This window comes from Coturnix japonica, chromosome 22 (assembly GCF_054131305.1).
Source record: "Coturnix japonica strain WE chromosome 22, WE-NBRP24, whole genome shotgun sequence".
NCBI classification, from domain to species: domain Eukaryota; kingdom Metazoa; phylum Chordata; class Aves; order Galliformes; family Phasianidae; genus Coturnix; species Coturnix japonica.
The window spans coordinates 1621807-1688830 of record NC_140684.1 but is presented as its reverse complement, the minus strand read 5'-3'; the positions used below and the strand labels follow the sequence as shown (position 1 = coordinate 1688830).

At 52.6% G+C, this 67024-nt stretch overlaps 2 protein-coding genes across 2 annotated transcripts; one reads left to right on the top strand and one right to left on the bottom strand.

Annotated features, from left to right (window-relative positions):
- Window positions 1-11754: 11754 nt before the first annotated feature.
- Window positions 11755-14994, bottom strand: LOC146757367 (uncharacterized). The gene is made up of 5 exons (XM_085522426.1): window positions 14575-14994; window positions 14199-14289; window positions 13885-13947; window positions 13232-13300; window positions 11755-13140 (listed from the first exon to the last, which is right to left on the bottom strand). Exons 1-5 carry the CDS (start codon window positions 14626-14628, stop codon window positions 11993-11995), a joined length of 1425 nt encoding a protein of 474 aa, XP_085378552.1. The 5' UTR covers window positions 14629-14994; the 3' UTR covers window positions 11755-11992.
- Window positions 14995-28090: 13096 nt separating this feature from the next.
- Window positions 28091-34107, top strand: LOC146757366 (uncharacterized). The gene has a single exon (XM_085521639.1). The coding sequence runs from the start codon at window positions 29569-29571 to the stop codon at window positions 31030-31032; it is 1464 nt and encodes a 487-aa protein (XP_085377765.1). The 5' UTR covers window positions 28091-29568; the 3' UTR covers window positions 31033-34107.
- Window positions 34108-67024: the final 32917 nt, after the last annotated feature.

Here is a 67024-nt window from a genome sequence, read left to right as displayed (position 1 = left end):
TCAATCAAAGCCTCGATTGACAATACTCTAAAAGTGAAAAAAGAGACAAGTCAAATACAACATAACAACATTACTGTTAAACCCACTAAAAAGAACAAATATGTTTGTACTGCAACCTAAGTTTCTGCAACCTGAAAATAAATCCGTGAGGGTCCCATTGTGTTAATCTGTAGCTGATTTGGAAAATTCTTCAATTTTCATATACTCTGATACATTGATTTTTAATGACCACTAAAATTTGTGCAATAAATGCTTTTAGGATGCTCATAACCATGCTCTACCAACTGAGTTATCTGGGCTAATAATTGATTAATGATCGCACAATTTAATGGAATAGCATGTCAAATAGAACCAAGTTTAGAGGACAAATGTACTAGAGTATCACTAGGGGCATTAATACTTACTGACCCTTAAGAAACAGCAAGCCATGTTGGTGGTGGATGCGACAGGTAGTGCCAGCAGGCCGTCCCCTGCTTCAAGGTGCACATTTCCTCTCTCACCCATCACAGATTCTCTCCTGCATTCAGGGTCTGAAGGATTTCTTCCAGTTGTACACCATATCCGCATGGCCAGTGTGTGATACAGAGCCCAAGTGGAACACCTGCTTGGAAAACAGAATAAACTATCAAATTTAGTTCTATTAGCGTGCACTTTTGTCTAAAATGATGCATGGTTATATTTTAAAAATCCCAATTAGTTGGATGTAAGAGAGGTATCTATTCTATGATACAGGGTCTTCTCTTTGACTGGGATTCCTTTCCATGTTTTGTCTTTGCAAATTAAGAAAAGCTAATTAATAGGCTAATAACATCATAACCAAACAGTACTAAAACATTGAAAGAGCTATTCTGGTAGATTCTAGCATTGATTACATCACAGAATCACAGAATCACAGAATTACCTGGGTTGGAAGGGACCTTAAGGATCATGTAGTTCCAACCCCCCTGCCTAGCAGGGCCACCAAACATACACATTTACTAGATCAGGTTGCCCAGGGCCCTGTCCAACCTGGTCTTGAACACCTCCAAGGACGGGGCATCCACAACCTCACTGGGCAGCCTGTTCCAGGACCTAACCACCCTTCTAGTAAAGAACTTTCCCCTAACATCCAACCTAAATCTTCCCTCCTTCAAGTTAAAACCATTTCCCCTAGTCCTGCTATTATCAGCCCTTTCGAAGAGTTTACTCCCCTCCTGGGAGTAAGTTCCCTTCAGGTACTGAAAGGCTGCAATGAGGTCACCCCGCAACCTTCTCTTCTCCAGGCTGAACAAACCCAACTCCCTCAGCCTGTCCTCATAGGGGAGGTGCTCCAGCCCCCTGATCATCTTTGTGGCCCTCCTCTGGACCCTTTCCAAAATCTCCATATCTTTTTTGTACTGAGGGCTCCACACCTGGACACAGTACTCCAGATGGGGCCTCACAAGAGCAGAGTAGAGAGGGACGATCACCTCCCTATCCCTGCTGACCACCCCTCTCCTGATGGAGCCCAGGATCCCATTTGCTTTCCGGGCTGCCAGAGCGCACTGCTGGCTCATGTTAAGTTTCTCATCTATCAGGACCCCTAGGTCTTTTTCAGCCGAGCTGCTCTCAAGGACAACTCCTCCCAGCCTGTACAGGTGCCTGGGGTTCTTCCGACCCAAGTGCAAAACCTTGCACTTTGCCGTGTTGAACCTCATTAGGTACACCCGAGCCCAGCTTTCCAGCCTGTCAAGGTCCCTCTGAATGGCATCTGTTCCCTCCACCGTATCGACTGCACCACTCAGCTTGGTGTCATCAGCAAACTTGCTGAGGGTGCACTCCATTCCCTCATCGATGTCATTAATAAAGATGTTAAAGAGCACCAGTCCCAAGACAGACCCTTGAGGGACGCTGCTCGTTACCGGCCTCCACCTGGACATAGAGCCATTGACCACCACCCTGTGTCTGCGGCCTTTCAACCAATTGCTTATCCATCTAGTTGTCCACCCATCAAATCCACCTCCCTCCAATTTGGAGATGAGGATGTGATGGGGGACCATGTCAAAGGCCTTGCTCAGGTCCAGGTAAATGACATCGGTCGCCTTCCCTTCATCCACCAACGCCGTCACTCCATCATAGAAGGCCACAAGATTAGTTAAGCATGACCTTCCCCTGGTGAAGCCATGCTGGCTGTCTCGGATCACATGCTTGTTCTTTATGCGATCAAGCATAAAGATGGGTTTGGGATGAGGGGTTGGGAGCGAGATTTGGAATAGGGATTGGGATGTGGGATTTAGGACGTGGGACTGAAATGCGGGATTGGGGCGTTGGATGTGGGATGTGAGATTTGGGATTGGGATGTGGGGATATGGATATGTGATGGATATGGGATGGGATATCGGGAACTGGGATATATATGGGGTGGCTGTGCATATGGGATGGACTTGGGATGCATATGGGATCACGGAATCCTAGAATGGCTCAGGTTGCAAAAGAGCTTCAAGGTCCTGATATCCAACTGCAGCCCAACCGTAGAATCAATGCAATCAATCTCTCCAGCTGCATCTTCAGCGCCTTTCTCCCCTCCAGCAGATCAGCACTCCCTCCCAGCTCGGTGCTGTCTGTGAACTTACGGAGGGCGCACTCAATGCCCTGGATGAGATCCCTGATCAAGGTGTTCAATAGGAGCTGAGCCCTGGGGGACACCACTCGTGGCTGGCCACCAGCCAGCAAATGCTGCTCTGGGTGTCCAGGCTTGGCTGAGCGAGGACAAAACTGCCTGGCCTCAAACGAGGCAGAGGAGCCACGATGCCATGTGAGGTATCTTTATGGCTGTCTGTACATCGCACAGCAGGCCCGGCTGCCCCTGCTTCTCCCCTCCATGGGAGCTGGGGGGCTATGACACGGCACAAATGAATGCAGGCAGAGGGATACGTCAAAGGAAACACAAAGCATTTAATGACAAATCATAGAAAACAATGAGTAACAGAAACAACAATATTCCTAAAATTGCCATCCCACAACAACTGAGTGTCCAGACAGTGTCCCATCCCACTGCAATGATGACTTTGGAGGATGGCTCTGTTCTGCAGGGGAGGGATGGGGCTGCTGCTGGTGCCCCTGGAATGCTGCCGCTGCTGCCTGGTGCTGCAGGGCCGGCGAGGAGCTCAGGGCTACAGGTAGCCGTACATGTCAGCTATGGCCATTTCTATCTCCCGCTGCACCAGGAACTGCACGGGGCCGATCTTCATCTGCTGGGCCGCCCGCTGCCGCTCCTCCTGGGCCAGCCTCTTCATGCGCTCCCGCTCGAGCCGCTGCTCGGCTGTGATGGGCAGCGATTCCTCCAGCACTCTGGGTAGCGCACGGCCACCTGCCCGGGGCCCCACGCAGGGCACAAAGTCCATGGGGCGCTGTGGCCGAGGCTGCTGCTGGTGCAGCTGTGGCAGTGGGTCCCTGCACAGCACTGAGCTCCTCCATGGTGTCTTCTTGGCAGCGTTCTCCTTCCGCGCCGTGCTGCCTGGAGGTGCCGGCACTGCCTTGGCTGAGCCTCTGCCTTGGGGCTGGAGGGCAGCAGGTCTGGCGCTGGGTGTGGGTTGGGGCTGCACAGAGGGTGGCTGGCGCACCGGCCCCACCGCAGTCACTCTCTGCCCCAGCGGGTGCACGGCCTGGATGGATTCACACAGGTGCACGTGCAGCTCGCTGGCAGTGCCCTTTTGCCCGCTGCTGCTGGCTCCTGTGTTGGCCCCAGGCTGCTTCACTTGATGTGGGCGTTTGCAGCCTTTTCTTTCTTTTCCTTCCTTGCTTGGCAGCAGCTTCCTTTTCTTGGCTGGAGCGCTGCTGGTGGGCTGCTCCTGCTGGGAACTCTCCCCTTTCTGGGCCATGTCAGCAGGCGCAGGGCGCTTGGCCCGCTTGGTGCTGCCCCTCTTTTTCTTATCTGCCACCCGGCAGATAGTAGAGCCCAGTGACGGTGGAAAGGGAGCATGAAGAACCTGGGGCTGCTTTGGCTTCACCTCCTCAATGAGCTGTGCGGGTTGGGCTGAGGGAGGTGTGGTGACAGCCAGCGTGGTTGGCAGCGGACTGAGCCGGGCACTCGCTGGTGGCACGACAGGGCACAGCCGTGTCATCTCATACTGCAGCTCAGACAGGAACCCAGGGGATGGTGGAAGCCCCCAGAAGGGGTCGCTGTGGGTCCCGCTGGCAGCCTGTGCCTCCGTGCTGAGCTCTGTGCTTTCCCAGGGGTTGTCAGGGAGCTCAGCGATGAAGCATCCTGGGGCAGGGCTTCTCGGCTTCTTGTGAGGCACCTCAGCAGCTCTTGACACATCTGAAAATGCAAGATGATCACCGTTTTGGGGACTTCCCACACACACTCTGTGCAAACACACACCTGTGGGCTGTGCAGCCCCCAAACTCACCGCTGATCCAAGAGAGCAAACCCTGAATGCCCGTGATGTCCTCCGGCACATCCGAGCTGGTCGCCACTGCTGGGAAAAGCAAGAAAATGCCCAAGGTTCAATGCCAGCTCTCCAGTACCATGTTCATCCCGTACCAAGGGATCTCTGGTGGACGTTGTGTTCCCATTACAGATCAGGACGGCAAAGTTAAGTGTCAAGCCCAGGGATTAAGACCCCAGGAACAGACAATGAGAACAGTTCCAGGAAAGAATGGACAGAAAGCCAAAGTAGAAAGACAGTGCACCAAAGCCAGACGTCCACTGTGTGTCTGTATCTCTCTTGGGTGCTGGGCCACACTCTGTGCTCCTCCCCTGGCTTTCGGCAAGGCTGCGCTTTGATAGAATGCTGCTTGCATCAGCTTCTGACACGAAGGAGACAAGAAAGACATGAAGAGCATCTCAATGGAGGAAGATTTGAGCGCAGCCAACAACAAGCTTCTGGTCTTCAACAGCAGTTTCTTCAGTTTGCCTTTCTGCTGCCACAACATTGTGCCCTTTCTGCAGTCAGCAGAGATCTGCAGAGTCCTTTCTTCTCTCTTCCATCACACACACTGCCCTTCATGCAGCCCTATTTAGAGGCAGGTACCCACACCACAGCTCACAAGAGCTTCTTACCCATGGAGGCTTTCCGTTTCCCCTCTTGTTCCGCACCGTTCCATGGATTTGCGGTCTCCGTCCCTACAACAACAGATCAGGTGTTGATTTCACAGATACCAGGGAGAAGCTGAAATACTGTCCAGTAAGCCCATGCTCCCCCAGAGAACAGAAGGATGCTACTTTGACAGCCCAAACACAATCTGTTTGATCACTTCTCGCTGCGCCTTCCTGCAAATCTTAAGGTTTCTTGACATTCCCTGCAGCACTGCCCCCGCCCAGAAGTAACAGTCAAATATCTCCACACTTCATGACAGAGGGCTGAGGACACTCACTTTTGCCTGGCAGTAAGGACAGGCCATCCCCATCGAGTCCCTCTGTGAGCTGAAAGGCGACGCTGGATCCTTGGCAGCCTGCTGGCTGCTTCTGAAGAGAGAAAGGAAGAAACATGGGAGGGAACGTGCAGCCACGGTTTGCAGAGAGGTTCCAGATGGTGCCAGAGATGGGATATCAGAGTGCTGAGACACTATTTATCACTAAGGGAAAACAGCCTGAGCCACATTCCTGCCATTAGCCCAGGCTGTCAGCAGTGAGCACAGAACCCGACCACTTATTGAGGGCACAAAGGACCAGTAGGGCTCCTCCCGCTCCGTCCCTTCCCTTAAAAATGAGACAAAGGAAGAAGAACCAAGCAAAGAAACCCAGCCATACCTTTCCACTCACAGAGCAGAAATAGGAATAGCAGTCATCTCCTGGCTGAGACATGGCTGGTGAAGTCTCAGAGGAAGCTGAAACTCCCAGGGCTCTCTCCACAGGAACGTGCCCCGCTCTTGGAAAGAGCTGGCTTCACTCTTCCTAAGACTGCCTCGAACCCCGAAATCTCCTTTTGGACAGGAACCTTGCAGAAAGTTGCAACAAGTGAAAAACTGTCAGGAAGAAGCATTTTCCCAGCTTTCTTATGCACCCAGCCATCTGCGGGGCAGCGCAGCACAATTTGCTCTTGGTGAAGGTCGCGTTTGTCATGTCTGACGTGAAGCTGGGAACCCGGCAGCAGTTTTCCAGGGCAGGAATGACATTTCATCATCCTCACCGTAAGATGGGATGGAATTTCCACAAGAACCCATTTCCCTGCAAACAGCCATGCTGAGGGGCACCGCTGGAGCTGGGAACTCCTCCCCAGCACAGCTTTTCTGCTGAGACACCTCCTGGCAACCACCCAGCACCAAACCCAGCTCACCTGCTGGGCCTGCTCAGCCCAAGCTGTGCCCAGATCACGCACACGCCGCAGCGCTGCTTCAGATGGGCTCTCACAGGGTGATCAGCTCCAAGGAGGGCCCAGAGCTCAGTCTGCGTGCAGACACTCACCAGAGCACAGCTCTGCTCACCACCTGTGGTACAAATGCTCCCACCCGGCAACGGTTGTGACCTCAGCGAGTGTCTGCATCACTGCTGTGCTTTCATCATAGGCGAAGGGAATGGACTCCTTCTAGATCCAAATGGTAGGAAACCAATGCCAGGGTCATCCAGTGGGGTGTTTTTAAGTAAAATAACAGAGAAGTGAAGCTGAGTCTAGTGCAGCCCAATAAAAACCAGTAAAGGCCAATATGGCCTCATAGTGGTCAATGGAGTTCCAGAGGAACCTGTAGGAAACAAAACCCAAGGCCAGTGCAGCCATCTCTGGTTGGGGTTTTAAGCCCCAGGGCTGATATCAGCCTCTCAGACTGTGGCTTTAAGTCCCAGGGCAGTGCTGGCCTCCCCGGCTGTGTCTGCATCTTCAGGCTCTCAGGCTGGTGCCGGCCTCTCTCAACTGTGGCCATGGCTTCAAGGCCCTGGACTGTTTCAAGCTTTTCAAGCTGTGCCTTTAGTCTCCAGGGCCTTTTTCAGCCCGTCTGTCTGTGGCTTTGGCTTTAAGCACCATGGCTGTTGTCCAATGGGCAATACTCCCACATTTGCCAATGACCATCACTTTACAGGAGGTGGTGAATGTTGACAGTTCCCCTTTCATTTTTCCTTGGCACTTAGGTTACAGAGTTCTCCTATGCTATGTGCAGGTGCAATACCTCTGAGCAACCATTTTGATGGTTTCAGCAAAGCTCAGGGCAACAGGCTTTGGTCATCCTCAGATTTACATGATGAGAGAGACAGAAAGACAAAAGTTCAAGGTAATAATCATTTCTCTTCTTCTAGTCAGCGTGCCATAACTAAACCTGCCATACTAAGACTTTTGTCCTGATAGGGATGTTTCCTTAATCTCACACTCTTAGCACAACTATTTCTGCTGAGATTAATAGAATCATAGAATCACAAGGTTGGAAAGAATCTACACCGTCATCTAGTCCGTCCAACCACCCTTTATCATACCTACAGAAAACCACTAAACCATATCTCCTTTCTCCCTATCCAGATGTCTCTCGAACACTGCCAGGATGGCAACTCCACCACCTCCCTGGGCAGCCATTCCAGTGCCTGACCGCTCTCTGAGAGAAAAAGTTCCTTCTTATGTCCAGTCTAAACCTCATCTGATACAACTTGTGGCCATTTCCTCTTGTCCTGTTTGTTGCCTGGCCCGTCCTATCATAACCTCCCTTCAGGAAGTTGTAGAGTGCAATGAGGTCTCCCCTTGAGCCTCCTCTTCTCCAGACTGAACAATTCCAGCTCCCTCTGCCTCTCCTTATAAGACTTGCGCTCCAGACCCCTCACCAGTTTTGTTGCCCTTCTCTGAACACGCTCCAGCGCATCAATGTCTTTCTTGTAGTGAGGAGCCCAAAACTGAACACAGTACTCAAGATGTGGCCTGACCAGTGCTGAGGACAGAGGGATGATCACCTCTCTGCTCCTGCTGGCCACAATATTTCTTATACAGGCCAGGATGCTGTTGGCCTTCTTGGCCACCTGGGCACACTGTCAGCTCATGTTCAGTTGAGCATCGACCAACACCCCCAGGTCCCTTTCCTCTTCACAGCCATCCAGCTACTCTGCTCCAAGCCTATAGCGCTGCATGGGGTTATTGTGGCCAAAGTGCCAGACCCAGCACTTGGCCTTGTTGAACCTCATCCCATTCACCTCAGCCCAGTGATCCAGCTTATCTAGACCCCTCTGAAGGGCCTCCCTACCCTCCGGCAGATTGAGACCACCTCCAACTGGGTGTCATCTGCAAACTTACTGAGGGTACACTCAATCTCCTCATCTAGGTCATCAATAAAAATATTAAACAATATGGGCCCCCGTACTGACCACCGGAGACACCACTGTTGCAGAACGGCGGGAGAAAAGCAAACGACCACACCTGTCATTGACATATGATCAGCTATTCTCGTTTATTCCTTGGCTGCATGTACCTTTATAATACGGATAATTAGCTCATACATATTGCAAAAGTGGAGCTCATCATTGGTTCCCAATTACATACCATCCCTGAGTATCTTAACAGCTTGTTGTTATCAACTGAAAGCTACTCCCTTGCTGAGTTCCCAGAACCATGGCTAGTTCCTCACCATCCCTGGGCATCTTGTTGTTCTCGCTGTCCTTGCAAGTGGTATGGCTGCTTGATAAACTGCACCGTGTTTACGACCCTTCTCAGCTAACTAGCTGTAAAAAACACTCTCTACATTTCCCCTGTTTTCTTTCTGGCTGAAAAAGGGTTTGATTTAACGACTGATTAATCATATTTAACAAGCAGTTCAGTTCATTTGTTCAATCAGTTCTCATGTAGTTTTATCCTGCTCCGTAGCTGCTCTTTGAACTCCTCATCTCGATCCATGGCTGCTGCTCCGTAGAATTCTTCTTGTATTACAACAATTTCAAGATACTGCCTATAGAGTAACAACACTACTTAAATTAATAACATAAGTATTATAACTCAATCAAAGCCTCGATTGACAATACTCTAAAAGTGAAAAAAGAGACAAGTCAAATACAACATAACAACATTACTGTTAAACCCACTAAAAAGAACAAATATGTTTGTACTGCAACCTAAGTTTCTGCAACCTGAAAATAAATCCGTGAGGGTCCCATTGTGTTAATCTGTAGCTGATTTGGAAAATTCTTCAATTTTCATATACTCTGATACATTGATTTTTAATGACCACTAAAATTTGTGCAATAAATGCTTTTAGGATGCTCATAACCATGCTCTACCAACTGAGTTATCTGGGCTAATAATTGATTAATGATCGCACAATTTAATGGAATAGCATGTCAAATAGAACCAAGTTTAGAGGACAAATGTACTAGAGTATCACTAGGGGCATTAATACTTACTGACCCTTAAGAAACAGCAAGCCATGTTGGTGGTGGATGCGACAGGTAGTGCCAGCAGGCCGTCCCCTGCTTCAAGGTGCACATTTCCTCTCTCACCCATCACAGATTCTCTCCTGCATTCAGGGTCTGAAGGATTTCTTCCAGTTGTACACCATATCCGCATGGCCAGTGTGTGATACAGAGCCCAAGTGGAACACCTGCTTGGAAAACAGAATAAACTATCAAATTTAGTTCTATTAGCGTGCACTTTTGTCTAAAATGATGCATGGTTATATTTTAAAAATCCCAATTAGTTGGATGTAAGAGAGGTATCTATTCTATGATACAGGGTCTTCTCTTTGACTGGGATTCCTTTCCATGTTTTGTCTTTGCAAATTAAGAAAAGCTAATTAATAGGCTAATAACATCATAACCAAACAGTACTAAAACATTGAAAGAGCTATTCTGGTAGATTCTAGCATTGATTACATCACAGAATCACAGAATCACAGAATTACCTGGGTTGGAAGGGACCTTAAGGATCATGTAGTTCCAACCCCCCTGCCTAGCAGGGCCACCAAACATACACATTTACTAGATCAGGTTGCCCAGGGCCCTGTCCAACCTGGTCTTGAACACCTCCAAGGACGGGGCATCCACAACCTCACTGGGCAGCCTGTTCCAGGACCTAACCACCCTTCTAGTAAAGAACTTTCCCCTAACATCCAACCTAAATCTTCCCTCCTTCAAGTTAAAACCATTTCCCCTAGTCCTGCTATTATCAGCCCTTTCGAAGAGTTTACTCCCCTCCTGGGAGTAAGTTCCCTTCAGGTACTGAAAGGCTGCAATGAGGTCACCCCGCAACCTTCTCTTCTCCAGGCTGAACAAACCCAACTCCCTCAGCCTGTCCTCATAGGGGAGGTGCTCCAGCCCCCTGATCATCTTTGTGGCCCTCCTCTGGACCCTTTCCAAAATCTCCATATCTTTTTTGTACTGAGGGCTCCACACCTGGACACAGTACTCCAGATGGGGCCTCACAAGAGCAGAGTAGAGAGGGACGATCACCTCCCTATCCCTGCTGACCACCCCTCTCCTGATGGAGCCCAGGATCCCATTTGCTTTCCGGGCTGCCAGAGCGCACTGCTGGCTCATGTTAAGTTTCTCATCTATCAGGACCCCTAGGTCTTTTTCAGCCGAGCTGCTCTCAAGGACAACTCCTCCCAGCCTGTACAGGTGCCTGGGGTTCTTCCGACCCAAGTGCAAAACCTTGCACTTTGCCGTGTTGAACCTCATTAGGTACACCCGAGCCCAGCTTTCCAGCCTGTCAAGGTCCCTCTGAATGGCATCTGTTCCCTCCACCGTATCGACTGCACCACTCAGCTTGGTGTCATCAGCAAACTTGCTGAGGGTGCACTCCATTCCCTCATCGATGTCATTAATAAAGATGTTAAAGAGCACCAGTCCCAAGACAGACCCTTGAGGGACGCTGCTCGTTACCGGCCTCCACCTGGACATAGAGCCATTGACCACCACCCTGTGTCTGCGGCCTTTCAACCAATTGCTTATCCATCTAGTTGTCCACCCATCAAATCCACCTCCCTCCAATTTGGAGATGAGGATGTGATGGGGGACCATGTCAAAGGCCTTGCTCAGGTCCAGGTAAATGACATCGGTCGCCTTCCCTTCATCCACCAACGCCGTCACTCCATCATAGAAGGCCACAAGATTAGTTAAGCATGACCTTCCCCTGGTGAAGCCATGCTGGCTGTCTCGGATCACATGCTTGTTCTTTATGCGATCAAGCATAAAGATGGGTTTGGGATGAGGGGTTGGGAGCGAGATTTGGAATAGGGATTGGGATGTGGGATTTAGGACGTGGGACTGAAATGCGGGATTGGGGCGTTGGATGTGGGATGTGAGATTTGGGATTGGGATGTGGGGATATGGATATGTGATGGATATGGGATGGGATATCGGGAACTGGGATATATATGGGGTGGCTGTGCATATGGGATGGACTTGGGATGCATATGGGATCACGGAATCCTAGAATGGCTCAGGTTGCAAAAGAGCTTCAAGGTCCTGATATCCAACTGCAGCCCAACCGTAGAATCAATGCAATCAATCTCTCCAGCTGCATCTTCAGCGCCTTTCTCCCCTCCAGCAGATCAGCACTCCCTCCCAGCTCGGTGCTGTCTGTGAACTTACGGAGGGCGCACTCAATGCCCTGGATGAGATCCCTGATCAAGGTGTTCAATAGGAGCTGAGCCCTGGGGGACACCACTCGTGGCTGGCCACCAGCCAGCAAATGCTGCTCTGGGTGTCCAGGCTTGGCTGAGCGAGGACAAAACTGCCTGGCCTCAAACGAGGCAGAGGAGCCACGATGCCATGTGAGGTATCTTTATGGCTGTCTGTACATCGCACAGCAGGCCCGGCTGCCCCTGCTTCTCCCCTCCATGGGAGCTGGGGGGCTATGACACGGCACAAATGAATGCAGGCAGAGGGATACGTCAAAGGAAACACAAAGCATTTAATGACAAATCATAGAAAACAATGAGTAACAGAAACAACAATATTCCTAAAATTGCCATCCCACAACAACTGAGTGTCCAGACAGTGTCCCATCCCACTGCAATGATGACTTTGGAGGATGGCTCTGTTCTGCAGGGGAGGGATGGGGCTGCTGCTGGTGCCCCTGGAATGCTGCCGCTGCTGCCTGGTGCTGCAGGGCCGGCGAGGAGCTCAGGGCTACAGGTAGCCGTACATGTCAGCTATGGCCATTTCTATCTCCCGCTGCACCAGGAACTGCACGGGGCCGATCTTCATCTGCTGGGCCGCCCGCTGCCGCTCCTCCTGGGCCAGCCTCTTCATGCGCTCCCGCTCGAGCCGCTGCTCGGCTGTGATGGGCAGCGATTCCTCCAGCACTCTGGGTAGCGCACGGCCACCTGCCCGGGGCCCCACGCAGGGCACAAAGTCCATGGGGCGCTGTGGCCGAGGCTGCTGCTGGTGCAGCTGTGGCAGTGGGTCCCTGCACAGCACTGAGCTCCTCCATGGTGTCTTCTTGGCAGCGTTCTCCTTCCGCGCCGTGCTGCCTGGAGGTGCCGGCACTGCCTTGGCTGAGCCTCTGCCTTGGGGCTGGAGGGCAGCAGGTCTGGCGCTGGGTGTGGGTTGGGGCTGCACAGAGGGTGGCTGGCGCACCGGCCCCACCGCAGTCACTCTCTGCCCCAGCGGGTGCACGGCCTGGATGGATTCACACAGGTGCACGTGCAGCTCGCTGGCAGTGCCCTTTTGCCCGCTGCTGCTGGCTCCTGTGTTGGCCCCAGGCTGCTTCACTTGATGTGGGCGTTTGCAGCCTTTTCTTTCTTTTCCTTCCTTGCTTGGCAGCAGCTTCCTTTTCTTGGCTGGAGCGCTGCTGGTGGGCTGCTCCTGCTGGGAACTCTCCCCTTTCTGGGCCATGTCAGCAGGCGCAGGGCGCTTGGCCCGCTTGGTGCTGCCCCTCTTTTTCTTATCTGCCACCCGGCAGATAGTAGAGCCCAGTGACGGTGGAAAGGGAGCATGAAGAACCTGGGGCTGCTTTGGCTTCACCTCCTCAATGAGCTGTGCGGGTTGGGCTGAGGGAGGTGTGGTGACAGCCAGCGTGGTTGGCAGCGGACTGAGCCGGGCACTCGCTGGTGGCACGACAGGGCACAGCCGTGTCATCTCATACTGCAGCTCAGACAGGAACCCAGGGGATGGTGGAAGCCCCCAGAAGGGGTCGCTGTGGGTCCCGCTGGCAGCCTGTGCCTCCGTGCTGAGCTCTGTGCTTTCCCAGGGGTTGTCAGGGAGCTCAGCGATGAAGCATCCTGGGGCAGGGCTTCTCGGCTTCTTGTGAGGCACCTCAGCAGCTCTTGACACATCTGAAAATGCAAGATGATCACCGTTTTGGGGACTTCCCACACACACTCTGTGCAAACACACACCTGTGGGCTGTGCAGCCCCCAAACTCACCGCTGATCCAAGAGAGCAAACCCTGAATGCCCGTGATGTCCTCCGGCACATCCGAGCTGGTCGCCACTGCTGGGAAAAGCAAGAAAATGCCCAAGGTTCAATGCCAGCTCTCCAGTACCATGTTCATCCCGTACCAAGGGATCTCTGGTGGACGTTGTGTTCCCATTACAGATCAGGACGGCAAAGTTAAGTGTCAAGCCCAGGGATTAAGACCCCAGGAACAGACAATGAGAACAGTTCCAGGAAAGAATGGACAGAAAGCCAAAGTAGAAAGACAGTGCACCAAAGCCAGACGTCCACTGTGTGTCTGTATCTCTCTTGGGTGCTGGGCCACACTCTGTGCTCCTCCCCTGGCTTTCGGCAAGGCTGCGCTTTGATAGAATGCTGCTTGCATCAGCTTCTGACACGAAGGAGACAAGAAAGACATGAAGAGCATCTCAATGGAGGAAGATTTGAGCGCAGCCAACAACAAGCTTCTGGTCTTCAACAGCAGTTTCTTCAGTTTGCCTTTCTGCTGCCACAACATTGTGCCCTTTCTGCAGTCAGCAGAGATCTGCAGAGTCCTTTCTTCTCTCTTCCATCACACACACTGCCCTTCATGCAGCCCTATTTAGAGGCAGGTACCCACACCACAGCTCACAAGAGCTTCTTACCCATGGAGGCTTTCCGTTTCCCCTCTTGTTCCGCACCGTTCCATGGATTTGCGGTCTCCGTCCCTACAACAACAGATCAGGTGTTGATTTCACAGATACCAGGGAGAAGCTGAAATACTGTCCAGTAAGCCCATGCTCCCCCAGAGAACAGAAGGATGCTACTTTGACAGCCCAAACACAATCTGTTTGATCACTTCTCGCTGCGCCTTCCTGCAAATCTTAAGGTTTCTTGACATTCCCTGCAGCACTGCCCCCGCCCAGAAGTAACAGTCAAATATCTCCACACTTCATGACAGAGGGCTGAGGACACTCACTTTTGCCTGGCAGTAAGGACAGGCCATCCCCATCGAGTCCCTCTGTGAGCTGAAAGGCGACGCTGGATCCTTGGCAGCCTGCTGGCTGCTTCTGAAGAGAGAAAGGAAGAAACATGGGAGGGAACGTGCAGCCACGGTTTGCAGAGAGGTTCCAGATGGTGCCAGAGATGGGATATCAGAGTGCTGAGACACTATTTATCACTAAGGGAAAACAGCCTGAGCCACATTCCTGCCATTAGCCCAGGCTGTCAGCAGTGAGCACAGAACCCGACCACTTATTGAGGGCACAAAGGACCAGTAGGGCTCCTCCCGCTCCGTCCCTTCCCTTAAAAATGAGACAAAGGAAGAAGAACCAAGCAAAGAAACCCAGCCATACCTTTCCACTCACAGAGCAGAAATAGGAATAGCAGTCATCTCCTGGCTGAGACATGGCTGGTGAAGTCTCAGAGGAAGCTGAAACTCCCAGGGCTCTCTCCACAGGAACGTGCCCCGCTCTTGGAAAGAGCTGGCTTCACTCTTCCTAAGACTGCCTCGAACCCCGAAATCTCCTTTTGGACAGGAACCTTGCAGAAAGTTGCAACAAGTGAAAAACTGTCAGGAAGAAGCATTTTCCCAGCTTTCTTATGCACCCAGCCATCTGCGGGGCAGCGCAGCACAATTTGCTCTTGGTGAAGGTCGCGTTTGTCATGTCTGACGTGAAGCTGGGAACCCGGCAGCAGTTTTCCAGGGCAGGAATGACATTTCATCATCCTCACCGTAAGATGGGATGGAATTTCCACAAGAACCCATTTCCCTGCAAACAGCCATGCTGAGGGGCACCGCTGGAGCTGGGAACTCCTCCCCAGCACAGCTTTTCTGCTGAGACACCTCCTGGCAACCACCCAGCACCAAACCCAGCTCACCTGCTGGGCCTGCTCAGCCCAAGCTGTGCCCAGATCACGCACACGCCGCAGCGCTGCTTCAGATGGGCTCTCACAGGGTGATCAGCTCCAAGGAGGGCCCAGAGCTCAGTCTGCGTGCAGACACTCACCAGAGCACAGCTCTGCTCACCACCTGTGGTACAAATGCTCCCACCCGGCAACGGTTGTGACCTCAGCGAGTGTCTGCATCACTGCTGTGCTTTCATCATAGGCGAAGGGAATGGACTCCTTCTAGATCCAAATGGTAGGAAACCAATGCCAGGGTCATCCAGTGGGGTGTTTTTAAGTAAAATAACAGAGAAGTGAAGCTGAGTCTAGTGCAGCCCAATAAAAACCAGTAAAGGCCAATATGGCCTCATAGTGGTCAATGGAGTTCCAGAGGAACCTGTAGGAAACAAAACCCAAGGCCAGTGCAGCCATCTCTGGTTGGGGTTTTAAGCCCCAGGGCTGATATCAGCCTCTCAGACTGTGGCTTTAAGTCCCAGGGCAGTGCTGGCCTCCCCGGCTGTGTCTGCATCTTCAGGCTCTCAGGCTGGTGCCGGCCTCTCTCAACTGTGGCCATGGCTTCAAGGCCCTGGACTGTTTCAAGCTTTTCAAGCTGTGCCTTTAGTCTCCAGGGCCTTTTTCAGCCCGTCTGTCTGTGGCTTTGGCTTTAAGCACCATGGCTGTTGTCCAATGGGCAATACTCCCACATTTGCCAATGACCATCACTTTACAGGAGGTGGTGAATGTTGACAGTTCCCCTTTCATTTTTCCTTGGCACTTAGGTTACAGAGTTCTCCTATGCTATGTGCAGGTGCAATACCTCTGAGCAACCATTTTGATGGTTTCAGCAAAGCTCAGGGCAACAGGCTTTGGTCATCCTCAGATTTACATGATGAGAGAGACAGAAAGACAAAAGTTCAAGGTAATAATCATTTCTCTTCTTCTAGTCAGCGTGCCATAACTAAACCTGCCATACTAAGACTTTTGTCCTGATAGGGATGTTTCCTTAATCTCACACTCTTAGCACAACTATTTCTGCTGAGATTAATAGAATCATAGAATCACAAGGTTGGAAAGAATCTACACCGTCATCTAGTCCGTCCAACCACCCTTTATCATACCTACAGAAAACCACTAAACCATATCTCCTTTCTCCCTATCCAGATGTCTCTCGAACACTGCCAGGATGGCAACTCCACCACCTCCCTGGGCAGCCATTCCAGTGCCTGACCGCTCTCTGAGAGAAAAAGTTCCTTCTTATGTCCAGTCTAAACCTCATCTGATACAACTTGTGGCCATTTCCTCTTGTCCTGTTTGTTGCCTGGCCCGTCCTATCATAACCTCCCTTCAGGAAGTTGTAGAGTGCAATGAGGTCTCCCCTTGAGCCTCCTCTTCTCCAGACTGAACAATTCCAGCTCCCTCTGCCTCTCCTTATAAGACTTGCGCTCCAGACCCCTCACCAGTTTTGTTGCCCTTCTCTGAACACGCTCCAGCGCATCAATGTCTTTCTTGTAGTGAGGAGCCCAAAACTGAACACAGTACTCAAGATGTGGCCTGACCAGTGCTGAGGACAGAGGGATGATCACCTCTCTGCTCCTGCTGGCCACAATATTTCTTATACAGGCCAGGATGCTGTTGGCCTTCTTGGCCACCTGGGCACACTGTCAGCTCATGTTCAGTTGAGCATCGACCAACACCCCCAGGTCCCTTTCCTCTTCACAGCCATCCAGCTACTCTGCTCCAAGCCTATAGCGCTGCATGGGGTTATTGTGGCCAAAGTGCCAGACCCAGCACTTGGCCTTGTTGAACCTCATCCCATTCACCTCAGCCCAGTGATCCAGCTTATCTAGACCCCTCTGAAGGGCCTCCCTACCCTCCGGCAGATTGAGACCACCTCCAACTGGGTGTCATCTGCAAACTTACTGAGGGTACACTCAATCTCCTCATCTAGGTCATCAATAAAAATATTAAACAATATGGGCCCCCGTACTGACCACCGGAGACACCACTGTTGCAGAACGGCGGGAGAAAAGCAAACGACCACACCTGTCATTGACATATGATCAGCTATTCTCGTTTATTCCTTGGCTGCATGTACCTTTATAATACGGATAATTAGCTCATACATATTGCAAAAGTGGAGCTCATCATTGGTTCCCAATTACATACCATCCCTGAGTATCTTAACAGCTTGTTGTTATCAACTGAAAGCTACTCCCTTGCTGAGTTCCCAGAACCATGGCTAGTTCCTCACCATCCCTGGGCATCTTGTTGTTCTCGCTGTCCTTGCAAGTGGTATGGCTGCTTGATAAACTGCACCGTGTTTACGACCCTTCTCAGCTAACTAGCTGTAAAAAACACTCTCTACATTTCCCCTGTTTTCTTTCTGGCTGAAAAAGGGTTTGATTTAACGACTGATTAATCATATTTAACAAGCAGTTCAGTTCATTTGTTCAATCAGTTCTCATGTAGTTTTATCCTGCTCCGTAGCTGCTCTTTGAACTCCTCATCTCGATCCATGGCTGCTGCTCCGTAGAATTCTTCTTGTATTACAACAATTTCAAGATACTGCCTATAGAGTAACAACACTACTTAAATTAATAACATAAGTATTATAACTCAATCAAAGCCTCGATTGACAATACTCTAAAAGTGAAAAAAGAGACAAGTCAAATACAACATAACAACATTACTGTTAAACCCACTAAAAAGAACAAATATGTTTGTACTGCAACCTAAGTTTCTGCAACCTGAAAATAAATCCGTGAGGGTCCCATTGTGTTAATCTGTAGCTGATTTGGAAAATTCTTCAATTTTCATATACTCTGATACATTGATTTTTAATGACCACTAAAATTTGTGCAATAAATGCTTTTAGGATGCTCATAACCATGCTCTACCAACTGAGTTATCTGGGCTAATAATTGATTAATGATCGCACAATTTAATGGAATAGCATGTCAAATAGAACCAAGTTTAGAGGACAAATGTACTAGAGTATCACTAGGGGCATTAATACTTACTGACCCTTAAGAAACAGCAAGCCATGTTGGTGGTGGATGCGACAGGTAGTGCCAGCAGGCCGTCCCCTGCTTCAAGGTGCACATTTCCTCTCTCACCCATCACAGATTCTCTCCTGCATTCAGGGTCTGAAGGATTTCTTCCAGTTGTACACCATATCCGCATGGCCAGTGTGTGATACAGAGCCCAAGTGGAACACCTGCTTGGAAAACAGAATAAACTATCAAATTTAGTTCTATTAGCGTGCACTTTTGTCTAAAATGATGCATGGTTATATTTTAAAAATCCCAATTAGTTGGATGTAAGAGAGGTATCTATTCTATGATACAGGGTCTTCTCTTTGACTGGGATTCCTTTCCATGTTTTGTCTTTGCAAATTAAGAAAAGCTAATTAATAGGCTAATAACATCATAACCAAACAGTACTAAAACATTGAAAGAGCTATTCTGGTAGATTCTAGCATTGATTACATCACAGAATCACAGAATCACAGAATTACCTGGGTTGGAAGGGACCTTAAGGATCATGTAGTTCCAACCCCCCTGCCTAGCAGGGCCACCAAACATACACATTTACTAGATCAGGTTGCCCAGGGCCCTGTCCAACCTGGTCTTGAACACCTCCAAGGACGGGGCATCCACAACCTCACTGGGCAGCCTGTTCCAGGACCTAACCACCCTTCTAGTAAAGAACTTTCCCCTAACATCCAACCTAAATCTTCCCTCCTTCAAGTTAAAACCATTTCCCCTAGTCCTGCTATTATCAGCCCTTTCGAAGAGTTTACTCCCCTCCTGGGAGTAAGTTCCCTTCAGGTACTGAAAGGCTGCAATGAGGTCACCCCGCAACCTTCTCTTCTCCAGGCTGAACAAACCCAACTCCCTCAGCCTGTCCTCATAGGGGAGGTGCTCCAGCCCCCTGATCATCTTTGTGGCCCTCCTCTGGACCCTTTCCAAAATCTCCATATCTTTTTTGTACTGAGGGCTCCACACCTGGACACAGTACTCCAGATGGGGCCTCACAAGAGCAGAGTAGAGAGGGACGATCACCTCCCTATCCCTGCTGACCACCCCTCTCCTGATGGAGCCCAGGATCCCATTTGCTTTCCGGGCTGCCAGAGCGCACTGCTGGCTCATGTTAAGTTTCTCATCTATCAGGACCCCTAGGTCTTTTTCAGCCGAGCTGCTCTCAAGGACAACTCCTCCCAGCCTGTACAGGTGCCTGGGGTTCTTCCGACCCAAGTGCAAAACCTTGCACTTTGCCGTGTTGAACCTCATTAGGTACACCCGAGCCCAGCTTTCCAGCCTGTCAAGGTCCCTCTGAATGGCATCTGTTCCCTCCACCGTATCGACTGCACCACTCAGCTTGGTGTCATCAGCAAACTTGCTGAGGGTGCACTCCATTCCCTCATCGATGTCATTAATAAAGATGTTAAAGAGCACCAGTCCCAAGACAGACCCTTGAGGGACGCCGCTCGTTACCGGCCTCCACCTGGACATAGAGCCATTGACCACCACCCTGTGTCTGCGGCCTTTCAACCAATTGCTTATCCATCTAGTTGTCCACCCATCAAATCCACCTCCCTCCAATTTGGAGATGAGGATGTGATGGGGGACCATGTCAAAGGCCTTGCTCAGGTCCAGGTAAATGACATCGGTCGCCTTCCCTTCATCCACCAACGCCGTCACTCCATCATAGAAGGCCACAAGATTAGTTAAGCATGACCTTCCCCTGGTGAAGCCACGCTGGCTGTCTCGGATCACATGCTTGTTCTTTATGCGATCAAGCATTTTGTCCAGGAGGATCTGTTCCATAATCTTCCCAGGCACAGAGGTGAGACTCATCGGCCTGTAGTTACCCGGGTCGTCCCTGCTCCCCTTCTTGTAAATGGGAGTGACGTGACCCTTCCTCCAATCATCCGGGACCTCACCTGACAGCCACGACTTCTCAAATATGATGGAGAGCAGCTCAGCAACCACCTCAGCCAGCTCCTTCAGGACCCTGGGATGCATGCCATCTGGCCCCATAGACTTATACTCATTCAGTCTAAGGAGGCACTCTCGGACTTGCTCTACCCTTACAGTGGGGAGGGATTTACCTCCTTGGTCCCCACATGGAGGTATGAGGGTGCAAGACTTAGGGACGTGAAAAAGACTAGAATCCTGGCCACCAGTGAAGACCGAGGTGAAGAACTCATTCAGCACCTCAGCTTTCTCTTCATCTGTTGAAGCCATTTCTCCTTTTAAATTTACCAGAGTAGGTACGCCCATTTTGGCCTGTCTCTTCTGGCCAATGTACCTGTAGAAGGTTTTCTTATTGTTTTTCACATCCCTCGCCAAGTTCAGTTCTGCCTGCGCCTTGGCTTTCTTGATCCCACATCTGCAAGTTCGGACGGCATCCCTGTATTCTTCCCGGGTGACACAGCCTTGTTTCCAGAGCTTGTACACCCCTTTCTTCACCCTCAGTTCTCTTAGCAGGTCCTTGCTGAGCCATGCCGGTTTTCTACCTGTCCTGCCCACTTTCTTAATCAGGGGAATGGAGACCTCTTGTTCTGCCAGGAGGGCATCCTTGAACAGTAGCCAGCTCTCCTCAACGTCCTTATCTTTGAGGGCAGCGCGCCAGGGGATCTTGGCCAGCATTCCATTGAGTAGCTTGAAGTCTGCTCTTCTAAAGTTGAGCATCCTGGTCCTGCTCTTTGCCAGGCCCACGTCGCTTGAGATCACAAACTCAACCAGGGCATGATCGCTGGAGCCCAGGCAGCCTCCAACCTTGACGCCTTTGATGATCTCCTCAGCGTTGGTGAGCAGCAGGTCCAGCAACGCTTGACCTCTGGTCGGTCTGTCCAATACCTGAACCAGAAAGCTATCTTCAATGGATTCCAAGAGCCTTCTGGAGCTCTTGCAGCTCACCGTGTGGTTTTCCCAACAGATGTCAGGATGGTTGAAGTCCCCCACCAGGACAAGAGCCCGTGAGCCAGACGCCTCACGCATCTGGAGCAAGAAAGCCTCATCAGCAGCCTCCCCTTGATCAGGTGGCCTGTAGTATACCCCTAATACCAGCTGACCTTTATTAGTCCCATCTCTAATCCTAACCCACAGGCTCTCAACCTGTTCTTGACTGTTTCTCATGGGGAGCTCCTCACAGTTTATCCAATCTCTGACATAAAGGGCGACTCCCCCACCCTTCCTACCTCGCCTATCTCTCCTAAAGAGCCTATAGCCATCGATGGTAGTATCCCAATTGTGGGAGTCATCCCACCATGTTTCTGTGATAGCAACAATGTCATAATTTTCAGAGTGCATCACAGTTTCCAGTTCCTCCTGCTTGTTACTCAGGCTCCGTGCATTAGTATAAAGGCACTTCAGCCGGGCTGTTCGTCTCACCACCTTCATAAGCGATCCAGGATCCGCTAGAACAGCAGCATCCCCAGCATCCCCCTGCCCTACTCCCTCCTTTTGCACTCTGCAATCTTTGCCCACAGAGTTTGGTACAATCCCTCGAATGCACCGTTCAACCCCAGTAGCCCTTATTCTGCCCCCTTCCCCTTTCGTTCCTAGTTTAAAGACCTATCAATGAGTCCCGCTAATTCTTCAGCTAATACCCTCTTACCCCTCAGGGACAGGCTGCTTGCATCAGCAGCCATCATTCCAGGTGCAGTGTAGATTGCCCCATGGTCAAAATAGCCGAAATTCTTGTGTCTGCACCAGCTCTTAAGCATCTGTTTAAGAGATGGGTTTTTTGGATCCTCCCTGTATCTTTTCCTGACACCACGGGCATAGAAGAAAAGATCACCTGCACCCCAGCTCCTTCAAGTATTCGCCCCATTCCCCTGAAGTCTTTCTTGATGGACCTCAGGCTTTGCTTGCCAACTTCCTCACTGCCAGCCTGAATTATTAAAAGTGGGTAGTAGTCTGAAGGATGAATCAATCTAGAAATTTTCTTTGAAATGTCCCTGACCCGTGCCCCAGGAAGGCAGCACACTTCTCTGCGGGTAGGGTCAGGCCGGCATATAGGGCCTTCTGTTCCTTGCAGAAGGGAGTCACGTACAACAATCACCCTTCTGTCCTTACGTGTAGAAGCAGTCTTGAGGCTTCGGGGTGACCGCTTCACCTGAGGCAACCTCATGGGTGCACCTGTTTCCACACTCTCACTAGTCCCCCCCTCAAGTTCCAGGGCCTCAAACCGGTTTCGCAGAGGCACCTGGGGAGCCGGGGATGGTCGTGATGGAGGATGCCCCTTCCGTCGAGCAGGTACCCGTTTCCACTTCTCCTCCCTTCTCAAATTACTGCTGGGGGGAAGAGAGGACAGGGGGCCGGCTGCAGTGTTGCCAGCTGGCTGGTTCCCCTTTACCACCTGTTTGTGAGGTGGCAGGGGCTGACATGCTCCATTAGGAGCCTCGACTGTGTGCTGAGAACTTGAGGCTGAGAGGGACTGACACCACCAGTCAATCTCCCTCTCACACTGTTTTATAGTCCTCAGCCTCTCCACTTCCTCCTTCAGGTCAACTACGAGGCTGAGCAAGTAGTTCACCTGGTCGCAGTGAACACAATCACTGCCTCCCTCACCCAGCACTGCAAGGGCCAGGCTCTGGCACTCAGTACAGCCAGAGACCTGCACACCAGCATCTTGGGTTGGGGGCTCAGTCTGAGTTTCCTCAGACATTCTGGCAGCAGCCTTCCTATAAGGCATGTGCAGGACCTCAGTCTGGGTCTCTGCAGTCTTCTTGGTTGCTGCCTCCCGTTTCTGTGAGATCGGGACCCTTGTCTTGGCCTCCTCAGTATTTCTGGCAGCAGCCTTTCGCCGGAAAAATCCTGTTTAATCAAATCCTGTTTAATACACATCTGATCTATTACTAAAATAGAAGAAGCACACAACATCCTAGCTAATGCCTTAAACTCTAAATCTTGAGACTGCATTGGTAAAACAGAAAATCACACACTATGTCAAACTATTACTAATATTATCTATAACACAGCAAGTTACAAAGGAATACCACTAAGTAAGAAACACACAATTACAATTACTATAAAGGCTGGATGCTATTTTCTGCCTTCAGATGAGACTGAGCATATCATGCTGGAACCCACATAGGGCCAGTCCCTGTGGAAATACGAGCATATTCACGACCCCAAGTTGTCAGTGGTAGGGGACTGTCCCAAAGTCCTGTGGCCATATTCCAAACATTAACCATAGGCTGTTCCTTTAACACTGTGGAAGCCTCAAAATGACAATCCACATAAGCTGTATCTCTATGAACACGATTCAAAAACTTCAGCACAAGCAAAACAAGCAAAACCTTACATAATATTTTCAAAAAATTCAGCACAAGCAAAACAAGCAAAACCTTGCATAATATTTCTTGTAGTGTGTCTCCCATATTCCCCCTTTTTTGTTTAAGAATAATAAGAATGGATTTCAATGTTTGATAAATGTGCTCAGTGATAGCTTGTCCAGTGGGAGAATGAGCAATGGCTGTAGTATGTTTAACACACCCTTCTTGGAGGAAAGTTCGAGTGGCCTTAGAGGTATACGCAGGCCCATTATCTGTTTTTGTAGTATGTGGGATTCCCATAGCAGCATAAGCAGATAACCAGTGTTTACGGGTGTCATGACTGTGTTCACCTGTATGTGCTGTGGCAAATACGTAAGAAGAATGAGTATCTATTGTTACATGTGCATATTTTAGACAGCCAAATTCAGGAACGTGAGTGACATTTGTCTGACACAGTTGAAGAGGTGCTGTGCCACATGGATTTGTCCCAATTTGAGGCAAAGAGGTATCAGTCAAATTATGTAGCCGGTATTCAGTCATAAACACGGTGTACTGCGTAGCAGAGAGGATCATTCTTAACACAATTTTCCAGTCGTGAGGGGTCATAGCGTAACTGTCACCGTTTGCAACCAAAAGATTGTATGTAAAGGCTGAATGAATTCTGTATGTTCTCGCTGACTCCCTTAGCTCCTTCACTGCCTCATAAGGCAGGGATTCCCAACGGGGGACCTGATTAGGAAAGGTGTGCAACGTGTCAGCATCACCTCTTAATATTGCTTCTTTTCTGCACTGCTCTAAGACATCACAGTATGCTGTAGGGAAATCTGTCATTCCTGCTTCCTTCAAATTATCATCAGGAGGAAATGCGTCCGATTCTCTTTCTGGATCTACTGGACCGGGGTCACAACGATCCCCTGGTTTCGGTCCGTCCGTGTCTTTAACCACGTTACACGCGGGCTGCACAGACGCAGCCGCGCACAACGAGGGGGGGGCGGCATGGCGAGGCGCAGAGAACGACGTGGGCGGAGCAGAGGGCGGGGGCGCGACGAGCGACGTAGGCGGACTGAAGGGCGGGGGGGCCGTAGAGACCGACAACGCGGCGAGCGACGTGGGGGGGGCGGCAGGCGGCCGCTGGCTGGGAACGGCTGGTTGTGTCGGAGCGCGGCCGCTGTTCTTTCTCGCGCTGGGCTGGAGGTTTCCCGACCGGCGTCGGCAGGTGACGGTGTTGTGGTTGTCCGAGCGGCAGTTCTGGCACCACACACCGACAGCTTGGCAATTCCGTCGCAAATGTCCCTTAACGCCACACCGGAAACATTTAACAGAGGTGCTTGGGCCTGCACTGGTTACCGCAGACGCTTGTAAGGGTGCAAGAGCTGCTAACACTTGATTCTGGGAAGCCTCAGCCTGTGCCTTTAATCCTGCCCCTAGCTCTTTAATAGCCTCAACTATGAAAGCCTGAGCCCCCGTGGGCACACTCGATAATCTGTCTAACGCCTCCTCTATTGTCCAGTTACTCCTCAAAGTACTTAGAATGCCAGGAGCTGTAGCATTACAATTCTGAAGTGCACAATGTTTTAGCATTATTTCCCTCATGTACTCTGGTACTCCAGCCTTCTCTATGGCTCCAGCTACCTTATCTAGAAACACTCCAAAATCCTCATTTCTTCCCTGCTGGATTCCCATATAAGACGACAGCCCACCTGGTGCCTTGATCTTATTCATAGCCTGCCTGGCCAGATACATTGACTCTCTACATTTAACTGGTCCTAATAAGGCCTGGGCCTCCGTCCGGATGAAAGGACCCACCCCTAAAAGTTCTTCAACGGTGACATTATACAAGGGATCTCCGGGCTGCTTAACTATCACAACGCTCTGTTGGCACATCTCTTCCCAATAAGCATTAAATAGCAGTTGTTGGTGCTACGAAAAAATCAACCTAGCTATAGCCCGACAATCAGATGGCAACAAAACCTGAGTACTCCAGATATAATCCAGTATCTGTCTCGCTGGCTCACTTTTTACTCCATACTGACTGACCATAGACCGCAATAGTGACAACAACCTCCAATCTAAAGCACTGATAGCAGCCTGTGTCCCGCCTGCAGCATTAGGTGAATACCCCCCCGGCAGCACCATCTGTGACACCGCTTCCAACCCCTCACCGTCTCCCGCCTCTAAACAAGCCCGCGCCAGCGCAGCCCAAGCCCCCCCCCGCTCCCGCGCGACGGCCTCCGCCAGGTCACTCTGTGCCCCAGGGAGCGGCTCATTGCAAAGGGGGGTCGAGGGGGCCGGCTGTAGCGCCATGGTCGATGCAGGCGGCTCGTCTGATGCAGACGTGCCGGGAGACGGAGACGGGGCACTCGGCTCCGCAGCCGCCGGCAACGCAGGCTCGGCGGCCGGCGGCAACTTTACGGTGGACACTGCAGGGGGCCCCGGGCAATCTGACCATTCATTATAATTCTTATTCCTCCCCGGGCACAGCTGCAGCTCTTCTCGCCTCATTATTGCTACCATTACTATTAATAATAATAACATTTTTAGTGACAGGTGAGGGCGGGGGGCTGCATTGGGCCCTATGGGAGCCCTCCCCATCCTGGCACACTCCCCCAGGCTGATCCAGCACTTCCATGTGGGTGATTGCAGCAAATCATTATAAACCACACGCCACCACTTCCTGCATTTTTTAGCCATTTTCTCCCCATCCATCATTCCCTGAAAAATTACATCTCCAAATTTATGCCATTCAGCAAGATCCTGCACTAAATGAGGATTCTGAAATAACCCTTTAGCATACCCATACGCTAATAACTTGGGGAGTTCCTTTTGCAAGTCTATAGCTTTAAATTGCCTCTGCCTAAGAAAAGCGGTAAATAAATTATATGCTGCTTGCCTATCCATGTTTTCGTCGACGTCGTTGCAGACCTCCAGGCTTCACCAGCACGTATCGGTCGAGCCCACCTGTCGTGGTCACTCGAGACGCAGAGCACCGAGTTCAGCTCTTTTTGTCGTCCGTCTAGCTGCGGGACCCGAACCCAGCGCAGTTCTACGCTCATGGCAGCCCTTTTATTTCCCTTGGCAAGTATCACGTCGAGGGTCACCATTTGTTGGAAGTAACCGCGGGAGATGAGTCTCATAATATAATGGTCAACAGATCTCGTTTATTAGGTGTAACAGCATCTTATTTATACAGTCAGTAATAAGCTCATGCATATTGCAAAAGTAAAGCTCAGGATTGGTGGGTTACATATTACTTCATCTGACCTTTGTGGTTAGCCTTATAGTTACTTTTTCTTCACAGCTACACATCTTGTTTTTCCCTTAGGCCGTCCTTGCCTCTAGCTACATATTCTATCTTTAGCTACATATTCTGTCCTTCACATCCTGATTTCTCCTCAGCTGCTGCCGCCAGTCACGTACCTTCTTTTACAATTTAACTAATGGAGTTTCATCATGCCCTTTCTCACGAAGCCATTCTGCATAAACACTCTCCACACCATAGGGAGACACTGGGACCCACAGGGAAACATTGGGACACATGGGGACCCCATGGATTACAGTGGGGGACAGTGAGACCCATAGAGACACATAGAGACCCCGCTGAGACCCATAAGAGACCCCATAGAGGCACATAGGGACCACATTGAAACATATAGATACCCATAGGAAGATATTTGGGCCCAGAGATACACATAAGAGACCCTATAGAGAGCCATAGAGGCACATAGCAACCCATAGGGGGGATTGGGAGACATAGTGACCCATAGGGAGACACTGGGACACATAGGGGGACATAGATATCTACAGGAGGACATTAGGACACATTGGGACCCCATAGAGAGACATAGAGACACATAGGGACCCATTTAGAGGCATAATAACCCCATAGAGACCTATAGGGACAGCTAGAGACCCATAGGGAAACATTGGGACCCACAGGGGCTGTGTGGGAGATTGGTAATCACAGCCTGAACCTCTGATTAATCAGCTGAGGCAAGTGTGGGGTCAGCTGCGGGAGCACAGGTGAGAGTAATGGAGCTGTGCTCCCGGGAGGGCTGGAGCTCGACTCCACCTCCTCTGAGACCTCATTTAAGGGCTGACCCTCACTCGAGCCGCTTTCCATTATCTTTCCGAGCTCCCTGTTACCGGGTGAGGTCCCAGAAGACTGGAGGCTTGCCAACGTGACTCCCATTTCCAAGCAAGGTTGTCAGGAGGATCCGGGCAACTCCAGGCCTGTTAGCCTGACCTCGGTGCCAGGGAAGGGAATGGAACGAATTGTCTTGAGGGAGATGACAGATGTGGCAGGTGTGGGATGAGCAGGAGATCAGACCTAGCCAGCATGGGTTCGTGAAGGGCAGCTCCTGCTTGACCAATCTGATCTCCTTCTACGATCCTGTGACCCATCTGATGGATGAAGGAAAGAAAGAAAGGCTGTTGATGTGCTCTACTTGGACTTCAGCAAAGCCTTCACAACTGTCTCCCATGCTATTCTCCTACAAAAGCTGGCAGCCCTTTTCCAACCTTGAGAATTCTGTGATTCTGTGAGGCAGCATCTCTTGGACATCGCTCTGCAGTGAAGACCGCCCCAGCTTCCTCAGCGAAGGCATCACCACTGGTGAGTTTCTCTCTCGCTTAGAACCTCTGTACATTTGTTACCATCTTTGTTACCATCTGTAGAGTTACCACCTAGACAGGGTGTGAAAGACAGAACTGGTTTTCTTTTGTTGTCTCAAAGCTTGCTTCATGAGGCCTTCCTGATGATAAGACTGACTGACAACTGTTAAGTATCCTGGAGGGCGAATGGTGGGTGCCAATGTGCCATAGTGTTTCTGCTTACAATTGCAAGGGTAAACAGAAACAGGAAGAGCAGTCTTTCTCAGGGGTGCTGCTCGAAGGAGCGGACCACTGCGGAAGGCGATAACGCTTGTGTCCGGCAATAGAGACACCCTCCTCCCCCGTCCTTGCTGGCTTATCTGTGGGCCAGGAATGCCACAAAAGTTGGTTTTTAATCATCTTTCGAAGAATGGTTGCTTGTTTGTTTGGAAGTTTGGTATTTCCACCAAAAATGCTGAGCTGCTATTCCCAAACTTCGAAGAGGAAAAATTCCCACCGAAATGGGGGATAAAAGGCCCTCGCTAAACTGGGGACTTAGGAGACAAACTCCCAAAGACACCTTTGATGGAGAAATCCCTGAGGGGAAAACTTTGTCGGAAGAACCCCGGGACCGGCTTGCTGCGGAGCTCCCTGGCTGTCTCCCATCCCCCGCGGTGATCAGACGAGTTCCTGAGATCAACGGACCTACTGTGTACCTCGCTGGACCCATGGTGGTGACTATCTCTTTTGCTCTCTGCAAAGACTCCTTGCTTACATTTCCTACTTTCCCTATCGCCTACCTTCCCTTCCCCGTCTCCCTAAAAAAAAACACCTAGGTCTTTAATAAACTGGTTGGACCAACATTTGAACCGTTGCTTCTTAATCTCACGCCGGGTATACACATATCAAAGAACCTTGCCTCCCTCCTACAAATTGGAGCGAGACATTTTTTATTGGCGTAGTCGGCAGGATGCCCGCCGTGAGACTGTTGTCCTTCCAAAAACTCCAAAATTTTTCTGTATGTACCTCCTGGAGTTGCAAGGACCGATAATTTTGGTAACTTAGATGTGAGCACCTCTCCAGGAAGACCGCTCCATATTCTGAAACTTTACTCCTTATGTGTTTACCTCTCGGGGACGTATGAATTAATTTTGACTATTTGCTCTTGTTTTATACGTGTGTGCCTTCTCGGGAAGACTATTTCGCATTTTTGTGGTTTAAGTAACTTGTAACATATTTTGGAATTTGAAAGTTTTGTGTGTGCGCCTCTTGGGGAAGTGAGGAAGTAATTTTTTGACGTTTGTGCTTCTCCAAGAAGTTTATTCCTTTCTGAGAAACCTAGAAGTGTTTTGTAACTTGTGTGGCTTTAAGCTTGAAGTTTTTCTGGCCTGACAGGGTAGCCAGGAGCGATTTCGGTGTTTACACTTTCTTTGTAAGTGTTGATTGGACTTCTTGGTCTTTTGTGAAAGGGAGGAATGATTGTAGCATTTGCATTTGTTTGATAGGTGCGTGTCTCCCTTGGGAGGGGTAAGGAGTTAAGCATACCTTCTCTTCCCTTAGTGTGTATCTTTTAGGGTATTGAGAAATGAGTGAAATTGTTGCCACTATGAAAAGTGAAAATGTGCTATTTGACCTTTTAGAAAAGCATGGTGCTCGGCCCTCTTTATCAGGGGTGGATTGGGCACGACAAAACTGGTATAACTTGCAGAGTGTTTCCAACCGCATTCGTGTTTTACAATATGAGGCTCATACTCGAGCCGGGAAAGGAAAATCGTTTATTTGTGTGGTACTCGGTGCTGCTTTAAAAGCTGCCGTGGAGTTCCAAGATGAAAAGCATTCGGCAGAAACCCAAACCATACAAGCATTACAGGAATCAGTTAAAGTAATGCAAGAATTGGTAAAAACTCTGCAGAATCAAATAGTGAACCTTGAGGAACAATTACAAAGAGAGCAACATAATACAGTCTTGTTGCAAATGGCTTTTAAGGAACTATTAACATGTAAGAATACTAGCAATACTGCTGTCCATAATTTGCCTCAAGAAAAAACTTTTCCTCAGAAGGAACTACAAGGAATAAAGGAAGGGCTTGGCAAATTAGAGGACTCGCCAGCCCAATTGCGTCCTTTGATAAAAACTAAATATACGTTTGATAACAGTGAGGATCTGGACCCTCAAATGAATGTTAAAGAAATTCCCTTTTCTGCCACTGAATTAGCAAAACTGAAAAAAGATTTTAGCTGCTCTCCAAAGGAATCAGAGACAGAGTATGTATGGAGGGTTAGTCTCACTGGTGGAAACCAAATACTGTTAACTGAAAAGGAAGCTGAAGGTTATTGGGGGCCTGGGGTATTTTTAACTACTGGTAACAACCGTGCTCCCTGGTCCCTAACACAGAGGGCTGCCTATTGGGCAGGTGGTCTTAACCCTTTAGAAAGGGGAGACCCTCTTGCCATTAATGGGACAGCTGATCAATTGGTTGAAAGTGTTCAAAAAGCTGCTTGTCTGCAAATGATGTATGATAGAAAGCTGCAGCCACATCATGAATCACCTATGATGATACCTGTTGATCCTGAACGGATGACTCCTTTAATCAGGGGGCTTCCAGAATCACTGAAACCTATAGGCATACAACTGCAAGGAAAGGTACAGGCTGTGCCTCAGGGAGAAAGAACCCGGGCAGCATTAGGAGTTGTAACCTCTAACCATCTGCAGTCGGGATATAAAGTATGGACATGGGGGGAGGTTGCCCAAGAGTTGATTAATTATGAAAGGAAATATGGGCCTGTGGCTTCTTCCAGTAAATCTGAGCCAGGGGAAGTAAGGCTCGCAGCAACCACCCTTGCTCCTAGGTTACCTAGTCCAAAGCTCAGTGGAACTGGAAGGGTCTCACTGCCAGTAAGAACGGGTAGGCAAAATATTGATCATAAACGTCTCTGGACACTGGGCTGGCAAAAGGGTGTTCCACGAGATCTGATGAATGGATTACCCACAATCAGGTTAGAGAAATTAGTTAACTGGTGGCCAGAACAAAAGCTCAAGGAAAGCTGATGCTTTCGCCCCCTCCCCCAGATGAGAGGGAGGTGGGGGGAGGAAGGCAGTGAAGGGTGGATGTTTATTAGAAAGCTCACAACAAAAGGAGATCCTCGATTTAACACCTTCTGTCCCAAGGCCTCCCCACTCCTGCCAATTGCCCCTGTGAGTCACGATCCAGTTGCTGATAAGCTAGGGAAACACTTATCTCCCTGGCCAGCTTGTGTGGACTGACTCAGCTAACATGAGGCGTTTCCCTAACCTTAATGAAATCCCTTAACAAATATCCTTAGAAGGCTAAGGACACCCCGAAAAAGGAATGTAAAATATACTCCTCGATGGATTGTTCTCTCATTTTTTAATTGTATTAACAAAGCCCCAAAAGGGTAAGTTGTTGTTTTGTTTTATTTTACAGAAGATCCCCGTGGGACCTTCACTGAACAGAATGACTGATAGCTGACTTTAACCATTTGTGTTTTGTGACAGAAAAGTTGAAGATGTGATTGTGCTAGAATTCTGAATTTACCTCTCTTATTACATATTTTGGTTGCAATACTATTATGCTTTTGTTTGTTGTTGTGGATTGTGATTGATATCAGTCCTTGGATCTGTTAAAACTTCACAATTTGGTTCAGAGTTTTTTCAGGTCATCCTGACTTTCTGGTACTTTCTGCCCAGTGATAACCATTCCTTCTGATCCCTTCTTTTACCCCTATTTCTCAAACTGATTATGATTTGCATGTAACTCCTCCATAGTGTTTCCAAATTCCTAACAAATTGGGAAATGAGCCAAGGGACCTATCTAATATCTATTAGATGTGGTCAAAAATGAAATCTATTTTAAAACCCTTTGCACTGATGTTTATCAGTGTCACATCAGTCCAGGAGTTCCATACAAAACATGGTTGTTGGAAAATGTCTAAGTTTTGATAAGAGATGTGTATGTTTCTGGGATTATCCCTCTTATGGTTTATACTGTGGGGTATCCCACACACTGTCCTGTGAAAAGTTCGGTAAACTATAACAGTACTGTAACTTGCCAGACTAGTTTTTATATCTCACAGCAATTGAACTGCTTTGGAAATGCTCAAGTGGACAGCAGCTGACACAAATACCCCTATTTATTTGTTTTACATGTTTATTTGATACTATTGGTTATTGTCACTGTCTTTGTGATTTTTAAATGTCTATGGTATATGTAGGTATGGATTGCTAAAGGAAAGTTATATGGTACTAAGGGTGTTGTGGAAACTGAAGAACTGTGTTGTTTGATCTGTGGGTTCTGAAGGGAATGGGACAAACTGCTTTGATGGTATAAGAACTGTTAATGATACAGAAGTATAATTGAGGGTATGTGAATGGAGCTTGAAAATTGTATAGAAAGAGGGATTGTAATGAAAGAATTGGGAAGAATAATAGCAGTTGCACTAGAGCAGGACCTGAAGATCTCAGGATGAGTTTTGCCCCCAGTGGACTGAATGCAACATGCACATAGCAGTGTAAAGATGTTTGTTTTCTGGTAGATACGGGTGCATCTCACTCTGTACTGCATCAAGAATTACTACCCTTAGATGATTTTTGTAACAATAGTAGGAGTAGGTCAACAAGAAAAAGTTTACCAATTAAATAAAGAAAGGAAGCAATGGGTAAAGCAAGTAACAAACAATAGGAATAAGTAACTGTAGCTCTAAATAACTTTTCTGAGTAGTTTGTATTGTAGAGAGATCTAATATAGTTGTTTGTTATCTTTTAAGAGCAGGTGTTCCACCTGGGCTCTATATCATGCACTGGCCATGCGGATGTGGAGCACATGTGAAAAGAACCTTGCAATCTCTAGCAAGAATTAAAACAGGAGAGAATCTGTGATGGGTGAGAAAGGCAAAGTGCACTTTGAAGCAGGGGACGCCCTGCAGGCACTGCCTATCACATTCACCGCTATTGTGTTCCTTCTGTCTTCTTTTGGTGGTTTGCCACCTCATAGTTGTTGATAAGTAATAATATATTAGCTTTGAAATTTCCATTTATAGAATTCTCTAAAATGAAAGCTGGAATCAGTGTGTATATGTCAACTCAAAAAATTATGATCTTACATGTAACTTCATGTTTAGTTAGTGCATTATCAATCAAGATTGAATGATGATGATTGTTAACATTTAATTCCCCCATATCACCTATCCCTCTTTTCCCTTATGCTTACTTTTTTTTTTCCTTTCTTTCCTCACCACCGTGAATGGTCATTTGCGCATCAATTTCAAGCAACCTTTGAGCCACGGGGTGGTGTGAAAGACAGAACTGATTTTCTTTTGTTGTCTCAAAGCTTGCTTCATGAGGCCTTCCTGATGATAAGACTGACTGACAACTGTTAAGTATCCTGGAGGGCGAATGGTGGGTGCCAATGTGCCATAGTGTTTCTGCTTACAATTGCAAGGGTAAACAGAAACAGGAAGAGCAGTCTTTTCTCAGGGGTGCTGCTCGAAGGAGCGGACCAATGCGGAAGGCGATAACGCTTGTGTCCGGCAATAGAGACACCCTCCTTCCCCGTCCTTGCTGGCTTATCTGTGGGCCAGGAATGCCACAAAAGTTGGTTTTAAATCATCTTTCGAAGAATGGTTGCCTGTTTGTTTGGAAGTTTGGTATTTCCACCAAAAATGCTGAGCTGCTATTCCCAAACTTCGAAGAGGAAAAATTCCCACCGAAATGGGGGATAAAAGGCCCTCGCTAAACTGGGGACTTAGGAGACAAACTCCCAAAGACACCTTTGATGGAGAATTCCCTGAGGGGAAAACTTTGTCGGAAGAAACCCGGGACCGGCTTGCTGCGGAGCTCCCTGGCTGTCTCCCATCCCCCGCGGTGATCAGACGAATTCCTGAGATCAACGGACCTACTGTGTACCTCGCTGGACCCATGGTGGTGACTATCTCTTTTGCTCTCTGCAAAGACTCCTTGCTTACATTTCCTACTTTCCCTATCGCCTACCTTCCCTTCCCCGTCTCCCTAAAAAAAACACCTAGGTCTTTAATAAACTGGTTGGACCAACATTTGAACCGTTGCTTCTTAATCTCACGCCGGGTATACACATATCAAAGAACCTTGCCTCCCTCCTACAAATTGGAGTGAGACACAGGGGGACATAGAGAGACACTGGGACCCATAGAGATCCATAGGAAGACATTGGGACCCATAGAGAGACACTGGGACCCATAGGGACACATAGAGAGACACTGGGACCCATAGGGACACATAGAGACCCATAGACAGTCATTGGGAGCCATAAGGATAAATTCAGACTCATAGAGACCCCATTGAGACCCATAGTGCCCTAAAGAAACCCATAGCGACCCCATAGTCACCCATAGCGCCCCATAGGAACACAAAGATACCCCATAGAGCCCATAGACACACCATAGTGACCCATAGGGGCCCAAGGAGACCCCATAGCACCCCATAGCTAATCCATAGTGCCCCATAGCGGCCCATGGTGCCTCATAGACACTCCATTGTGCCCCACAGCACCCCATTGCACCCCATAGGGACCCATAGACACCACATAAGGCCCTACAGCCACACCATAGAGCCCAATTGAACCACATAGACACCCCATATCGCTCTATAGTGCCTGTAGACACCCCATAGAGCCCCATAGAGACCCACTGAACCCCATACAGACCCCATGCAGACCCCATAGAGCCCCACAGACAACCCATAGATCCCCAAAGACACCCCATAGTGCCCCATAGGGACAACATAGCACGCCATAGAGACCCCATTCTTCCGCATAGAGCCCCATAGCAAACCATAGCGCCCCATAGTCACCCATAGCGCCCCATAGGAACCCAAGGATACCCCAAAGCACCCCATAGCCACCCTACAGCACCGCATAGCCACCCCATAGAGCCCCATAGACACCACATAGTGACCCATAGCGCCCCATAGGGGCACAAAGAGACCCCAAATCATCCCATAGCTACCCCACAGTGCCCCATAGCAGCCCATGGAGACTCATAGACACTCCCTTGTGCCCCACAGTGCCCCATTGCACCCCATAGGGACCCATAGACACCCTATACTGCTCCATAGAGCCCCATAGCACCCCATAGTGCCTCACAGCACCCCATAGCACAACATAGTGCCACATAGACACCACATAAGGACATATAGCCGCGCCATAGAGCCCCATAGACATCCCATTGAGCCCCGTAGGCAACCCATTGTGCCCCATAGAGCTCCCATAGCCACCCATAGAAACTCCTTTGCCACATAGACACACCATAGCGTTCCATAGACACCCCATAGAAACCTCAGAACACCCCATAGAACCCCATAGAGCTCCATAGGCACCCCATAGAGACCCATAGAGAACCCATAGCCACCCACAGAACACAATAGAGCCCAATAGGCACCCAATAGCCACCCCATAGTGCCCCACAGACATCACATAGAGCCCCATAGTGCCCTACATCGACACACAGTGCCCCACTGAACCCCGTACAGACCAAATAGAGCCCCATAGACACCCCATTCTGCTCCATAGAGCCCCATAGGCACCATACAGTGCCCCATAGCCAGTCCACAGCACCCCATACTACCCCATAGAGCACCATAGACACCCATAGCATCCCATAGGGACCCATAAAGACACATAGCACCCCATAGACACCCCATAGAGACCCCATAGACGCACATTGACACCCATAGGGAGACATTGGGACACAGAGGGGGACACTGGGACCCATAGAGACCCATAGACAGACATATGGACCACATAGAGACCAATAGAGACCCCATAGGGGAACACTGGGACCCATAGAAATTCCATAGACGCCCATTGAAAGATCATAGGGACACAGTGAGTACCATAGAGACCCATAGAAAGACACTGGGACCCATATGGGGACAAAGGGAGACATCCGAGAGACTCATAGGGACCCATTGGTACCAATAGGGACCCACAGACAGACATAGAGACCCAAAGAAACCCATGGAGACCCCATAGAGGCACATAGTGACACACAGAGAGACAGTGGGACCCATAGAAACCACACAGAGACTTTATATAGACACATAGGAACATGTAGAGACCCATTGGGACCTATAGAGACCCCATATAGACACATAGGGACACATTAGGAGTCATTAAGACCCATAGGGACACATAGAACCACTTTGAAACACATAGAGACCAATAGGAAGACATTTGGGCCCAGAGATACCCATAAGAGACCCCATGAAGACCCCATAGAGGCACATAGAAAACCATAGGGGGGACTTTGGGAAACATAGGAACACATAGTGACCCATGGGGAGACACTGGGACACAAAGGGACCACATGGATTACAGTGGGGGACAGTGAGTCCCATAGAAACACATAGGGACCCTGCTGAGACCCATAAGATACCCCATAGAGGCACATAGGGACCACACTGAAACCCATAGATACCCATAGGTAGACATTTGGGCCCAGAGATACCCATAAGAGACCCCATACAGACCCCATAGTGGCACATATCAACCCATAGGGGGGACATTGGGACACATAGGGACCCCATGGATTACAGTGGGGGACAGTGAGACCCATAGAGACACATAGGGACGCTGGAGAGACCCATAACAGACCCCATAGAGGCACATAGGGTCCACACTGAAACATATATATACCCATAGGAAGATATTTGGGCCCAGAGATACACATAAGAGACCCTATAGAGAGCCATAGAGGCACATAGCAACCCATAGGGGGGATTGGGAGACATAGTGACCCATAGGGAGACACTGGGACACATAGGGGGACATAGATATCTACAGGAGGACATTAGGACACATTGGGACCCCATAGAGAGACATAGAGACACATAGGGACCCATTTAGAGGCATAATAACCCCATAGAGACCTATAGGGACAGCTAGAGACCCATAGGGAAACATTGGGACCCACAGGGGCTGTGTGGGAGATTGGTAATCACAGCCTGAACCTCTGATTAATCAGCTGAGGCAAGTGTGGGGTCAGCTGCGGGAGCACAGGTGAGAGTAATGGAGCTGTGCTCCCGGGAGGGCTGGAGCTCGACTCCACCTCCTCTGAGACCTCATTTAAGGGCTGACCCTCACTCGAGCCGCTTTCCATTATCTTTCCGAGCTCCCTGTTACCGGGTGAGGTCCCAGAAGACTGGAGGCTTGCCAACGTGACTCCCATTTCCAAGCAAGGTTGTCAGGAGGATCCGGGCAACTCCAGGCCTGTTAGCCTGACCTCGGTGCCAGGGAAGGGAATGGAACGAATTGTCTTGAGGGAGATGACAGATGCGGCAGGTGTGGGATGAGCAGGAGATCAGACCTAGCCAGCATGGGTTCGTGAAGGGCAGCTCCTGCTTGACCAATCTGATCTCCTTCTACGATCCTGTGACCCATCTGATGGATGAAGGAAAGAAAGAAAGGCTGTTGATGTGCTCTACTTGGACTTCAGCAAAGCCTTCACAACTGTCTCCCATGCTATTCTCCTACAAAAGCTGGCAGCCCTTTTCCAACCTTGAGAATTCTGTGATTCTGTGAGGCAGCATCTCTTGGACATCGCTCTGCAGTGAAGACCGCCCCAGCTTCCTCAGCGAAGGCATCACCACTGGTGAGTTTCTCTCTCGCTTAGAACCTCTGTACATTTGTTACCATCTTTGTTACCATCTGTAGAGTTACCACCTAGACAGGGGGACATAGAGAGACACTGGGACCCCTAGGGACCCATAGAGATCCAGAGGAAGACATTGGGACCCATAGAGAGACACTGGGACCCATAGGGACACACAGAGAGACACTGGGACCCATAGGGACACATAGAGACCCATAGACAGTCATTGGGAGCCATAAGGATAAATTGAGACCCATAGAGACCCCATTGAGACCCATAGTGCCTCAAAGAAACCCATAGCGACCCCAGAGTCACCCATAGCGCCCCATAGGAACACAAAGATACCCCATAGAGCCCCATAGTGACCCATAGGGGCCCAAAGAGACCCCATAGCACCCCATAGCTACTCCATAGTGCCCCAGAGCAGCCCATGGAGCCTCATAGACACTCCATTGTGCCCCAGAGCACCCCATTGCACCCCATAGGGACCCATAGACACAGCATACTGCTCCATAGAGCCCCATAGACACCCCATAGTTCCCCACAGCACCCCATAGCAGCCCACAGTGCCCCATAGACACCACATAAGGCCCTACAGCCACAACATAGAGCCCAATTGAACCACATAGACACCCCATATCGCCCCATAGTGCCTGTAGACACCCCATAGAGCCCCATAGTGACCCACTGAACCCCATACAGACCCCATGCAGACCTCATAGAGCCCCACAGACAACCCATAGATCCCCAAAGACACCCCATGGACTCCCCATAGAGCCCCATAGGGACCTCATAGCGCCCCATAGAGTCCCCATTCTTCCGCATAGAGCCCCATAGCAAACCATAGCACCCCATAGTCACCCATAGCGCCCCATAGGAACCCAAGGATACCCCAAAGCACCCCATAGCCACCCTACAGCACTGCATAGCCACACCATAGAGCCCCATAGACACCGCATAGTGACCCATAGCGACCCATAGGGGCACAAAGAGACCCCAAATCATCCCATATCTACCCCACAGTGCCCCATAGCAGCCCATGGAGCTTCATAGACACTCCCTTGTGCCCCACAGCGCCCCATTGCACCCCATAGGGACCCATAGACACCCTATACTGCTCCATAGAGCCCCATAGAACCCCATAGTGCCTCACAGCACCCCATAGCACAACATAGTGCCACATAGACACCACATAAGGACATATAGCCGCGCCATAGAGCCTCATAGACATCCCATAGAGCCCCGTAGGCAACCCATTGTGCCCCATAGAGCTCCCATAGCCACCCATAGAAACTAATTTACCAAATAGACACACCATAGCGTTCCATAGACACCCCATAGAAACCTCAGAACGCCCCATAGAACCCCATAGAGCTCCATAGGCACCCCATAGAGCCCCATAGAGAACCCATAGAGGCACATAGCTACCCATAGGGGGGACATTGGGACACATAGGGACACATAGTGACCCATAGGGAGACACTGGGACCCATAGGGTGACATTGGGACACATAGGGACACATAGAGAGACACCTGGGACCCATAGGGACACATAGAGACCCGTAGACAGTCACTGGGAGCCTTAAGGATAAATTGAGACCCATAGAGACCCCATTGAGACCCATAGTGCCTCAAAGAAACCCATAGCGACCCCATAGTCACCCATAGCGCCCCATAGGAACACAAAGATACCCCATAGAGCCCCATAGACACCCCATAGTGACCCATAGGGGCCCAAAGAGACCCCATAGCACCCCATAGCTACTCCATAGTGCCCCAGAGCAGCCCATGGAGCCTCATAGACACTCCATTGTGCCCCAGAGCACCCCATTGCACCCCATAGGGACCCATAGACACAGCATACTGCTCCATAGAGCCCCATAGACACCCCATAGTTCCCCACAGCACCCCATAGCAGCCCACAGTGCCCCATAGACACCACATAAGGCCCTACAGCCACAACATAGAGCCCAATTGAACCACATAGACACCCCATATCGCCCCATAGTGCCTGTAGACACCCCATAGAGCCCCATAGAGACCCACTGAACACCATACAGACCCCATGCAGACCCCATAGAGCCCCACAGACAACCCATAGATCCCCAAAGACACTCCATAGACTCCCCATAGAGCCCCATAGGGACCTCATAGCGCCCCATAGAGACCCGATTCTTCCGCATAGAGCCCCATAGCAAACCATAGCACCCCATAGTCACCCATAGCGCCCCATAGGAACCCAAGGATACCCCAAAGCACCCCATAGCCACCCTACAGCACCGCATAGCCACCTCATAGACACCACATAGTGACCCATAGTGAGCCATAAGGGCCCAAAGAGACCCCATAGCACCCCATATCTACTCCATAGTGCCCCATAGCAGCCCATGGAGCCTCATAGACACTCCATTGTGCCCCACAGCACCCCATTGCACCCCATAGGGACCCATAGTCACAGCATACTGCTCCATAGAGCCCCATAGACACCCCATAGTGCCTCACAGCACCCCATAGCAGCCCACAGTGCCCCTTAGACACCACATAAGGCCCTACAGCCACACCATAGAGCCCAATTGAACCACATAGACACCCCATATCGCCCCATAGTGCCTGTAGACACCCCATAGAGCCCCACAGAAACCCACTGAACCCCATACAGACCCCATGCAGACCCCATAGAGCCCCACAGACAACCCATAGATCCCCAAAGACACCCCATAGACTCCCCATAGAGCCCCATAGGGACTGCATAGTGCCCCATAGAGACCCCATTCTTCCGCATAGAGCCCCATAGCAAACCATAGCACCCCATAGTCAACCATAGCGCCCCATAGGAACCCAAGCATACCCCAAAGCACCCCATAGCCACCCTACAGCACCGCATAGCCACCCCATAGAGCCCCATAGACACCACATAGTGACCCATAGCGCCCCATAGGGGCACAAAGAGACCCCAAATCATCCCATAGCTACTCCACAGTGCCCCATAGCAGCCCATGGAGCCTCATAGACACTCCCTTGTGCTCCACAGCGCCCCATTGCACCCCATAGGGACCCATAGACACCCTATACTGCTCCATAGAGCCCCATAGCACCCCATAGCACAACATAGTGCCACATAGACACCACATAAGGACATATAGCCGCGCCATAGAGCCCCATAGACATCCCATAGAGCCCCGTAGGCAACCCATTGTGCCCCATAGAGCTCCCATAGCCACCCATAGAAACTCATTTTGCCACATAGACACACCATAGCGTTCCATAGACACCCCATAGAAACCTCAGAACGCTCCATAGAACCCCATAGAGCTCCATAGGCACTCCATAGAGCCCCATAGAGGCACATAGCTACCAATAGGGGGGATATTGGGACACATAGGGACACATAGTGACCCATAGGGAGACACTGGGACCCATAGGGGGACATTGGGACACATAGGGATCCCATGGATTACAGTGGGGGACAGTGAGACCCATAGAGGCACATAGGGACCACATTGAATCCCATAGATACCCATAGGAAGACATTTGGGCCCAGAGATACCCATAAGAGACCACATAGAGACCCCATAGAGGTACATAGCAACCCATAGTGTGGACATTGGGACACAGAGGGACCCCATGGATTACAGTGGGGAACAGTGAGACCCGTAGAGACACATAGGGGCTCCACTGATACCCATAAGAGACCCCATAGAGGCACATAGGGACCTCATTGAAACCCATAGATACCCATAGGAAGACATTTGGGCCCAGATATACCAATAAGAGTCCCCATAGAAACCCCAAAGGGGGCCATTGGGACACATAGGGGGGACATTCGGCACTTAGGAACACATAGTGACCCATAGGGACACTCTGGGACCCATAGGGGTATATTGGGACACATAGGGACCCCATGGAACATAGTGGGGGACAGTGAGACCCATAGAGACACATAGGGACTCCGCTGTAACCCTTAAGAGACCCCATAGAGGCACATAGGGACCTCATTGAAACCCATAGATACCCATAGGAAGACATTTGGGCCCAGATATACCAATAAGAGTCCCCATAGAAACCCCAAAGGGGGCCATTGGGACACATAGGGGGGACATTCGGCACTTAGGAACACATAGTGACCCATAGGGACACTCTGGGACCCATAGGGGTATATTGGGACACATAGGGACCCCATGGAACATAGTGGGGGACAGTGAGACCCATAGAGACACATAGGGACTCCGCTGTAACCCTTAAGAGACCCCATAGAGGCACATAGGGACCTAATGTAACCTATGGATACCAATAGGTAGATATTTTGGCCCGGAGATACTCATAAGAGACCCCATGGAGACACTTAGCAACACATAGGAGGGACATTGGGACACATAGGGACACATTGTGACCCATAGGCTGACACTGGGACCAATAGGGGGACATTGGGACACATAGGGACCCCATGGATTTCAGTGGGGGACAGTGAGACCCATAGAGACACATAGGGACCTCGCTGAGACCCATAAGAGACCCCATAGAGGCACATAGGGACTGCATTGAAACCCATAGATACCCATAGGAAGACATTTGGGCCCAGAGATATCAATGAGACCCCATAGAGACCCCATAGAGACCCCATAGTGGCACATAGCAACCCATAGGGGGGACATTGGGACACATAGGGACACATAGTGACCCATAGGGGGACATTGGGACACATAGGGATCCCATGGATTACAGTGGGGGACAGTGAGACCCATAGAGACACATAGGGACACTGCTGAGACCCATAGAGACCCCATAGAGGCACATAGGGACCACATTGAAACCCATAGGTACCCATAGGAATACATTTGGGTCCAGAGATACCCATAAGAGACCCCACAGAGGCACATAGCAACCCATAGGGGAGACGTTGGGACACATAGTGACTCATTAGTGACCCAAAGGGAGTCACTGGGACCCATATGGATACATAGAGATCCATAGGGGGACATTGGGACACATAGGGACCCCATAGAGAGACATAGAGACACATAGGGACCCATTTAGAGGCATAATAACCCCATAGAGACCTATAGGGACAGCTAGAGACCCATAGGGAAACATTGGGACCCACAGGGGCTGTGTGGGAGATTGGTAATCACAGCCTGAACCTCTGATTAATCAGCTGAGGCAAGTGTGGGGTCAGCTGCGGGAGCACAGGTGAGAGTAATGGAGCTGTGCTCCCGGGAGGGCTGGAGCTCGACTCCACCTCCTCTGAGACCTCATTTAAGGGCTGACCCTCACTCGAGCCGCTTTCCATTATCTTTCCGAGCTCCCTGTTACCGGGTGAGGTCCCAGAAGACTGGAGGCTTGCCAACGTGACTCCCATTTCCAAGCAAGGTTGTCAGGAGGATCCGGGCAACTCCAGGCCTGTTAGCCTGACCTCGGTGCCAGGGAAGGGAATGGAACGAATTGTCTTGAGGGAGATGACAGATGCGGCAGGTGTGGGATGAGCAGGAGATCAGACCTAGCCAGCATGGGTTCGTGAAGGGCAGCTCCTGCTTGACCAATCTGATCTCCTTCTACGATCCTGTGACCCATCTGATGGATGAAGGAAAGAAAGAAAGGCTGTTGATGTGCTCTACTTGGACTTCAGCAAAGCCTTCACAACTGTCTCCCATGCTATTCTCCTACAAAAGCTGGCAGCCCTTTTCCAACCTTGAGAATTCTGTGATTCTGTGAGGCAGCATCTCTTGGACATCGCTCTGCAGTGAAGACCGCCCCAGCTTCCTCAGCGAAGGCATCACCACTGGTGAGTTTCTCTCTCGCTTAGAACCTCTGTACATTTGTTACCATCTTTGTTACCATCTGTATAGTTACCACCTAGACAGGGGGACATAGAGAGACACTGGGACCCCTAGGGACCCATAGAGATCCAGAGGAAGACATTGGGACCCATAGAGAGACACTGGGACCCATAGGGACACATAGAGAGACACTGGGACCCATAGGGACACATAGAGACCCATAGACAGTCATTGGGAGCCATAAGGAGAAATTGAGACCCATAGAGACCCCATTGAGACCCATAGTGCCTCAAAGAAACCCATAGCGACCCCAGAGTCACCCATAGCGCCCCATAGGAACACAAAGATACCCCATAGAGCCCCATAGTGACCCATAGGGGCCCAAAGAGACCCCATAGCACCCCATAGCTACTCCATAGTGCCCCATAGCAGCCCATGGAGCCTCATAGACACTCCATTGTGCCCCAGAGCACCCCATTGCACCCCATAGGGACCCATAGACACAGCATACTGCTCCATAGAGCCCCATAGACACCCCATAGTTCCCCACAGCACCCCATAGCAGCCCACAGTGCCCCATAGACACCACATAAGGCCCTACAGCCACAACATAGAGCCCAATTGAACCAAATAGACACCCCATATCGCCCCATAGTGCCTGTAGACACCCCATAGAGCCCCATAGAAACTCACTGAACCCCATACAGACCCCATGCAGACCCCATAGAGCCCCACAGACAACCCATAGATCCCCATAGACTCCCCATAGAGCCCCATAGGGACCTCATAGCGCCCCATAGAAACCCCATTCTTCCGCATAGAGCCCCATAGCAAACCATAGCACCCCATAGTCACCCATAGCGCCCCATAGGAACCCAAGGATACCCCAAAGCACCCCATAGCCACCCTACAGCACCGCATAGCCACCCCATAGAGCCCCATAGACACCACATAGTGACCCATAGTGACCCATAGGGGCCCAAAGAGACCCCATAGCACCCCATAGCACCTCCATATTGCCCCATAGCAGCCCATGGAGCCTCATAGACACTCTCTTGTGCCCCACAGCGCCCCATTGCACCCCATAGAGACCCATAGACACCCTATACTGCTCCATAGAGCCCCATAGCACCCCATAGTGCCTCACAGCACCCCATAGCACAACATAGTGCCACATAGACACCACATAAGGACATATAGCCGCACCATAGAGCCCCACAGACATCCCATAGAGCCCCGTAGGCAACCCATTGTGCCCCATAGAGCTCCCATAGCCACCCATAGAAACTAATTTACCAAATAGACGCACTATAGCGTTCCATAGACACCCCATAGAAACCTCAGAACGCCCCATAGAGCTCCATAGGCACCCCATAGAGCCCCATAGAGAACCCATAGAGGCACATAGCAACCCATAGGGGGGACATTGGGACACATAGGGACACATAGTGACCCATAGGGAGACACTGGGACCCATAGGGTGTCATTGGGACACATAGGGACACCATGGATTACATGGTTGATACAACCCATGTTGTATGTTTTCATGTTTATCAACATGGTTGATGTGGGTCAGATCTATGGGGCAGGAGCTGCTGTGGGGCACATGTGGGTCAGATCTATTGGGCCAGAGGTGCTGTGGGGCTGATGTAGGAAAGATCTATGGGGCAGGAGATGCTTTGGGGCTGATGTGGGTCAGGTCTATTGGGCTGGAGCTGCTGTGGGGCACTTGTGGGTCAGATCTATGAGGCAGGGGCTGCTGTGGGTCAGATCTATGGGGCAGGAACAAATGTGGGCCTGATGTTGGTCAGATTTATGGAGCAGGAGCAGATCTATGTTGCAGGAGCTGATGTGGGGCAGATGTAGGGCATATCTATTGGGCAGGAGCTGCTGTGAGGCTGATGGGTGTGGTGCAGATGTGGGTCACATCTATGGGGCGGGAGATGCTGTGTGGCTGATGTGGGTCAAATCTATGGGGCAGGAGCTGCTTTGGGGCTGATGGTGGTTAGATCTATGGGGCAGGAGCTGCTGTGAGGCGCATGTGGGTCAGACCTATGGGGCAGGAGCTGCTGTGGGGCGCATGTGGGTCAGATCTATGGGGCAGGAGTTGCTGTTGGGCAGATGTGGGACATAACTAGGGGGCAAAATCTGCTGTGGGGCTGATGTGGGTAAGATCTATGAGACAGGAGCTGCTGTGGTTCAGATCTATGGGGCAGGAGCAGCTCTGGGGCACATGTGGGTCAGATCTATGGGGCAGGAGCTGCTGTGGGGCACATGTGGGTCAGATCTATGGGGCAGGAGCTGCTGTGGGGCACATGTGGGTCAGATCTATGGGGCAGGAGCTGCTGTCGAGATGATGTGGGTCAGATCTTTGGGTAGGAGCTGCTGTGGGGCAGATCTGGGTAAGATGTATGGGGCAGGAGCTGCTGTGGGTCAGATGTGGGTCAGATCTATGGGGCAGGAGCTGCTGTGGGGCAGATGTGGGTCAGATCTATGGGGCAGGAGATGCTGTGGGGCAGATGTGGGTCAGATCTATGTGTTAGGAGCTGCTGTGTGGCAGATGTGGGTCAGATCTATGGGGCAGGAGCTGCTGTGGCTGATGTGGACCAGTTCTATGGGGCAGGAGATGCTGTGAGTCAGATGTATGAGGCAGGAGCTGCTGTGGGGCAGATGGGGGTCAGATCTATGGGGCAGGAGATGCTGTGGAGCAGATGTGGGTCAGATCTATAGGTCAGGAGCTGCTGTGGCTGATGTGGGCCAGTTCTATGGGGCAGGAGATGCTGTGAGTCAGATGTATGAGGCAGGAGCTGCTGTGGGGCAGATGGGGGTCAGATCTATGGGGCAGGAGATGCTGTGGAGCAGATGTGGGTCAGATCTATGGGGCAGGAGCTGCTGTGGGGCAGATGTGGGTCAGATCTATGGGCAGGAGCTGCTGTGCTGCACATGTTGGTAGGGTCTATGGGGCAGGAGCTGCTGTGGGGCAGATGTGGGTCAGATCTATGGGGCAGGAGCTGCTGTGGGGCTGATGTTGGTCAGATCTTTGGGGCAGCAGCTGCTGTGGAGCAGATCTGGGTAAGATCTATGTCGCAGGAGCTGCTGTGGGGCAGACGTGGCACATATCTATGGGGCAAAATCTGCTGTGGGGCTGATGTGGGTCAGATCTATGGGGCAGGATCTCCTGTGGGGCTGATGTGGGTCAAATCAATGGGGCAGAGCTGCTCTGGGGCACATGTGGGTCAGATCTATGGAGCAGGAGCTGCTGTGGGGCAGATTTGAATCAGATCTATAGGGCAGGAGCTGCTGTGGGTCAGATCTATGGGCAGGAGCTGCTGCGGGGCACATGTGAGTTAGATCTATGGGGCAGGAGATGGTGTGGGGCAGATTTGGGTCAGATGTATGGGTCAGGAGCTGCTGTGTTGCTGATGAGGGTCAGATCTATGGGGCATGGGCTGCTGTGGTTCAGATCTACGGGACTGGAGCTGCAGTGGAGCACATGTGGGTCAGATCTATGGGGTAGAAGCTGTTGTGGGGCTGATGGTGGTTAGATCTATAAGGCAGGAGCTGCTGTGGGGCTGACTTGGGTCAGATCTATGGGGCAGGAGCTGCTTTGGGGCTGATGGTGGTTAGATCTATATGGCAGGAGCTGCTGTGGGGCACATGTGGGTCAGACCTATGGGGCAGGAGCTGCAGAGGGGATGATGTAGGTCAGATCTATGGGGCAGGAGTTGCTGTGGGGAATATGAGGGACATATCTATGGTGCAAAATCTGCTGTTGGACTGATGTGAGTCAGATCTATGAGTTTGGAGCTGCTGTGGGGCACATGTGGGTCAGATCTATGGGGCAGGAGATGCTGTGGGGCTGATTTGGGTCAGATCTATGTGGCAGGAGATGCTGTGGGTCAGATCTATGGGGCAGGAGCTGCTGTGGGGAACATGTGGGTCAGGTCTATGGGGCAGGAGCTGCTGTGGGCACATGTGGGTCACACTGGGACTCATATGGGGACAAAGGGAGACATCATAGAGACTCATAGGGACCTATTGGGACCAATAGGGACCCAAAGAGAGACATAGAGACCCCATAGAAACCCATGGAGACCCCATAGAGGCACAACGTGACACATAGAGGGACACCAAGACCCATAGAAACCAGATAGAGACTCCATATAGACACATAGGAACACATAGAGACCCACTGGGACAGTGAGACTACATATAGACTCATAGGGACACATTAGGAGCCATTAAGACCCATAGGGACACATAGGACGACTTTGAAACTTATAGATACTCAAAGGAAGACATTTGGGCCCAGAGATAACCATAAGAGACCCCATAGAGACCCCATAGGGGCACATAGCAACCCATAGGGGGGACATTGGGACACATAGGTACACATTGTGACCCGTAGGAAGACACTGGGACCCATAGGGGGACACTGGGACACATAGGGACCCAATGAATTACAGTGGGGGCAGTGAGACCCATAGAGATACATAAGGACCCCACTGAGACCCATAAGAGACCCCATAGAGGCACATAGGGACCACATTGAAACTCATAGATACTTGTAGGAAGACATTTGGGCCCAGAGATACCCATAAGAAACCACATACAAGCACATAGCAACCCATAGGGGGGACATAGGGACACACCGTTACCCATGAGGAGACACTGGATCCCATAGGGGGACAATGGGACACATAAGGACCCCATGGATTACAGTGGGGGACAGTGAGACCCATAGAGACACATAGGGAACCCGCTGAGACCCATAAGAGACCCCATAGAGGCACATAGGGACCTAATGTAACCCATAGATACCCACAGGGAGACATTTGGGCCCAGAGCTATCCATAAGAGAGCCCATTGAGGCACATAGCAACCCATAGGGGGGACATTGGGACACATAGGGACACATAGTGACCCATAGGGAGACACTGGGTCCCATATGGGGATATTGGGACACATAGGGACCACATGGATTACAGTGGTGGACAGTGAGACCCATAGAGACACATAGGGACTTCGTTGAGACCCATAAGAGACCCCATAGAGGCACATAGGGACCACATTGAAACCCATAGATACCCTTAGGAATATATTTGGGACGATAGTTACCCATAAAAGACCCCATAGAGACCCCATAGAGGCACATAGCAAACCATAGTGGGGACATTGGGACACATAGGGACCCCATAGAGAGACATAGAGACATATAGGGACCCATTTAGAGGCATAATAACCCCATAGAGTCCTATAGGGACACCCAGAGATCCATAGGGAAACATTGGGAACCACAGGGGCTGTGTGGGAGATTGGTAATCACAGCCTGAACCTCTGATTAATCAGCTGAGGCAAGTGTGGGGTCAGCTGCGGGAGCACAGGTGAGAGTAATGGAGCTGTGCTCCCGGGAGGGCTGGAGCTCGACTCCACCTCCTCTGAGACCTCATTTAAGGGCTGACCCTCACTCGAGCCGCTTTCCATTATCTTTCCGAGCTCCCTGTTACCGGGTGAGGTCCCAGAAGACTGGAGGCTTGCCAACGTGACTCCCATTTCCAAGCAAGGTTGTCAGGAGGATCCGGGCAACTCCAGGCCTGTTAGCCTGACCTCGGTGCCAGGGAAGGGAATGGAACGAATTGTCTTGAGGGAGATGACAGATGCGGCAGGTGTGGGATGAGCAGGAGATCAGACCTAGCCAGCATGGGTTCGTGAAGGGCAGCTCCTGCTTGACCAATCTGATCTCCTTCTACGATCCTGTGACCCATCTGATGGATGAAGGAAAGAAAGAAAGGCTGTTGATGTGCTCTACTTGGACTTCAGCAAAGCCTTCACAACTGTCTCCCATGCTATTCTCCTACAAAAGCTGGCAGCCCTTTTCCAACCTTGAGAATTCTGTGATTCTGTGAGGCAGCATCTCTTGGACATCGCTCTGCAGTGAAGACCGCCCCAGCTTCCTCAGCGAAGGCATCACCACTGGTGAGTTTCTCTCTCGCTTAGAACCTCTGTACATTTGTTACCATCTTTGTTACCATCTGTAGAGTTACCACCTAGACAGGGGGACATAGAGAGACACTGGGACCCCTAGGGACCCATAGAGATCCAGAGGAAGACATTGGGACCCATAGAGAGACACTGGGACCCATAGGGACACATAGAGAGACACTGGGACCCATAGGGACACATAGAGACCCATAGACAGTCATTGGGAGCCATAAGGATAAATTGAGACCCATAGAGACCCCATTGAGACCCATAGTGCCTCAAAGAAACCCATAGCGACCCCATAGTCAACCATAGCGCCCCATAGGAACACAAAGATACCCCATAGAGCCCCATAGACACCCCATAGTGACTCATAGGGGCCCAAAGAGACCCCATAGCACCCCATAGCTACTCCATAGTGCAACATAGCAGCCCATGGAGCCTCATAGACACTCCCTTGTGCCCCACAGCACCCCATTGCACCCCATAGGGACCCATAGACACCCTATACTGCTCCATAGAGCCCCATAGCACCCCATAGTGCCTCACAGCACCCCATAGCACAACATAGTGCCACATAGACACCACATAAGGACATATAGCCGCACCATAGAGCCCCATAGACATCCCGTAGAGCCCCGTAGGCAACCCATTGTGCCCCATAGAGCTCCCATAGCCACCCATAGAAACTCATTTTGCCACATAGACACACCATAGCGTTCCATAGACACCCCATAGAAACCTCAGAACGCCCCATAGAACCCCATAGAGCTCCATAGGCACCCCATAGAGCCCCATAGAGCCCCATAGGGGCACATAGCAACCCATAGGGGGGACATTGGGACACATAGGGACACATAGTGACCCATAGGGTGACATTGGGACACATAGGGACAACATGGATTACAGTGGAAGACAGTGATACCCGTAGAGACACATAGAGACTCTGCTGAGACCCATAAGAGACCCCATTGAGGCACATAGGGACCACATTGAAACCCATAGATACCCATAGGAGGACATTTAAGCCCATAGATACAAATAAGAGACCACATAGAGACCCCATAGAGGTACATAGCAACCCATAGTGTGGACATTGGGACACATAGGGACCCCATGGATTACAGTGGGGAACAGTGATACCTGTAGACAAACATAGGGGCTCCACTGATACCCATAAGAGACCCCATAGAGGCACATAGGGACCTCATTGAAACCCATAGATACCCATAGGAAGACATTTGGGCCCAGAGATACCAATAAGAGTCCCCATAGAAACCCCAAAGGGGGCCAATGGGACACATAGGGGTGACATTCGGCACTTAGGAACACATAGTGACCCATAGGGAGACACTGGGACTCATAGGGGTATATTGGGACACATAGGGACCCCATGGAACATAGTGGGGGACAGTGAGACCCATAGAGACACATAGGGACTCCGCTGTAACCCTTAAGAGACCCCATAGAGGCACATAGGGACGTAATGTAACCTATGGATACCAATAGGTAGATATTTTGGCCCAGAGATACTCATAAGAGACCCCATGGAGACACTTAGCAACACATAGGAGGGACATTGGGACACATAGGGACACGTTGTGACACATAGGCTGACACTGGGACCAATAGGGGGACATTGGGACACATAGGGACCCCATGGATTTCAGTGGGGGACAGTGAGACCCATAGAGACACATAGGGACCTCGGTGAGACCCATAAGAGACCCCATAGAGGCACATAGGGACTGCATTGAAACCCATAGTCACCCATAAGAAGACATTTGAGCCCAGAGATATCCATGAGACCCCATAGTGGCACATAGAAACCCATAGGGGGGACATTGGGACACATAGGGACACATAGTGACCCATAGGGGGACATTGGGACACATAGGGATCCCATGGATTACAGTGGGGGACAGTGAGACCCATAGAGACACATAGGGACACTGCTGAGACCCATAGAGACCCCATAGAGGCACATAGGGACCACATTGAAACCCATAGGTACCCATAGGAATACATTTGGGTCCAGAGATACCCATAAGAGACCCCACAGAGGCACATAGAACTTCTGGGGCAGGTGGTGGCACTTGTGGGGCGGGATGTGGAAGTTGTGGGGCAGGTAGTGGCACTTGTGCGTGGGAGGTGGCACTTGTGGGGCAGGATGTGGCACTTGTGCGTGGGAGGTGGCACTTGTGGGGCGGGAGGTGGCACTTGTGGGGCAGGATGTGGCACTTGTGGGGCAGGATGTGGCACTTGTGGGGCAGGATGTGGCATTCTTGGGGCGGGAGGTGGAAGTTGTGATGCAGGAGGTGGTACATGTGGGGCGGGAGGTGGAAGTTGTGATGCAGGAGGTGGTACATGTGGGGCGGGAGGTGGAAGTTGTGATGCAGGAGGTGGTACATGTGGGGCGGGAGGTGGAAGTTGTGATGCAGGAGGTGGTACATGTGGGGCGGGAGGTGGAAGTTGTGATGCAGGAGGTGGTACATGTGGGGCGGGAGGTGGAAGTTGTGATGCAGGAGGTGGTACATGTGGGGCGGGATGTGGCACTCGTGAGCAGGGAGGTGGCACTTGTGGAACTTGTAGCAGGTGTAACTTGTCGGGCAGGAGGCGGCTCTTGTGGGGCTGGAGATTGATGTTGTGGGTCAGGAGGTGGCACTTGTGGGGCAGGAGGTGGATGATGAGGGGCAGGAGCTGGCACTTGTGAAGCATGAGGTGGCACTTGTGGGGCAGGAATTGGCACTTGTGGGGCAGGAGGTGGCACTTGTTGGATGGGAGGTGGTGGATATGGGGAAGGAGGTGGCAATTGTGCGGTTCGAGGTGGCACTTGTGGAGCAGGAGATGGAAGTTGCGGGGCAGGAGGTGGCACTTGTGGGTCGGGAGGTGGCACTTGTGGGGCAAAATGCAACACTTGTGGGGCAGGAGTTATAACTTGTGGGGCAGGAGGTGGAAGTTGTGGAACAGAAGGTGGCACTTGTGGGGCGGGTGGTGGCACTTGTGGAGCAGGAGCCTACACTTGTGGGGCAGAATGTGGCACTTGTAAGGCAGGACGTTGAAATTGTGGAGCAGGTTGTGGCACTTGTGGGGCAGGAGGTGGAAATTGTGGGGCAGGAGGTGGTAATGGTGGGGCAGGAGGTCGCACTTGTGGGCCAGGAGTTGGAAGTTGAGTGACGGGAGGTGGCACTTGTGGGGCAGGTTGTGGAAGTTGTGGGGCGGGAGGTTGCACTTGTGAGACAGGAGGTGGCACTTGTGGGGCGGGAGGTGGAAGTTGTGAGGCAGGAGGTGGCACTTGGGCAGATTGTGTCACTGGTGGGCAGGGAGGTTGAACTTGTGGGGCAGGAGGTGAAAGTTGTGGGGCAGGAGGTGGCATTTGTAAGGCGGGAAGTGGCACTTGTGGGGCAGAAATTGGCACTTATGGGGCAGGAGGTGGCACTTGTTGTGCGGGAGGTGGCACTGATGGGGCAGGAAATTGAGCTTTTGGGGCAGGAGATGGCACTTGTGGGGCGTAAGGTGGAACTTATGGGGCAGGAGGTGGAACTTGTGGAGCAGGAGGTGGTACTTGTGGGGCGGGAGGTTGGAGTTGTTGGGCAGGAGGTGGCATTTTGAGGCAGAAGGTGGCATTTGTGTGGCAGGAGGTGGCAATTGTGGGGCACGAGTTGGAAATTGTTGGGCAGGAGGTGGAAGTTTTGGGGCAGGGTTTGGCAGTTGTAGGGCGGGAGGTGGCACTTGTGGGCCAGGAGGTGGAAGTTGTAGGGCAGGAGGTGGCACTTGTGGGGCGGGAGGTGGCACTTCTGGGGCAGGAAATGGAGCTTTTAGGGCAGGAGGTGGAACTTGTGCAGAAGGAGGTGGTACTTGTTGGGCGGAAATTGGAACTTGTTGGGAGGGAAGAGGTACTTGTGGGGCAGGAAGTGGCTCTTGTGGGGCAGGAGCTGGCACTTGTGGGGCAGGAGGTTGCACATGTGGGTCAGGAGGAGGAAGTTGGTCAGTCAGTGACACTTGTGGGGCAGGAGGTGGATTATTTGGGGGGGAGGAGGCAGTGGTGTGGACAAATGTGGCACTTGTGGGGCATGAGCTGGCACTTGTGGGGCAGGAGGTGGCACTTGTGGGGCGGAAGTGGAACTTGTTTGTCATGTGGCCACAATTGTTGGGCGGGAGGTGGCACTTGTGGGGCAGGAGGTGGCAATTGTGGGGCGGGAGGTGGATGATGTGGGGCAGGAGGTGGTCTTTGTGGGGCAGGAGGTGGATGATGTGGGGCAGGAGGCTGTCTTTGTGGGGCAGGAGCTGGCACTTGTGAAGCATGAGCTGGCACTTGTGGGGCAGGAGCTGGACTTGCAGGATGACAGGTGGCACTTGTGGGGCAGGTGTTGGCACTTGTGGGGCAGGTGTTGGCACTTGTGGGGCAGGAGGTGGAAGTTGTGGTGCGGGAGGTGGCACTTGTGGGGCAGGGGGTGGCACTTGTGGGGAAGGAGGTGGCACTTGTGGGGAAGGAGGTGGCACTTGTGGGGAAGGAGGTGGCACTTGTGGGGCTGGAATTGAAACTTGTGGGGTGGGATGGGGTACCTGTGGTGAAGGAAGTGGCTCTTGTGGGGCAGGAGCTGGCACTTGTGGGGCATGAACTGGCACTTGTGGGGCATGAACTGGCACTTGTGGGCAGGAAGTGGATGATGTGGTGCAGGAGCTGGCACTTGTGAAGCATGAGCTGGCACATGTGGGGCAGGAATTGGCACTTGTGGGGCAGGAGGTTGAAGTTGTGGTTCAGGATGTAGCACTTGTGGGGCAGGAGCTGTAAATTGTCTGGCGAGATAAGGCACTTGTGGGGCAGGGGGTTGCACTAGTTTGGAAGGAGGTGGCACTTGTGGGGCAGGAGGTGGCACTTGTGGGGCAGAAGGTGGATGATGTGGGGCAGGAGCTGGCAATTGTGAAGCATGAGCTGTCACTTTTGGGGCAGGAATTGACAGTTGTGCGGCAGGAGTTGGCACTTGTGGGGCAGGATGTGGCACACGGGCAGGAGTTGGCACTTGTGTGGTGGGATGTTGAAGTTGTTGGGCGGGAGGTGGCACTTATGGGGCTGGAAGTGGCAGTTGTAGGGCTGGAGGTGGCACTTGTGGAATTGGAGTTGGCACTAGTGGGGCAGAAGGTGGAAGTTGTGGGGAAGTATTTGGCACTTGTGGGGCAAGAGGTGGAACTTGTGGAGCAGGAGGTGGCATTTGTGGAGCATGAGTTGACACTTGTGGGGCAGGAGGTGGCACTTGTGGGGCAGGAGGTGGAAGTTGTGGAGTGGGAGGTGGCACTTGTGGGGCAGGAGGTTGCACTTGTGGGGCAGGAGGTGGCACTTGTGGGGCGGAAATTGGAACTTGTTGGGAGGGAAGAGGTACTTGTGGGGCAGGAAGTGGCTCTTGTCGGGCAGGAGCTGGCACTTGTGGGTCAGGAGGAGGAAGTTGGGCGGTCAGTGACACTTGTGGGGCCGGAGGTGGATTATTTGGGGGGGAGGTGGCAGTGGTGTGGCAAACTGTGGCACTTGTGGGGCAGGAGCTGGCACTTCAGGGGAATGAGCTGGCACTTGTAGGGCAGGAATTGGCACTTGTGGTGCAGGGGGTGGTCGTTGTGGGGCAGGAGGTGGCACTTGTGGGGCAGGGGGTGGATGATGTGGGGCAGGAGGTGGCACTTGTGGGGCAGGAGGTGGATGATGTGGGGCAGGAGGTGGTCTTTGTCGGACAGGAGGTGGCACATGTGAGCAATAAGTGGATGATGTGGGGCAGGAGCTGGCACTTGTGAAGCATGAGCTGGAACTTGTGGGGCAGGAATTGGCACTTGTGGGGCAGGAGGTGGAAGTTGCAGGGCAGGATTTGGCATTTGTGGGGCGGGAGGTGGCACTTGTGGAACAAGTATTGTCACTTGTGGGGGAGGAGGTGGATGATGTGGGGCAGGAGGTGGATGATGTGGGGCAGGAGGCTGTCTTTGTGGGGCAGGAGCTGGCACTTGTGAAGCATGAGCTGGCACTTGTGGGGCAGGAGCTGGACTTGCAGGGTGACAGGTGGAACTGGCGGGGCAGGAGGTGGCACTTGTGGGGCAGGAGGTGGCACTTGTGGGGCAGGTGTTGGCACTTGTGGGGCAGAAGGTGGAAGTTGTGGGGCGGTAGGTTGCACTTGTGCGTGGGAGGTGGATGCTGTGGGGCAGGAAATGGCACCTGTGGGGCAGGAGGTGGCGCTTTTAGGGGAGGTGGTGGAATTTGTTGGGCGAGAGGTGAAACTTATGGGGCAGGAGGTGGCACTTGTAGGTCAAGAGGTGGAACCAGTTGGGCAGGAGGTGGCTCTTGTGGGGCAGGAGGTGTCAGTTGTTTGGCAGGAGGTGGCACTTGTGGGGCGGGAGGTGGCACTTGTGGGGCAGGAGGTGGCACTTGTGGGGCAGGAGGTGGCACTTGTGGGGCAGGAAGTGGCACTTGTGGGGCAGGAAGTGGCACTTGTGGGGAAGGAGGTGGCACTTGTGGGGAAGGAAGTGGCACTTGTGGGGCAGGAGCTGGCACCTGTGGGGCATGAACTGGCACTTGTGGGGCATGAACTGGCACTTGTGGGCAGGAAGTGGATGATGTGGTGCAGGAGCTGGCACTTGTGAAGCATGAGCTGGCATATGTGGGGCAGGAATTGGCACTTGTGGGGCAGGAGGTTGAAGTTGTGGTTCAGGATGTAGCACTTGTGGGGCAGGAGCTGTAAATTGTCTGGCGAGATATGGCACTTGTGGGGCAGGTGTTGGCACTTGTGGGGCAGGTGTTGGCACTTGTGGGGCAGGTGTTGGCACTTGTGGGGCAGGTAGTGGCACTTGTGGGGCAGGAGGTGGAAGTTGTGGGGCGGTAGGTTGCACTTGTGTGTGGGAGGTGGATGTTGTGGGGCAGGAAATGGCACCTGTGGGGCAGGAGGTGGCGCTTTTGGGGGAGGTGGTGGCATTTGTTGAGCGAGAGGTGAAACTTATGGGGCAGGCGGTGGCACTTGTAGGTCAAGAGGTGGAACTTGTTGGGCAGGAGCTGACACTTGTGGGGCAGGAGGTGTCAGTTGTTTGGTGGGAGGTGGCACTTGTGGGGCAGAAGGTGGATGATGTGGGGCATGAACTGGCACTTGTGGGGCATGAACTGGCACTTGTGGGGCATGAACTGGCACTTGTGGGGCAGGAATTGGCACTTGTGGGGCAGGAGGTGGCACTTGTTGGGTGGGAGGTGGACGATGTGGGGCAGGAGGTGGCACTTGTGGGGCAGGAGGTGGCACTTGTGGGGCGGGAGGTGGCAATTGTGGGGCGGGAGGTGGATGATGTGGGGCAGGAGGTGGTACATGTGGGGCGGGAGGTGGAAGTTGTGATGCAGGAGGTGGTACATGTGGGGCGGGAGGTGGAAGTTGTGATGCAGGAGGTGGTACATGTGGGGCGGGCGGTGGAAGTTGTGATGCAGGAGGTGGTACATGTGGGGCGGGAGGTGGAAGTTGTGATGCAGGAGGTGGTACATGTGGGGCGGGATGTGGCACTCGTGAGCAGGGAGGTGGCACTTGTGGAACTTGTAGCAGGTGTAACTTGTCGGGCAGGAGGCGGCTCTTGTGGGGCTGGAGATTGATGTTGTGGGTCAGGAGGTGGCACTTGTGGGGCAGGAGGATGAAGTTGGTCAGTCAGTGACACTTGTGGGGCAGGAGGTGGATTATTTGGGGGGGAGGAGGCAGTAGTGTGGACAAATGTGGCACTTCAGGGGAATGAGATGGCACTTGTGGGGCAGAAATTGGCACTTATGGGGCAGGAGGATGTCTTTGTCGGTCAGGAGGTGGCACTTGTGAGCAGGAAGTGGATGACGTAGTGCAGGAGCTGGCACTTGTGAAGCAAGAGCTGGCACATGTGGGGCAGGAATTGGCACTTGTGGGGCAGGTGGTGGCACTTGTTGGGTGGGAGGTGGACGATGTGGGGCAGGAGGTGGCACTTGTGGGGCAGGAGGTGGCACTTGTGGGGCGGGAGGTGGCAATTGTGGGGCGGGAGGTGGATGATGTGGGGCAGGAGGTGGCACTTGTGGGGCGGAAATTGGAACTTGTTGGGAGGGAAGAGGTACTTGTGGGGCAGGAAGTGGCACTTCTGGGGCATGAACTGGCCCTTGTGGGGCAGGAATTGGCACTTGTGGGGCAGGTGGTGGCACTTGTTGGGTGGGAGGTGGACGATGTGGGGCAGGAGGTTGCACTTGTGGGGCAGGAGGTGGCACTTGTGGGGTGGAAATTGGAACTTGTTGGGAGGGAAGAGGCACTTGTGGGGCAGGAAGTGGCTCTTGTCGGGCAGGAGCTGGCACTTGTGGGGCAGGAGGTTGCACTTGTGGGTCAGGAGGAGGAAGTTGGTCAGTCAGTGACACTTGTGGGGCAGGAGGTGGATTATTTGGGGGGGAGGAGGCAGTGGTGTGGACAAATGTGGCACTTGTGGGGCATGAACTGGCACTTGTGGGGCAGGAATTGGCACTTATGGGGCAGGAGGATGTCTTTGTCGGTCAGGAGGTGGCACTTGTGAGCAGGAAGTGGATGACATAGTGCAGGAGCTGGCACTTGTGAAGCATGAGCTGGCACATGTGGGGCAGGAATTGGCACTTGTGGGGCAGGTGGTGGCACTTGTTGGGTGGGAGGTGGACGATGTGGGGCAGGAGGTTGCACTTGTGGGGCAGGAGGTGGCACTTGTGGGGTGGAAATTGGAACTTGTTGGGAGGGAAGAGGTACTTCTGGGGCAGGAAGTGGCTCTTGTCGGGCAGGAGCTGGCACTTGTAGGGCAGGAGGTTGCACTTGTGTGTCAGGAGGAGGAAGCTGGGCGGTCAGTGACACTTGTGGGGCAGGAGGTGGATTATTTTGGGGGGGGAGGTGGCAGTGGTGTGGCAAACTGTGGCACTTGTGGGGCAGGAGCTGGCACTTCAGGGGAATGAGCTGTCACTTGTAGGGCAGGAATTGGAACTTGTGGGGAAGGAGGTGGATGATGTGGGGCAGGAGGTGGTCGTTGTGGGGCAGGAGATGGCATTTGTTGTGCAATAGGTGGCACTTGTGGAGTGGGAGATGGAAGTTGTGGGGCAGGAGGTGGCAATTGTGGGCCGGGAGCTGGAAGTTGTGGGTCGGGAGGTGGCACTTGTGGTGCAGGAGGTGGCACTTGTGGGGTGGAAGGTAAGAAGATTTGGGGTGTGACGTGGAAGTAGTGGGGCGGGAGGTGGCACTTGTGGGGCGGGAGGTGGCACTTGTTGGGCAGGAGTTGGCACTTGTGTGGCTGGAGGTTGAAGTTGTGGGGCGAGAGGTAGCACTTGTGGGGCAGGAGTTGGCACTTGTGGGTCAGGTGGTGGCACATGTGGGGAGGGGGTCGACGTTGTGGGGCAAGAGGTGGAACTTGTGGGGCAAGAGGTGTAACTTGTGGGGCAGGAGGTGGCTATAGAGGGGCGGGAGGTGGCACTTGTGGGGCAGGAGATGGCACTTGTGGAGCAGGAGGTGGAAGTTGCACGTCAGGATTTGGCACTTGTGGGGCGGGAGATGGCACTTGTGGGGCGGGAGATGGCACTTGTGGGGCGGGAGATGGCACTTGTGTGTCTGGAGGTTAAACTTGTGGGGTGGGAGGTGGCACTTGTGGGGAGGGAGGTGGCACTTGTGGGGAAGGAGGTGGCACTTGTGGGGCAGGAGGTGGCAAATGTGGTGCAGGAAATGGCACTTGTGGGGCAGGAGTTGGCACATGTGGGTTAGGAGGTGGCACTTGTGGGGCAGGAGGTGGATGATGTGGGGCAGGAGCTGGCAATTGTGAAACATGAGCTGGCACTTTTAGGGCTGGAATTGGCACTTGTGGGGTGGGAGGTGGATGATGTGGGGCAGGAGGTGGATGTTGCGTGGCAGGATTTGGCCCTTGTGGGGCAGGACGTGGCACTTGTGGAGCGGGAGGGGGCACTTGTGGGGCCTGAGGTGGCATTTGTGGGGCAGGAGGTGGCATTTGTGGGGCGGGAGGTGGAAGTTGTGAGGCAGGGGGTGGCACTTGTAAGGCAGGAGGTAGAACTTGTGGGGCAGGAGTTGGCACTTGTGGGGCACGAGTTGGCACTTGTGGGGCACGTAGTTGAATTAGTGGGTCAGGTGGTGGCACTTGTGGGTCAGGTGGTGGCACTTGTGGGGCGGGATGTGGAAGTTGTGGGGCGTGAGGTGGCACTTGTGGGGCGGAAGGTGGCACTTGTGGGCAGGAGGTGACACTTGTGGGGCAGGATGTGGCACTTGTGCGTGGGAGGTGGCACTTGTGGGGCGGGAGGTGGCACTTGTGGGGGGGGTGGCACTTGTGAGGCACGAGGTGGCACTTGTGGGGCAGGATGTGGCATTCTTGGGGCGAGAGGTGTAAGTTGTGATGCAGGAGGTGGTACATGTGGGGCGGGAGGTGTAAGTTGTGATGCAGGAGGTGGTACATGTGGGGCGGGAGGTGGAAGTTGTGATGCAGGAGGTGGTACATGTGGGGCGGGAGGTGGAAGTTGTGATGCAGGAGGTGGTACATGTGGGGCGGGAGGTGGAAGTTGTGATGCAGGAGGTGGTACATGTGGGGCGGGAGGTGGAAGTTGTGATGCAGGAGGTGGTACATGTGGGGCGGGAGGTGGAAGTTGTGATGCAGGAGGTGGTACATGTGGGGCAGGATGTGGCACTCGTGAGCAGGGAGGTGGCACTTGTGGAACTTGTAGCAGGTGTAACTTGTCGGGCAGGAGGCGGCTCTTGTGGGGCTGGAGATTGATGTTGTGGGTCAGGAGGTGGCACTTGTGGGGCAGGAGGTGGATGATGAGGGGCAGGAGCTGGCACTTGTGGAGCATGAGCTGGCACTTGGGAGGCAGGAATTGGCACTTGTGGGGCAGGAGGTGGCACTTGTTGGATGGGAGGTGGACGATGTGGGGCAGGAGTTGACACTTGTGGGGCAAGATGTGGCACACGTTGCCAGGAGTCGGCACTTGTGTGGCGGGATGTTGAAGTTGTGGGGCTGGAGGTTGCACTTGTCTAACAGGTATTGTCACTTGTGGGGGAGGAGGTGGATGATGTGGGGCAGGAGGCTGTCTTTGTGGGGTTAGAGGTGGCACTTGTGGGGCAGGAAGTTGATGATGTGGGGCATGAGCTGGCATTTGTGAAGCATGAGCTGGCACTTGTGAAGCAGGAATTGGCACTTGTGGGGCAGGAGGTGGAACTTGTGGGGTGGGGGGTGGAATTTGTAAGGCGGGAAGTGGCACTTGTGGGGCAGAAATTGGCACTTATGGGGCAGGAGGTGGCACTTGTGGGGTGGGAGGTGGGACTTGTGGGGCCAGAGGTTGAGGTTGTGGTTCGGGAGGTGGCACTTGTGAGCAGGAAGTGGATGACGTAGTGCAGGAGCTGGCACTTGTGAAGCATGAGCTGGCACATGTGGGGCAGGAATTGGCACTTGTGGGGCAGGTGGTGGCACTTGTTGGGTGGGAGGTGGACGATGTGGGGCAGGAGGTGGCACTTGTGGAGCAGGAGGTGGAAGTTGCATTGCAGGATTTGGCATTTGTGGGTTGGGAGTTGGCACTTGTGGGGCATGAGGTGGAATTTGTGGGATGGTAGGTGGAACATGTGGGGCAGGAGCTGGCACTTGTGGGGCAGGATGTGGCACACGTTGCCAGGAGTCGGCACTTGTGTGGCGGGATGTTGAAGTTGTGGGGCGGGAGGTGGCACTTGTGGAAAAGGTATTGTCACTTGTGGGGGAGGAGGTGGATGATGTGGGGCAGGAGGTGGCCCCTGTGGGGCAAGAGGTGGAACTTGTGGGGCATGAGCTGGCACTTGTGAAGCATGAGCTGGCACTTGTGAAGGAGGAATTGGCACTTGTGGGGCAGGAGGTGGAACTTGTGGGGTGGGAGGTGGAATTTGTGGGGTGGGAGGTGAAACTTGTAAGGCAGGAGTTGGCACATGTGGGGGGGGAAATGGCACTTGTGGGGCAGGAAATGGCACCAGTGGGGTAGGATTTGGAACCTGTGGGGTAAGAAATGGCACTTGTTGGGCAGGAGGTGGCACTTGTGGGGCGGAAGTGGAACTTGTTTGTCATGTGGCCACAATTGTTAGGCGGGAGGTGGCACTTGTGGGGCAGGAGGTGGCAATTGTGGGGCGGGAGGTGGCACTTGTGGGGCAGGAGGTGGCAATTGTGGGGCAGGAGGTGGCAATTGTGGGGCAGGAGGTGGTCGTTGTGGGGCAGGAGGTGGCACTTGTGGGGCAGGAGGTGGAAGTTGAAGGACAGGACCTTGCACTTGTGGGGCATGAACTGGCACTTGTTGGGCAGGAGGTGGCACTTGTGGGGCGGAAGTGGAACTTGTAAAACAGGAGGTGGAAATTGTGGGGCTGTAGGTGTGACTTGTGGTGCAGGAAGTGGAACTTCTGGGGCAGGAGGTGGCGATAGAGGGGCAGGAAGTGGCACTTTTGGGGCGGGAGTTGGCACTTGTGGGGCAGGAGGCTGCACTAATATGGCAGGAGGTGGCATTGTGGGGAGGGAGGTGGCAGGATTTGGGCAGGAGGTGGCACTTGTGGGGCAGGAGGTGGATGATGAGGGGCAGGAGCTGGCACTTGTGAAGCATGAGCTGGCACTTGTGGGGCTGGAATTGGCAGTTGCGCGGCAGGAGTTGGCACTTGTGGGGCGGGAAGTGGCACTTGTGGGGCGGGAGGTGGGACTTGTGGGGCGGGAGGTGGCACTTGTGGGCGGGAGGCTGAATTTGTGGAGAGGGAGGTGGCACTTATGGGGCGGGAGGTGGTACTAGTGGGGCGAGAGGTGGCACATGTGGGGCAGGAGCTGGCACTTGCATGGCAGGAGGTGGAACTGGAGGGGCAGGAGGTGGCACTTGTGGGTCGGGAGGTGGCACATGTGGGGCAGGAGCTGGCACTTGCACGGCAGGAGGTGGAACTGGTGGGGCAGGAGGTGGCACTTGTGGGTCGGGAGGTGGCACTAGTGGGGCAGGAGGTAGCACTTGTTGGGCAGGAGTTGGCACTTGTGAGGCAGGAGGTGTCAGTTGTTTGGCGGGAGTTCGCACTTGTGGGTCGCAAGGTGGAAGTTGTGGGGCAGGAGGTGGCACTTGTGGGTCGGGAGGTGGAAGTTGTGAAGCAGGAGGTGGCACTTGTGGGGAAGGAGGAGGCACTTGTATGGCAGGAATTGGAACTTGTGGTGTGGGATGGGGTACTTGTGGGGAAGGAAGTGGCTCTTGTGGGGCGGGATGTGGCACTTGTGGGGCAGGAGGTGGATGATGTTAGGCTGGAGCTGGCGCTTGTGAAGCATGTGCTGGCACTTGTGGGGCAGGAATTGGCACTTGTTGTGCAGGAGGTGGCACTTATGGGTTTGGAGGTGGATGATGTGCGGCAGGAGGTGACACATGTGGGGCAGGAGATGACACTTCTGGGGCAGGAGGTGGAAGTTGTGGGGCAGGATTTGGTACTTGTGGGGTGGGAGGTTGCACTTGTGGGGCTGGAGTTGGCACTTGTGGGGCGGGAGGTGGCACTAGTGGGGCAGGAGGTGGCACTTGTGGGGAGCGATGTGGCACTTGTGGGCGGGAGGTGGAATTTGTGGAGAGGGAGGTGGCACTTATGGGGCGGGAGCTGGAACTTGTGGGGCGAGAGGTGGCAGATGTGGAGCAGGAGCTGGCACTTGTGGGTCGGGAGGTGGCACTTGTGGGTCGGGAGGTGGCACTTGTGGGTCGGGAGGTGGCACTTGTGGGGCAGGAGGTGGCACTTGTTGGGCAGGAGGTTGCACTTGTGGGGCAGGAGTTGGATGATGTGGAGCCGGAAATGGTATTTGTAGGGCACAGGTGGATGTTGTGGGGCAGGATTTGGCACTTATGGGGCTGGAGGTTACACTTGTGGGGCAGAAGGTGGAACTTGTGCGACAGGAGATGGCACTTCTGGGGCAGGAGGTGGAAGTTGTGGGGCAGGATTTGGTACTTGTGGGGTGGGAGATGGCACTTGTGGGGCTGGAGGTGGCACTTGTGGGATGGTAGGTGGAACTTGTGGGGCAAGACTTGGAACTTGTGGTGCAGGAGATATCACACGTTGGGCAGGAGTTGGCACTTCTGTGGCGGGAGGCTGAAGTTGTGGGGTGGGAGGTGGCACCTGTTGGGCATGTAGTGGCACTTGTGGGGTGGGATTTTTCACTTGTTTGTCATGTGGCCACAATTGTTGGGCGGGAGGTGGCACTTGTGGGGCAGGAGGTGGATGATGAGGGGCAGGAGCTGGCACTTGTGAAGCATGAGCTGGCACTTGTGGGGCAGGAATTGGCAGTTGTGCGGCAGGTGGTGGCACTTGTTGGATGGGAGGTGGATGATGTGGGGCAGGAGGTGGCACTTGTGGAGCAGGATGTGGACGTTGCGTGGCAGGATTTGGCACTTGTGGGGTGGGAGGTGGAACTTGTGGGGCAGGAGGTCGAATTTGTGGCGTGGTAGGTGGCACTTGTGGGGCAGGAGGTGGCACTTGTGAAGCCTGAGCTGGCACTTGTGGGGCGGGAGGTGGCTCTTGTGGGGCAGGAGGTGGCACTTGTGGGGAGGGATGTGGCACTTGTGGGGCAGGAGGTGGATGATGTGGGGCAGGAGTTGGCACTTGTGGAGCAGGAGGTAAAAGTTGCGGGGCAGGATTTGGCACTTGTGGGGCAGGATGTGGCACACGTTGGGCAGGAGGTGGCACTTGTATGGCGGGATGTGGAAGTTGTGGGGCGGGAGGTGGCATTTGTGGGGCTGGAACTGGCTCTTGTGGGGCAGGAGGTGGAAGTTGTAGGGCAGGAAATGGCACTTGTGGGGCAGGAGGTGGCACTTGAGGGGCAAGAAATGGCACTTGTGGGGCAGGAGTTGGCACTTGTGGTGTGGGAGGTGGCACTTGTGGAATTGGAGTTGGCACTAGTGCGGCAGAAGGTGGAAGTTGTGGGGAAGTATTTGGCACTTGTGGGGCAAGAGGTGGCACTTGTGGGGCAGGAGGTGGTCCTTGTGGGACGAGAGGTGGCACTTGTTGGGCAGGAGGTGGAACATATGGGACGTTACGTGGAAGTTGTGGGGCGGGATGTGGCACCTGTGGAAATGGAGATGGCACTAGTGGGGCAGGTAGTGGCACTTGTGGGGTGGGATATGGAACTTATGGGGCAGGAGTTGACACTTTTGGGGCAGGAGGTGGAAGTTGTGGGGCTGGACGTGGCACTTGTGGGGCGGGAGTTGGCATTTTGGGGAGGGTGGTGGCACTTGTGGGGCAGGAGGTGGCACTTGTGGGGCAGGAGGTGGTCCTTGTGGGACGAGAGGTGGCACTTGTGGGGCAGGAGGTGGAACTTATGGGGCGTTACGTGGAAGTTGTGGGGCGGGAGGTGGCTCTTTTGAGGCAGGAGGTGGAACTTGTGAGCCAGAAGATGGAAGTTGTAGGGCGGGAGGTGGCACTCGTGGGGCGGGAGGTGGCACTTGTGGGTCGGGAGGTGGCACTACTGGGGCAGGAGGTGGAAGTTGTGGAGTGGGAGGTGGAAGTTGTGGAGCGGGAGGTGGCACTTGTGGGGCGAAAGGTTGCACTTGTGGGGCAGGAGGTTGCACTTGTGGGGCAGGAGGTGGCACTTGTGGGGCGGAAATTGGAACTTGTTGGGAGGGAAGAGGTACTTGTGGGGCAGGAAGTTGCTCTTGTTGGGCAGGAGCTGGCACTTGTGGGGCAGGAGGTTGCACTTGTGGTTCAGGAGGATGAAGTTGGGCGGTCAGTGACACTTGTGGGGCAGGAGGTGGATTATTTTGGGGGGGAGGTGGCAGTGGTGTGGCAAAATGTGGCACTTGTGGGGTAGGAGCTGGCACTTCAGGGGAATGAGCTGGCACTTGTAGGGCAGGAATTGGCACTTGTATGGCAGGAGGTGGCACTTGTGGGGCGGGATGTGGCACTTGTGGGGTGGGAGGTGGCACTTGTGGGGCAGGAGGTGGCACTTGTGGGTCAGGATGAGGCTGTTGTTGGGCGGGAGGTGGGACTCGTTTAACAAGAGGTGGAAATTGTGCGGTGGGATGTGGCACTTGTGGGGCAAGGGGTGGCACTTGTGGGGCGGGATGTGGCAGTTGTGGGGCAGATGATGACACCTGTGGGGCGGGAGGTGGATGTTTTGGGGAAGGAGGTTGAAGTTGTGGGGAGGGTGGTGGCACTTGTGGGGCGGGAGGTGGCACTAGTGGGGCAGGAGTTGGCACTTGTGGGCTGGGTCATAGCACTTGTTGGGCAGGGGTTGGCACTTGTGGGGCAGGAAATGTTACTTGTGGGGCAAGAAGTGGCTCTTGAAGGGCAGGAGGTGGCACTTGTGGGGCAGGAGTTAATTCTTGTGGAACAGGAGGTGGCACTTGTGGGCCTGGAGGTTGCACTTGTGAGGCGGGAGGTGGAAGTTGTGGGGCGGGTGGTGGCAGTTGTGGGGCTGGAGGTATCACTTGCGCGGCAGGAAGTGGCACTTGTGGGGAAGAGGTGACACTTGAGGGGCAGGAGCTGGCACTTGTGGGGCAGAAGTTGGCACATGTGGGGCGGGAGGTGGCACATGTGGGGTGGGAGGTGGAACTTGTGGGTCAGGAGTTGGATTTGTGGGGCGGGTTGTGGCACTTGTGGGGCGGGAGGTGACACTTGTGGGGCGTGAGGTGGAAGTTGTGGGGCGGCAGGTGGCAATTGTGGGTCAGGAGGAGGCATTTGTGAGGCAGGAGGTGGATGATGTGGGGCAGGAGGTGGCACTTGTGGGGAAGTAGGTAGCACTTGTGGGGCAGGAAGTGGCACTTGTGGGGCAGGAGGAGGCACTTGTGGGGCAGAAGGTGGCACTTGTGGGGCAGGAGGTGGAAGTTGTGGGTCAGGAGGTGACATTTGTGGAACAGGAGGTGGATGATGTGGGGAAGGAGGTGGATGATGTGGAACTTTATGTGGCACCTGTGGGGCAGGAGATGGCACTTATGGGGCAGGAGATGGTATTTGTTGTGCAGTAGGTGGCACTTGTGGAGTGGGAGATGGAAGTTGTGGGGCAGGAGTTGGCACTTGTGGTGCAGGAGGTGGCACTTGTGGGGCAGTTGGTGGATGATGTGGGGCAGGAGTTGGCACTTGTGGGGTAAGGGTTGGCACTTGTGGGTGGGAGGAGGCACTTGTGTGGCGGGGGGTGGCAATTGCTGGGTGGGAAGTGGCAGTTGTGGGGCAGTAGGTTGAAGGTTTGGGGCAGGAGGTGGCACTTGTGGGGTGGAAGGTAAGAAGATTTGGGGTGTGACGTGGAAGTAGTGGGGCGGGAGGTGGCACTTGTGGGGCGGGAGGTGGCACTTGTTGGGCAGGAGTTGGCACTTGTGTGGCTGGAGGTTGAAGTTGTGGGGCGAGAGGTAGCACTTGTGGGGCAGGAGTTGGCACTTGTGGGTCAGGTGGTGGCACATGTGGGGCGGGGGTCGACGTTGTGGGGCAAGAGGTGGAACTTGTGGGGCAAGAGGTGTAACTTGTGGGGCAGGAGGTGGCTATAGAGGGGCGGGAGGTGGCACTTGTGGGGCAGGAGATGGCACTTGTGGAGCAGGAGGTGGAAGTTGCACGTCAGGATTTGGCACTTGTGGGGCGGGAGATGGCACTTGTGGGGCGGGAGATGGCACTTGTGGGGCGGGAGATGGCACTTGTGTGTCTGGAGGTTAAACTTGTGGGGAAGGAGGTGGCACTTGTGGGGCAG

Bases quoted from the DNA above. Each gene is read 5' to 3' on its own strand.
- LOC146757367 (XM_085522426.1), bottom strand. From the start codon at position 14,628: ATGTCTCAGCCAGGAGATGACTGCTATTCCTATTTCTGCTCTGTGAGT. The intron at 14,290-14,574 runs GTATGGCTGGGT...TTCTCTCTTCAG, and splicing joins TCTGCTCTGTGAGTGGAAAG to AAGCAGCCAGCAGGCTGCCA. The intron at 13,141-13,231 runs GTGAGTTTGGGG...TTGCATTTTCAG, and splicing joins TTTGCTCTCTTGGATCAGCG to ATGTGTCAAGAGCTGCTGAG.
- LOC146757366 (XM_085521639.1), top strand. From the start codon at position 29,569: ATGAGTGAAATTGTTGCCACTATGAAAAGTGAAAATGTGCTATTTGAC.